This window comes from Rhododendron vialii, chromosome 2a, assembly GCF_030253575.1.
Source record: "Rhododendron vialii isolate Sample 1 chromosome 2a, ASM3025357v1".
Lineage (NCBI taxonomy): Eukaryota > Viridiplantae > Streptophyta > Magnoliopsida > Ericales > Ericaceae > Rhododendron > Rhododendron vialii.
Genome location: NC_080558.1, coordinates 22516405 through 22588493, shown reverse-complemented (window position 1 = coordinate 22588493; position 72089 = coordinate 22516405). Strand labels below are relative to the sequence as shown.

The window sequence follows — 72089 nt, the reverse complement described above, 5'->3', positions numbered from 1 at the left end:
GAGCAGGATAAGTTTTTGAAAATTGCTAAACTCTCTTCACTTTCAGAGAATGTGGCTATATGTTCCGGTTATGATGAACTTGGATATGAGGTCGCATTGACTGGAAAGCATGTTCGGTTACGAGATTGCTTAAGTGAACTGAAAGACTTGCCAAATGGTTTTCGGTGACGTTGTTTAGGCTTACAAACAATTAGCATTCAAAGTACTTTATTTTCACTGTCAAGTATGTAGGATTGGTTTGGACAGGACAAGTGTGAAGTTTGTCCAATTTGGCAATATTGGACAAACTTATGCCCTCATACAGTTCAGGTGCTACAGTTTGCCATTGAGTGCAGTATGTTTTGTGCAGTCTGACTTCTGTGAAGTTTGTCCAATTTGCTTATGCCCTCATACAGTTCAGGTGCTACAATTTACCATTGAGTGTAGTATGTTTTCTGTAGTCTGACTTCTATTCTGCTATTCTTTTGCTGTTGTACTGTGAAGCTAAACCAAGCCCCTTGCTGGGCATGGATTATGTTTATAGTTCAATTGTATTAGCTGTTCAAGTTCCATGTACTAGTGGCTTATATAGTTCAGTTGTATTACCTGCTGTCTGCCTGCCATGGCTGGTAATGCTATTTGCTGCTACTGCTGGTACTTGCTATTGGTTCTTCTGCTACTTGTTTCTGTAAGGGTAGCAGGTAGATGCTGTTGTTGTATAAACATCTTTTCGCATGTTTTTCTCTGTCAACTATGATGTCGTATTTTTACAATAAACATGTGGTCCCTAAATATATATAGTGTAGTCTTTGAAGTCTATATCGACTTCTTTTGGTCTTCAACGACTTACCACCTAACTTCACCTTTTTCATTTGCCATGCAATACGACGTGGTCTTTATACAATAAACACGTGGTCCGTAGATATATATAGTATAGTCTTTTGGTAACATGGACATGGTCTTGATCTTCGAAGAACCAACACCTAACTTTTCACCCTTTTCACTTGCCATAAAATACTATGTGGTCTTTATGCAAGACGACGATAGGGTCCCCAAAGACATAGAGTGTCGTCTTTTTGCAATATGGACTTGGCAGCTACCCATTTATTTTATCCCCAATCTCTTGCTGCAAAAGCAGAGGTTTTTGAACTGTTCTCTGTAGAGAAGCAGTTGCTTAGTTCTCATTGTGGTAACCTCAACTTGTAGCTCGCCGCTGATGCATTGTTATCCCTGAAGATTATGCTTAAGAACTATTTCTCGACAAGACCAGCTGCCCAGCAGCTGGCAATGTTTGTCTCCAATTCCTTGCCGCATCCGGCCTTATTTAAAGCAAAGAGATCAGGCCCTTAGTGGACTGCGGTGCAATTATTACAGACAGCTCTACCACTTCGTTTTGACTGTTCTGGTGATAGACATTTGCCTAGGAAGAGTCAACTTTTGACAATTGATTTTAATAGGGATGTTATGTAGTCAATAGTTAGTGACATTGTCAGTTCTATTTTCTCAAAGAAGGGCCCAGATGAGGTCTTCAAGTTTTTTAATGCTGTACAGCCGTTCCTCATGGAACATTTGTTTTGTCAAGGATTCAGTGTGGGGTTGGAAGATTTTTTCATTCAGAGAGCTATCTTATAGGACATTCATGATCGCCGTCAGGAAATTGGCCCTTGCTTCGTAGCTTGGATTTAACCTACAATGAGTTAATTGAGCTGCAAGTAGAGAACCACTTACGGCTTCTGAAATTACCTGTTGCTAATTTCTTTATGAGGTCATCAGCAATTGGATATATTATTGACTCCAAGAGTGACTCCTCTATTACGAAGGTTGTTCAGCAAATTGGGTTCTTCGGCCTTCAACTTTGGAGTAGGGGGAAATTTTACACAAAGGACTTAGTTGACGTCATGGCTTCTCTCTTCCATAACAAGTATCCTATACATGCTACCTACCCCTCAGAGGAATTTGGGTTGGTTAGAAGCTGCTTGTTTCATGGACTGGACCCCTACCAAGAGATGGCTCATTCTATCTCTGCGAGAGAAGTTATTGTCCGTTCATCCAGAGGGTTGACAAAACCGGGTACTTTATTCAAGAACTTAATGGCGATTCTTCGGGATGTTGTTATCTGCTATGACGGCACGGTGAGGAATGTCTGTAGTAACTCAATCATACAATTTGAGTATGGGACTAAGAGTATGTTTGCTACTGGTGAGCCAGTTGGTGTGTTGGCTGCAACTTCCATGTCAAATCCTGCATATAAGGCTGTTCTTCACTCTTCTCCCAGTAGTAATTCCTCATGGGAGATGATGAAGGTAACTTTTTACTAGATATTGTACCATAGAGCTGTTTATTCATACTTGGTTTAATTGCGGCATAATATGTCATTGTTCTGTCTATTCAGGAGATACTACTTTGCTCAGCGAATTTCAAGAACAGCCTTTCCGAATCGGCGTGTACTATTGTACGTGAACGATTGTGAATGTGGGAGAAAATATTGCCGACAAAATGCTGCATATGTGGTGAAGAATCAGTTGAAAAAAGTCAGTCTTAAGGATATTGCTGGCGAGTTCTTGATTGAGTACGTGTTTAACCTGATTGAACTCTTTTTTGCTTTTTCTTTTTCCTTGAATGCCTTCATGTTGGTTTTCAATGGAAGTTGGTAATATATAATTGATGTCGATGTATTAGTTAATTTTTGTTGGCTTCCCCTTTACAGATATAATGCGCAGCAAACATTACATGCAAGTTCTAAATGTGATCCTAATCTTCTTTGTCATGTTCATCTCAAAAAGGTTAGCTCCCTTGTTTTCAAATAAGGAACCGATATCTCCTGTATTTACAATTTCTATTTCTTGCCTACTAAGTTGAGTGTCTTGGTACTTGAAATGCTATAATATGAATTGTTCCTAGACCTAAACTTGCAATTATGCAAGAGATTTGTGAGATATGCGAAGGGACTGCCGATTCACTGCGGAATAAAAAAATAGTTGGCCATCTCTGCAAGAGAATAAGTTTGTCTGCTAGGTTATTCTCTCATACGCTTTACATTCCTTGTTTGTATAGTGTTGGTCATCTCAACAAGATCATTTAGTTTTTAGAGTGTTTCTGTAAATATAATTCCTGCTAGCCACGCGCCATTTGGTTGCAGATCATAAATGGTATGCATTTTGATTTACAAGTTACCCGAGGCCACGTATGCATTACTGCGATGAGTTGTCCTTTGTGATTTCTGTTGTGAACTAATATGTGATTAATTTTTGTTAGACAGTTTCAGGTTCTGTCACAATGTTATACAGCTGCCCAATTTTTTCCCTATTTCCATTATCTCATGTCTTAAGTCCTAATATCCATATTTTCACGATTAGACAATCTGTGTAACTTCAATTTTCAAAGTTTCAGAAATTACAGTCTGCTCCGTTTCTCATTGCAAGTTTGCAACTGTAATTGAAGATCATATAGTGTTTTGTACTGGCAATTTACTTGCGGCAGAAGTGTTATGCGTCCAATATTCCTGTTATCGTGTTCTCTGTCATTTTATCGCTTTATACCATCATAAGGATCAAGTCTAGCTTTTCTTTTAGGAAAATTGGTTTCCATGTTTGTAGTGTAAATTTTACTAAAAGCCTTTGTTCGTTTGAAAGGCCCACTAATTTGAATGGATTATCCTTGTGCCAATCTATTTGCTTCAAGTGTCTTCTGTGTTTTCCCCCCACCTTTTTGGACCAACATTATCGTGCACTCTCTCCCCCCTTTAAGGTTTCGTAGAGCTTCCGTCATTGTTTATCAACATTATCGTGACCTTGCTTTTACCGAGTCCCATTTTTCTTCCTATTTGACCTGTGAGCTCTTTTGAAGTTTACACGTGATATTCAACCTCAATTAATGGTCTGCTTTATTCTGCCATGCCTTGTGCAGTAGTATAATAATTGAATTTTTGCTGATAGGTTGGAATGAATGAGCTAGATGCTATTGATGTGTATAACTTTCTTCATATGGTGAGGAGCAGTGCAAAACAAGAGGAAACAACCAGTGCTTGTCTTGGTCCAGAAATTGATTACCTGGAACTTGAAAATGAAATTGCGGAATGGGCTATGTCGCCAGACCAAAGTGCTGATAAGCCCATCTTTCAAGATAGTTATAAATTCCAGGATGCCTTGGAGAATCAGATGGTTGATGTTGGCAGGCCTGGCGACTGTAGTTAGGAAAACGTTTCATCGATAAATACTGACCCCAGCAAGGAATGGGCTGTGGATAAAGGAAATAATTGGGATTCAGGGCCATTGGGATCCAAACCAAATGGTTGGTCCTCTTGGGGGGCGGATGCAGTCCAGACAAAAGATATTCTCTGTAGTGGGCAGCAAGATTTGGAACAGGTTGCTAAGCCAAAAACTTCTGTTGCTTGGGGTTCTTTACATACTGAAGAGAAGAAAGATGAAGTACAATCTCAAACCAAATATCAGCATGAGTCACCTAGTAATATCTGTGGTTCCAGTCAAAAAAGCAAGTCCACTGAGGCCAAGGGCTGGGCTGTTGACAAAAAATTGAAATCGGGGGATCCTACAACGGTGAGAAAATCAAATGGCTGGTCCACTTGTGGGGTTAGTGGTAGTTCCAATAAAGAGAGCCCGAGTAATATTGAACCAAAGTCGCAGATGGTGCGGTAGGATGATTCACCAGCCAATTCCCGGAAGTCCGGTCAGAACACTGACGGCAGTGGTGGCCAGGATTGGGGGACTAACAATGAACAATTGGGGGCTGGAAAAATAGTGTCAAAGCCAAGTGGCAATTCCTGGAAGTCCAGAAAAGAACGATGAATTATTTAGTGTCATTATTTTTTTATTTTTTTTTGTTTTCTCTCCTGAGGCATACCTTTTGGTTAGGATTTTTTCCTATTTGAAGGTGGTTTAGCCAAAAAATAATATGAAATTGACAAATGGTAAGATTTGGAACTGGTAAGGACTAAACATGACTAATATTAACTATTAAAAATAGGACTAAACATGAGTAATATTCAATTGAAAAGCATTACGGTTAAGGGGTACAACAACCAACAACAATTTAACATAACCTCCACCTAACTAGACATGAGTCTTTGCAAAGTAGTTCAGTTATTTTCAACCTAAAGATAGCACTTGGGTGATGAACCAGTTGTACGCTTTGTGACTGATAACAGCATCGAACCCATTGCCATCATGCCAATGAGGCTCCATTTCAAAGCAGTAGCTCTTGTATGCGACCAAAACATCTCCATGGCTTCCACCACCCATGGAGTGAACGTTGGTAAATAGCATGTCACCTGAAGGACCAAACTTCTTGTGACGCTGTTCAATGTTGGGTGCCCTTACAAGCACAACAATGTCTGGGTCGTGAACACATACAAATGCACTCACCGTGCGAATGATTTCCTTTTCTGTGTGTCCACAACATTCCCATACCATTATTTGCATACTAGGATTATCTGGAAAGTCAGGCAAGTTGGCATCATTGGCCCACTGGAGCATTGACCGGACATCAGCATCGGCTTGCTCCTTTGATTTTCGGGTCTCCATGTGCATCCTATGCCACCTTCCTCCATTCCATTCCCGTGCAAATTGTAGCTCCATGTGAAGCTCCTTGAAAGTGTAATTCAAGGTTATCAGGTGCGCATCATTGAAGTTTGGAATTAGGTCAAATTGTAACGGCGCACTTGTAGCAATGTCATGGTGGGTGATTCGGGGTTTTCCTTGTCTAGGCATTGCTTTATTAAATGAGTTATGACTTAGGTGTGATGAATTTATAGGTGAAGAAAACAGGGGGAAAATATTGGTCTGCTTGGTTTTCTGACTCATCCTTTATTAGGGTTGATGTTGGTTGAAAGCAATGGACCGTTCCACCAATCTACCATGAATATGGTTGTAATATCATTAATATGGGATGTCCTGTCTGCAATGCATTCATTATGTTGTCCCATTGGACTGACCATTACTATAGGACAAGGGATAGGAAAATGTCCAGAAGCCCACATTTCAAAGTCATAGGGCGAACTACCTTTCTTCCGAGTCCCATTTTCAAACTGACACGTTATATGACATAGTCTATTAAAAGGACAAAAAACACTTATTCTCATTGAATATCAACTAACTTTCCACGCATGAGTCTTTTCAGAAATTGGACGTGGTCTTTATACAATGATAGTGTGGTCTTCAGATAAATCTAGTGTAGTCTTTTGGCAATATGGACTTGGTCTTAGTCTTGAAAGAGCCACCAACTAACTTTCCACGCTTACCACTTGTCCAAAATTTGGACATGGTCTTTATACAATGATCGTGTGGTCTTCAGATAAATATGGTGTAGTCTTTTTGCAATATGGACTAGGTCTTAGTCGTCAATGACCCACCAACTAACTTGCCACGCTATACCACTTGTCCAATAATTGGACGTGGTCTTTATACATTGATCGTGTTGTCTTCAGATAAATCTAGTGTAGTCTTTGGGGAATATGGACTTGGTCTTAGTCTTCAATGACCCACCAACTAACTTGCCACGCTATACCACTTGTCCAATAATTGGACGTGGTCTTTATACATTGATCATGTTGTCTTCAGATAAATCTAGTGTAGTCTTTGTGGAATATGGACTTGGTCTTAGTCTTCAATGACCCACCAACTAACTTTCCACGCTATACAACTTGTCCAATAATTGGATGTGGTCTTTATACAATGATAGTGTCGTCTTCAGATAAATCTAGTGTAGTCTTTTGGCAATATGGACTTGGTCTTAGTCTTGAAAGAGCCACCAACTAACTTTCCACGCTTACCACTTGTCCAAAATTTGGACGTGGTCTTTATACAATGATTGTGTGGTCTTCAGATAAATATGGTGTAGTCTTTTTGCAATATGGACTAGGTCTTAGTCGTCAATGACCCACCAACTAACTTGCCATGCTATACCACTTGTCCAATAATTGGACGTGGTCTTTATACATTGATCGTGTTGTCTTCAGATAAATCTAGTGTCGTCTTTGGGGAATATGGACTTGGTCTTAGTCTTCAATGACCCACCAACTAACTTTCCACGCTATACCACTTGTCCAATAATTGGACGTGGACTTTCTACATTGATCGTGTGGTCTTCAGATAAGTCCAGTGTAGTCATTGGGCAATATGGACTTCGTCTTAGTCTTCGAAGACCCACCAACTAGCTTTCCACGCTATACCACTTGTCCAAAAATTGGACGTCGTCTTTATACATTAATCGTGTGGTCCTTAGACAAATCTAGTGTAGTTCTTGAGCAATATGGACTTGGTCTTAGTCTTCAATGACCCACCATAACTTTCCACGCTATACCACTTGTCCAAATAGTTGGTGGGTCTTTATACAATGATCGTGTGGTTTTCAGATAAATATCGTGTAGTCTTTTTGCAATATAGACTTGGTCTTAGTCTTCAATGACCCACCAACTAACTTTCCATGCTATACCACTTGTCCAAAAATTGGACGTGGTCTTTATACAGTAATTGTGTGGTCTTCAGAAAAATCTAGTGTAGTCCTTGGGCAATATGGACTTGGTCATAGTCTTCAATGACCCACCATAACTTTCCACGCTATACCACTTGTCCAAAAATTGGACGTGGACTTTCTACATTGATCGTGTGGTCTTCAGATAAATCTAGTGTAGTCATTGGGCAATATGGACTTGGTCTTAGTCTTCAATGACCCACCAACTAACTTTCCACGCTATACCACTTGTCAAAAAATAGGTTGAATCAATTCTCCAAACCCAAGTTCCCATCTCATCTCCATCTGAAACACAAAACGACATTTCTCACTCCCATCCCTCTCTCTCTCTCTCTCTCTCTCTCTCTCTCTCTCTCTCTCGCTCTCTTCCGGCCAATCTATTGTATTTGGTTTTCCCATCGTTAAGGGGACTCGTTCTTTTGCACTGTCTGTGAATTTCAGTGAACTTTTCCACCCATTGAAGGATGGATTATTTTGGTCACTGGACTTCAACCATAGAAAAGAGGCACATACAATGATATGGTACACAGTTGGGTCATGATATGGATACCTTGGCACCATTCACAGGCTGCAATTAACGGCCTGCAAAATGGGTTAAGCTTGGTAACATTTTCTTACACTTACAGACCTACTCTTTTTATGAGTCTATATACAATCATGCAGAATCACCTGAAAATCAAGTGAACATTTCATTTTTTTAGGTCATTCAGTCTTTGTCTTAAACCATTAATATACAATTATAAATGTCAACTGCATGTATATAATTACATTAGGTATGTGACAGAAGTGTTCCATAACCATCCCTATAAAAAGGGAACTGATGGGTACAAAAGAAAAAGAGAAAAGGTTTACTATAGCGGTGCTCTTTACTGTGACAAAAAATAAGAAGGTGTTCTCCTTGTTAGTAGTCGAATCTCGTTTGTTAACTGGATTATAGAGTGCTATTTGAGAACCATGAAAATTTAGACTTTGCCTGGTATGGATTTCATTACAATTTGCGTGGTAAATGCTTTTCCAGTTCATGTGACATGAACACAGGGGAAAGGTTTTTGAATTTAACTATGTCAAGGTTTTTTGTTTTAATGAGTTTAAAAACTGCAAATTTGAACAAGTCATTTACCCACAAAACTGCAGTTTTGTGTTTTACCAGATGCAAGTTATGGGACTATAGTAAGTGTAGTGTTTGGAGCTTCAAAACTGCAGGGTCTTCTGGTTCAAAACTGACATCTTTTAGATCCAAAACTGCTATTATAAATGGTTATAACATAGCTTCACACTAGCACACGAACCACAAACAAATCTTCATAACATAGCACACAAAAACTGCTAGGACTCAACTGCATTTCATAACATAGCTTCACACCAAATACAACGGTTTTTTACCATGGGTGTGCTTTGGGGTTGACAGTAGCACACAAACCACGAACACAACGATGACTACTACAACAAGCATTGTCAAATTTGTTAGCCTACTCTTTGTCCTCCTTGGCCTAGTCTGTCCTACTAGGTTGACATTAATCTCAGTCAACTCTGCTAACTTCACGAACAATGCATCATTTTCTTTTTCCAATTTTTGCATTCCTCTTCCCAACTCATTATTCATCATCTTCAAGTCTTCAATTTGTCTCTCGAGTTCTTCCTTTTTTGCTTGCATTATCTTAGCATATTCCAACCCTCTTTCGCATGTTGGTGGATCCACCCATACGAAGAACTTGCATCCATTCTTTAGCAGAAAATTTTGAACTTGTCAGTAAACATACAAAACATTAGCATTGAGGAAACACAAATTTATATAGACAACAAAACATTCAACTAAATTACCTTATAGTTTACACAACCAAGGAACCTTCTACCTGGATTTTTCACAGTTAATGAGGGTCTCATCACTGCTTTTCGTCCACAATCGCATCTTTCATCTCCATTGTGCTGTTGCATGTAGTTGTTGGTGTAACTAGAGCTACTACTCATTTTTTGGGTTGGAAATTTAAAAGGGACTTTTAAAATGGGGATAATCTGGTTGGGTTTGGATTTTTTGGGTAACTATCCGGTTTGTGTAGAGTAAATGGAGGACAAATAGGAGGAAAATGGAGGTAAACAGGTCGTGTACTGGTGGGGAGGAAGGGAAGAGATAGAGGTGGAGATAACCGTGGAGGGCGTGAGCAGAGGTGCTGAACCGTGAAAAGTAGGTTTAGGGTTTTCTGGTGGGGTAGAGGGAGGACAAAAACCGTGGAGGAGGTGAAAGGTTTAGGGTGGTTTTCTGGTGCGGGGTAGAGAGAGGAAGAGGCAGACTGTGTATTTTAGAGGGAGGAGAGAGAGAGAGAGAGTGTGTGTGTGTGTGTACCTAGTGTAGAGCAGAGGCCTGGTGTGGAGGAGGAGAGAGAGAGAGAGAGAGGATGAAGTTTTTGAAAGGAGTATAAGGGAATTTTGGTATGTTAACTTATTTTTCCATCCACTTTTTCAATTTTCCACCCAAATCCCTAACGGCCGCTTTGGATGGAGGGGTGAGAAAGGAGAAGAAAGGGGAGTCTTCTCCATTAAAGGCGAGAAAGGAGAAGAGAGGGGAGTGATTTCTCACTGTGCAACCCAAACAACCGGGAGAAATTCTTGACTCTCTGGCGAGAAACTCTCAATGGCGACCAAGATCTGTAACTACGGCGACCAAGATCTGTAAACTACGGCGACGATCTCGCTACACTGGCGACGAGCTAGCAACTCCGGCGACGAGCGAGCAACTCTGGCGTGGCTTGCACGCGCGCCTTCCTTTCCTTTCTCACGGAATCGCGCCACATCCGGCGCGATTCAGAAATGGGGTCGTGTGAGGAAACAGTTTCTCTCCTTCCCCACCCCTTTGTCACCTGATGGCTCTCCCAAACGTGGGTGAGAGTCGGATTCCTCACCCTCTCCTTTCTTCTCGCTCGAAATCACTCGTTCGAAAGGGGCCGTAACAAAATTGGACGAAAAATGGGCGAGGGGGTCAAGTTGCTTGAATTTGATAGTTAGGGGGGTGAAGTTGGTCGAATTTAAACTTGCAATTTATCCATTTTTGAAATCAAAACACTTTATTTTTCAGGCCGCACCAATCCACCCGGGGCTGTGGTAGCCCACACACACCAAAATCAAACTCAAAAACCCATAAACCAATTAAACAATTAAACAATCCACCCAAAGCGGTGGAAATTTTCATTATATACACTGTGCTGAGTCAAAATAATCCCAATGTCCAACTCCAAAGCTGAAATCCCACTTAAACATCAAATATTGGGCAAATAAATGTTTACTTCCAGACAACATATAGACAAGAGTGTATCCTACATTAACACACCTTCATGTTCAGAAAACATTCACCACATATGGCTCCTTCATTTTCAGTAGCAGAACGTGAAAATGTAGCAGTGTATATTCTTCACAAACATCATCAACTCCATGTATCAGCATTGTACAGATGTGACTCCAATCCCATAACACTACAATGACGACAAGGAAGGGACATATCCAGGACCAACCCAAACCAAAACCAAACCCAACACCACCCTGCGATCCAACCAGGACATACTACTCACAAAAAACCAAGGAACACTTAATGTTGTACAAGGAACAATATTCCCTCCCCTGAAGAGGCCGAAACCAAAACCAAGCAGTTCACTGTACCACCAACCAGCACCTAGTACCACCTATTATCATCTCGACCAAACATGGAATAATAGACTTACTGTTACCCAAATTATGCAACCTAGAGGGGGGGTGAATAGGATTGCTAGTAATAATTACCAATAAAAATTTATCTCTAACAATATATGCAAACAATAAGTATGCAATCAAAATAGAGAGATAGAGAGATAGAACCCGTTTATAGTGGTTCGGTCCGGATTTGTCCACGGTCCGGCCCTACTCCACTTCTCCTCAAGCAATTACTTGAAGGTTAGACTAATCTTTAAAAGATTACAACTTGTAAGTCTTGCGGGTGCTTACAAGAACCGAATGCCTCTAGCTTTCCCGAGGAGCTAGCACAACCGCAAGAATTTTCTCCGAAAACTTCTCAAAAACAATAACACCCAAATTCCAACCCGAATTTGGTCTTCTAAGCTTTCAAGTGTTTGACTCAAACACTCACTTAGGAAATACAAGTATGTGAAGAAGGTATGAAAATTATCGCTCACGACTTGTACAAATTTTCTCTCAAGAATAATATGAAAGTGGAAGAACAATGAGAATTTTTGGCTTTGATCTTTTGAGAATTTGCTCTTGCAATAATATGGAATGTTGTAGCTTGTGTATGTACTCATTAATGAGTTCTTGATGCCTTATATAGCCATCCATATGCTTCCTAGCCGTTGGAAACTAGCCGTTGGAACTAGCCGTTGGAAACTAGCCGTTGGAAACTAGCCGTTTGAAACTAGCCGTTGGAAACTAGCCGTTGGAAACTAGCCGTTTGAAACTAGCCGTTGGAAACTAGCCGTTTGAAACTAGCCGTTGGAAACTAGCCGTTTGATAGAGTGGTCATCCGGGTGATCGTCCGGTTGTCACAGCTTTCTGTTCAGACAGCCGGCTTGTCAGCCGGTTCGTCAACCTGTGGCTCACAATTTCATCTAAATAAACCGTTAAAGCATGTATTGAGCTCAATAAAGTCTTTGTAAATATAAATCATGAATCCAAGAGACTTTATGCTATATTTCAAGGTCACGAAAATATTTAATTCGGGAATCGACTTTTCGATAATTTTGTATTTGCCGAATAAAAATATCATTGAATTAATCATCAAAATAATTAATAGAGATGCATATAAATTTTCACAAATTATAATGCATACATTTTTCAACAATCTCCCCCTTTTTGATGATGACACAAAATGATAGTTTTTATTCAAGTAGGAGTTATACCAATCTCCCCCTTAATACATGCACCAAAGCAGTTATCTATAATCAACGAGTAATAGCAATAATCATCAGATCATAGCAAGCAATTTTTTAAATTTGCCCAAAATGGCAAGATAGATCAATTAAAACTTGGGTTTTTCTCCCCCTGTGACATCATAAAAAAAAACTAAAAAGAGAAAAACAATAGGGCCATGGTTCCAGCACCATGCCGCTCTTGCCCTGTAGCACTCTATCTTCGTTCATTGAGAGCTTGGCGTCCTTGATTTTCGTATTCTCGAATAATGGCTGCTACAACGGCAGCTATAATGCCAATCCAATACCACAGAGTATCCACATTTACATTCCATCCGAACCATGGTGGTATTCTCATGGTAAGTAACGCACACAGCAGAATGAAGATAAAGAGTTGCATCCAAATGGTTTGGATAAACAACCTGAACTCTGCTCGTTCGGCATCTCTTTCGTAAAACTCAAACGGTAACCCTTGCGGTATGTTTGCCATTGCTTGATGAGAGATTTAGGCCGAGAGAGAAGGAAAGATAGATAGATGAAGAGATAGAGATTGTGTTGTTGAATTTATAGAGTATGAGATTGCCGAATTGTTTGAAATGCTGCGCCGAAAGAGAGATAGATGAAGAGATAGAGATAGGATAGGGGTGGCGGTAGAGATGCGGCGCCGAAAGAGATAAGAATAGGGGATGCGGCCGAATTGTTTGAAATTTGAGATTGAGGATAGGGGATGCGGCGCCGATTAGGACAAGAATAGGGGAAGAAATTTGTGTTCGGATAGAGATTGTGTTGTTGAAAATTGTGTTCGGACATCCGGCTGACAAATGCAGGTTAAGTCCAGAAAACGTTTAAGAGGAGTAGCATTAAAGACCATAAAACTGTTTTTCTGCATACCAAACACAGGAAAATGAAATATATGATAAAATGTTTGAAGGGTGATTTCTTTATCAAGATCATTTGTACTTTCCATCAAGTATGATATTTACGAATTCAATCAACTCAACATTGAATCCAAAAAAAAAAACTTTTGACATCAAGAACACAACTTTTTCATAAATGATTAGACATGCCGAGTTCTCGTCGAATGAAACAAAATTGTTCTTCACCAAGGGGTTTTGTGAAAATGTCCGCCAATTGCTTGTCGGTACTAATAAAGTTAAGTTCAATATCCCCTTTTTGAACATGATCTCTTATAAAATGATGTCTAATCTCAATATGTTTTGTTCGAAAATGTTGAATTGGATTCTTGGTTAAGCTAATTGCACTAGTATTATCACATTTAATAGGAATATGATCATATTGCAAATTGAAATCCTCCATTTGTTGTTTGATCCACAATATTTGGGCACAACAACTTCCGGCCGCTACATATTCCGCCTCGGCGGTAGATAGAGCTACGGAATTTTGTTTCTTGCTATGCCAAGACACTAGAGAGTGCCCTAGAAATTGGCAAGTCCCACTTGTACTTTTACGATCAACTTTGAAACCTCCAAAATCCGCATCCGAATAACCAATTAAATCAAATGCAACTCCACGTGGATAAAACAATCCTAAGTCATGAGAACCGCCAACATATTTAAAGATACGTTTAATAGCTTTTAAATGCGATTCTTTAGGACATGATTGAAATCTAGCACACATGCAAACACTAAACATTATATCCGGTCTACTTGCAGTGAGATAAAGTAATGAGCCGATCATACCTCGATACATCTTTTCATTGACGGCCTTACCATTCTCATCTTTGTCTAGCTTAGTTGATGTGCTCATTGGTGTGCTCGTTGGCTTTGATCCTTCCATGCCAAACTTCTTAATAAGTTCTTTCGCATACTTGGCTTGGTTGATTAGGATCCCCTCATTAGTTTGCTCGATTTGAAGTCCGAGGAAGAAGTTAAGCTCCCCCATCATACTCATTTCAAATTCACCTTGCATACACTTAGCAAACTCTTTGCACATATTATCATTAGTGGCACCAAAGACAATATCATCAACATATATTTGAATAATGAGCATATCTTTACCTTTGGCTTTAATGAAAAGAGTAGTATCAATTTTTCCACGAGTAAAGCCATTGTCAAGCAAGAATGAACTAAGTCTATCATACCATGCACGTGGTGCTTGCTTCAAACCATATAAAGCTTTTGAGAGTTTAAAAACATGATCGGGGTATACATGATCTTCAAAGCCGGGAGGTTGTTTGACATAAACTTCTTCATTTATGAACCCATTCAAAAATGCACTTTTCACATCCATTTGATAAAGCTTGAAATTTTTGAAAGATGCAAAGGCAAGTAATATGCGAATAGCCTCTAATCTAGCTACCGGTGCAAAAGTTTCTTCAAAATCAATACCTTCTTCTTGATTATAACCTTGAGCAACAAGTCTAGCTTTATTCCTAACAATATTTCCGGATTCATCTAGCTTGTTACGAAAAACCCATTTAGTACCTATAATAGTGTGATCAAGAGGCTTAGGTACTAATGCCCAAACTTTATTCCTTTCAAATTGATTTAACTCATCTTGCATGGCCAAAAACCAATTTTCATCATCTTGAGCTTCCGGAAAGTTTTTAGGCTCAATTTGAGAAACAAAAGCTTGATTTTCACAAAAATTTCTATGAGACGAGCGAGTGGTTACCCCTTTCGAAACTTCTCCAAGAATCAAGTCCTTTGGATGGTTTTGCACGAATCTCCAATCCTTGGAAAGATCTTGGTTGTCTCCCATGGCATCTTGAGGTTGATTAATAACTTCATCTTCTTTGATTTGAGAGCTTTCTACTTGAGTATCACCATCAACTTTTTCTTGAATTGTCAAGTCATGAATCTTATGTGTAATCTCTAAGTCATCATTATCAACAACATCCTTAGTAGCACAATGATTAGATTCATCAAAGGAAACGTGAATAGATTCTTCAACAAGATTAGTGCGCTTATTATAAATTCTATATGCTTTGCTAGTAAGAGAGTAACCAATAAAGATGCCTTCATCCGATTTTGAATCAAATTTACCCAAGTTATCTTTTCCATTGTTTAATACATAACATTTACAACCGAAGGCATGAAAGTAATTAATGTTGGGTATTCTACCATTCCAAAGCTCATAAGGAGTTTTCTTGAGGATAGGCCTAATTAAAACTCGATTCAAAATATAGCATGAGGTATTAACGGCTTCCGCCCAAAAATATTTTGGCAAAGAGTTTTCACAAAGCATAGTGCGGGCCATTTCTTCCAAAGTACGATTCTTTCTCTCAACTACTCCATTTTGTTGAGGAGTACGAGGTACGGAAAAGTTATGATCAATACCATGTTCATCACAAAACTTTTCATATAAAGAATTGTCAAGTTCTTTTCCATGATCCGTACGAATGTTAGAAATAACAAATCCTTTTTCATTTTGAACTCTTCTACAAAGTTTAGTGAAATTAGGATAAGCCTCATTCTTATGAGCTAGGAACATCACCCATGTATATCTAGAGAAATCATCAACATCAACAACAACAAGACAATAATAGTTTCCACAAAGACTTGGAGAGCGAGTTGGTCCAAACAAATCCATATGAAGTAATTGCAAAGGTCTAGTAGTTGAAACAACATTTTTGGACTTAAAAGAAACCTTGGTTTGTTTTCCTTGTTGGCAAGGACCACAAAGTCTATCTTTTTCAAATTTGATTTTAGGAAGACCTTTTACCAAATTTTTTCTAGAGAGTTTTGAAATAGCATCCATACTTGCATGTCCTAGGCGCCTATGCCAAAGCCAACTATTTTCACTCAAAGCGGAAAAACATTTTATATCACAATTACTTAAATCATTGAGATTAAAAACATATACATTTTCAAGTCTTTGTCCAACGAAGAGTGTCTTGTTGCTTTTGACATTTTCAATGATACATTTGGATTTTTCAAAGATAACACGATTTCCTCTATCACATAATTGACTTATGCTAAGAAGATTGTGTTTTAAACCACTAACAAGTAAAACATCTTCAATAATAGGAGAATTACCTATATCACCGATTCCTATGATTTTGCCTTTGTTGTTGTCTCCAAATGTGACATGTCCACCATCTTTAGACGAAAGAGAATTGAAAGCCCTCTTGTCACCGGTCATGTGTCTTGAACATCCACTATCAAGGTACCAACTTCCTTCCTTGAGAGAACTTTTGAAGCATACCTACAATAGCACATCAATTCTTGACTTTTGGTACCCAAATCATCTTGGGTCCTTGAAGGTTAGCATTGATACGGTTCTTAGGAACCCAAACCTTTTTTGCATTAGAAGATGAGTATCCTTTCATAGGACATGTAGGAGAAATATGACCAATTTTACCACAATAATGACATGTCAATTTAGACTGGTTAGAAGGAGGAACATCTTTTCCAAAAAGATTTTTGTGTTGAGTGGGATTATAACCAATTCCGGCCTTGTGAAAAGAAACCATTTGTTTTCCAAGAAGAATGTCTAAACTTTCTTTTCCATTAGTGAGTTTTGAAAGAGAATTAGTTAAATCATCAATTTGTTTTTCTAAAGGTTCGTTTTTGGAAGTATCCTTCAAATACTCTTTTTCTTTTGCCAAAGAGGTTCTTAAACTTTCATTTTCTTCCTCCAAAATATCTTTCTCTTCAATTAAATCATCCATTTCTAGTGAGAGATCTTTAGCAACCTTTTTAAGAAATTTGTTTTTAGAAACAACTTTTTCAAATTCTACTTTCAACTCTTTATAGGCAATAAACAATTCATCAAAGGAATAGGATGAGTCGAGATCTACCTCGTTTTCTTCGATGGCCATGAAACACAAGTTAGCGACCTCTTGTTGCTCATCGTCCTCATCGGAGCTACTATCGTCACTATTGTCCCATGTGGCCATCATAGCTCTCCTTTTGTCCTTCTTTGAATATTTTTTGGCATATGGACATTCACTTTTGATGTGGCCGGGCTTCTTGCACTCGTAGCAAATGATTGGATCCTTTTTGCTACTTTCTTCTTTGCCTCCATCTTTTCTTGAAAATCCTCTACCTTTGCGAGATGCTCTATTTTTGAGGAGTTTCTTGAACGTTTTTGTGATGAGCGCCATTTCATCATCCTCACTTTCGTTGCTTGAATCCTCCTTGCTTTTTGATTTGCTTGTTGTACTTTTGAAGGCAAGATCCTTAACTTTCTTCTCTTTTTCACCCTTGAGGTTGTGATGCATTTCCTCCGTCATGAGAGATCCCATGAGCTTGTCCATCGTGTATTTTGAGAAATCTTTGGATTGTAGGATGATGGAGGTGGTAGTGTCCCAATTGGTTGGCATGGAACGGAGCACCTTCCTTGTCATTTCGGATTGACTGTAAATCTTTCCAAGAGCTTTTAAACCGTTAGTAATACTAGCAAATCTAGCAAACATTTGAGATATAGATTCATCCGGTTTCATTTTGAAGAGCTCATAGCTATGCACAAGAATATCAATTTTGGACTCCTTAACTTGACTATCTCCTTCATGTGACATTTCTAACTTATCCCATATTTCTTTAGCCGATTCACATGCGGAAACACAATCATATTCATTGGGAGTAATAGCACAAAAAAGAAGGTTCATAGCTCTATAGTTCTTTTCTATTGAAGCCTTTTCCAAATGACTCCACTCATAATCTGGTTTAGGCATAGTCTCTTCTCCAACTTTCTTAGTAGGAATAATGGGACCATTTTTGATAATTTTCCATAGATCATAATCCGTGGATTGAATAAAGATCATCATTCTATTTTTCCAATGAGAGTAATTTTCTCCGGTGAACAAGGGAGGTCTATTGGACGATTGACCTTCGATACAAGAAACATTACTAGTGGTTGCCATGGATCTTAACTCTTAGATGGTTAAATCTACAAACAAGAGCCGAAGCTCTGATACCAATTGTTACCCAAATTATGCAACCTAGAGGGGGGGTGAATAGGATTGCTAGTAATAATTACCAATAAAAATTTATCTCTAACAATATATGCAAACAATAAGTATGCAATCAAAATAGAGAGATAGAGAGATAGAACCCGTTTATAGTGGTTCGGTCCGGATTTGTCCACGGTCCGGCCCTACTCCACTTCTCCTCAAGCAATTACTTGAAGGTTAGACTAATCTTTAAAAGATTACAACTTGTAAGTCTTGCGGGTGCTTACAAGAACCGAATGCCTCTAGCTTTCCCGAGGAGCTAGCACAACCGCAAGAATTTTCTCCGAAAACTTCTCAAAAACAATAACACCCAAATTCCAACCCGAATTTGGTCTTCTAAGCTTTCAAGTGTTTGACTCAAACACTCACTTAGGAAATACAAGTATGTGAAGAAGGTATGAAAATTATCGCTCACGACTTGTACAAATTTTCTCTCAAGAATAATATGAAAGTGGAAGAACAATGAGAATTTTTGGCTTTGATCTTTTGAGAATTTGCTCTTGCAATAATATGGAATGTTGTAGCTTGTGTATGTACTCATTAATGAGTTCTTGATGCCTTATATAGCCATCCATATGCTTCCTAGCCGTTGGAAACTAGCCGTTGGAACTAGCCGTTGGAAACTAGCCGTTGGAAACTAGCCGTTTGAAACTAGCCGTTGGAAACTAGCCGTTTGAAACTAGCCGTTGGAAACTAGCCGTTTGATAGAGTGGTCATCCGGGTGATCGTCCGGTTGTCACAGCTTTCTGTTCAGACAGCCGGCTTGTCAGCCGGTTCGTCAACCTGTGGCTCACAATTTCATCTAAATAAACCGTTAAAGCATGTATTGAGCTCAATAAAGTCTTTGTAAATATAAATCATGAATCCAAGAGACTTTATGCTATATTTCAAGGTCACGAAAATATTTAATTCGGGAATCGACTTTTCGATAATTTTGTATTTGCCGAATAAAAATATCATTGAATTAATCATCAAAATAATTAATAGAGATGCATATAAATTTTCACAAATTATAATGCATACATTTTTCAACACTTACTATAGTGTAAATTGAAACACCAAGTTACTGGACAAAACGCAGTTTCAATATCCAAAAAGATTTACAGTGCATAAGAAATCCTTTCATCTGCTCCTTCAGTACCATTTTATAACCACTTCTGCTTCCCTACACTATTTTGATCTTTTCGTTGACCTTTTTATCTGCACCACTTGCTTTCCTCTTCACCTGCACCAGAAATGCAAAGTAAGCAGCTATATTCAATTCAGAATTGTAACATCATACGTTGAATTCAGTGACAGGTTATTTTAGACTTGTAGTGGTTACAGTAGCCTGACTTCATACTCCTCTTTGCCATAAATGAATATAAATGCAAATACACAACAAAGTAACCATTGTCAACATGAAAAACCATTGCCAAATAGTTAGATTTCAAAGTCAATCCTAATGACCAGTACTGGTCGTTCAGATATTTAAAAAATCAAAACCAATAACATTATTAATTAACAAGTTTGGTGCAACGCCAATGCGTTCCCATGATCTGCACTTCTCCTCAGTTAATACTACTACTAATGAATGAAATATAGTATTCAGTTATGAAAAAACATTCCCAACCTTCATGACGAATGCAAGGGTACCCGGGAAATTTTATCTGCACTTCTGCAGTACATCATCTCGCCTGTTGTTGTGCGGGGATAATATAAATCGTACGAGTAGCCTCATTCGCATATCAATACCCATGTTACCCTGTATAGTACAACATTTGTAAATATCGTACACAAAATTTTCAGGTGCATATGGTTGATTCATAAGTGATAGGGTAGTATTTACCTCTAGTTCGCGTGTATTCATCCTTCCCCCAGTCCAGTGCTCCATAAACCTTAAGGTATAAAACCCACAATCGAATCTGCACCAACATAAGTGTGTCCTATTTATAATCATGCAAACAATGTATGGAAAATGGAGATGGTGTAGCCACTGACATGTTATTTTGTTGTGGGACATCTGGGTGGTGGATAATCCAATTCTTCCATGGGTAATCCATGGGCCTTGTCCGCTTCAAAATAGTAAACAGCGCCGATACCTGACCAGAACCCAAAAAAATCCATTACATAGTCACACTTAAACTGAAATGTCCCCACAAATGATAAAACCATTACACGACAAACGTTAACTAAAAATGTGGTTACCACATCCGCAGTAGCTAAGGTCTTTTCTTCACTTTTTAGCTTCATGGAATCAAGGATATCAATACGCTTGTCAACAAGGTTTATAACAACAGAAAACCAATGGTTAGCTGTCGCCAACAAAATCGGCAGAAACAGCTGCATCGACAATTCATTTGAAATCAATAAAGGACCCCAACGATAGAAAATAACATTACATAATCATTAACAAAAATAAATAACATGTAAGACTCGCCAAATTGCACATCGCGACATCATATCCAAGAATATTTGGATCAACTCTGTCGGTCAACACATTCTGCTTCTTTAATGTTCTTATATTTCGCAAATTTTCCTACAATGAATTGAAACATGGTATAAATTTCCACAAAATTAAGTAAATGAAGAAGTTCAAAACTTCAATTCTAAGGTATCCATTTTAAAATACCACAAATGTGCTTGAGAACATGTGCCGTCTCGGAATGGAGACTCCGTATTTTTTTGGAGACCTCTCTTTTTCCTCTTTCATCAACCAAACAATCATGTTATCCATGACCTAATACACAATGGAAACAAATTGAAAATGGGACACGAATACATGTAATGAACAGTAAATGTGTTAAAAAACCACAGGTTTCGATTGGTGGACCAGAAAAGCCCGACTTATCAATTTTTCCGGTAAACTACTAGGGGGTCATGTAGCCCATGCCGGATTAATAATGTTTTGGGGTGGAGCGATGAACCTATTTATCAGTGGCTCATTTTGTACCCAAGATGCCTATGTATGAACAAGGGCTAATTTTACTTCCGCATAGCAACTATCGGTGGGGGGTAGGTCCTGATGGAAAAGTTATAGTCCCCTTTGAAGTACACAATTTTACAAGTACTATATTAATTACCAAATTCGACATCCGACCCCTTTCTTTGAAGACATTCCGTAAATCAGTTCGCGATGGTTTGAATGTCATGCCATCCATACTAACAACATCTGCCCTGCAAGTAAAAAAATACACCTAATTAGTTGATTATACCTTGATGACCAAATAGAAAAACACAGCAGACTGCTTTTACAATGTACAGGTTAGTAGTCATACATATCTTCTTTTTTCCGAGCTGGTTTCATAACATATTCAATCAATTCACTTTCTTCTTTTGTGAACTTCGAATCTTTCACCTCCGATTCTGCCACATACGGGGTCCTTATAACTTTACTTGCTTTGACTGTCATATTACCCCGTTTCTTTGATGGTCGAGTCAAAGCGTGTTCTTGTACAACTCCTTCATCCACCAGTACTTGAACTTGAACTTCTTCACCTTGTACGTCACCTTTCCCTTGGTTTTCCACAACGACTTCCTGTTCCAGTTGTACTTCTTTGTGTTGGTCAATTGTGACACCCGTCTGACTTCCACATTTTTCCATAATGGAGGTGTGTACAACTTCCTCCATCATGTGCTCTGGCGTGTACAACGGCATGTCACGAGCATTCTCAACATTTTCAAAACAGCTAATCCTATCCTCATCCATTTCATCCGTGGGAATGCCTTTCCCTGCCTTATTCAGAGTAGAAGTGGAAGTTGATGGAAATTTGTGACAACCATCATCGAAATCAGGACTGTCCATCTCGCTCACATCCTTCCCTTTTTCATGAATTTTTTGGGTTGTTGTTTCAGAACCTTGACCCATCAAGGCAGCGTCCATGATGATGATATTTTGCAGCTGTTCAAGAAAAGATTTCTTCAAGGTATGAAAAGCCTTTTGCGCCTCCTATTAACATAACATAAGGTCAGGTAAACTCTACGAATTGAAATGACATAAATGGTTCATTGGACATAGCAAGATTAGGTTTTCTCACCGGATGCAGTAAACGAGGCTCGGGAAATTGGCCGGAAATGGGATCTACCAAGTCCAAATTCTCCTCTTTCGCAATTCGTTCCATTATAAGATTCGTCGTCCAAGACTGAATCAATGGAACACCAACCCTACCAACATTCATTCCCATCTCTTCTTTGTCAAAGTATATAAGCTGCAAGGGAAATATTACATTTTCATAATAAATGATTTTACAAAGGTCATAAAAAAAATTTTCAATAAGAAAATGGGATGTACATTACCAGTAGCAGCAACACACAGCCAGACACGCCGGGGGCATCTGTGAGACCCGACTCTTATTTTATTTTATTATTATTTTTTTTAAAAAGAAAAGGAAAGAAAAGAAATGAAGTAGGCTTATTAAAAGTGAGTTTTATTTTATTTATGTGGGTTTCCAATGTGATTTCCTAGAACTATTGGGTTTAAGTTGTAAAAAAACAAAATCTGTGTGCTGGTGTGCACGTGGAAGGCAAGGGTGTGCTTGTGTGCATGTGTGGTATATTTCTATCAAACAAAACAAAAAAAAGAGAGAGATCAGAAACAGAGAAGAAGAAGTACCGGACGGAAGGGAGGGAAAAGAGAAGAAGGGGAAGAAAAAAAAGAAAGAAAGAAAGAAAAAGGAATTAGGTTTGTGGTAAGTACTCTTAATTGTCTTCTTGTCATGGGGATTTTGTGATTTGTTACGTTTTTTTTTCCCTCTCTCTGATTAACTCTAGGGTTTGAGTAGGACTGGAATAAAGGGAAACATTTATCCTTTTAAGAACTCAAACACAGGTGGTTAGGTGCAGGATTTGTGTGCTAAATACTGGAAATTATCTTCATAGCTGCTGTAAATGAATTTGTAAGTGTTGAATTTTATTGTAATCTGTTAGGATGTGAGCCGGAATGTCTAAAATAATTGCCCAAGTGTTGAACTGAGTTTGGAATTGCCGAAAATAAGGGAGATGCCGAATTTGACTGTACCAGATATTGTGCTTTTGGAATTCCTGTGGCAATTTGTGGAATTTGGACTATGTAGTTGTTCAGGAAAGGAAACTGGGCTTCGTACTTGGAGCAGAGAACATGGGTTATCTTGTGATTGCCAAAAGGGAATTTTATCTTGTGTGGCAAGTGTACAAGAGTACATATTGCTATACTTTAGTACTTTAGTTAGAGTTTGGCTAATCTGATGGTTTTTTTGGATATGCGATTGACTTGTTTTCTTTTTCTGTTCTGTAATGTGCTGAATGTTATCTTAAGGTTAGTTGGAAGGAACATGATACTAGAGGAATGGTTGCAATCCTTTCATTTTTATGAGTATATCAATCATAATACTCACATGTGTTGATTTATGTGTAACGCTTCAGGTTCGGAGGCGGCGACGAGTACCGTGGCTCCACGTAGGGAGTGAGCTCGTGTTGATACCTTTTTGACTGGACCTCGAGGTGGGTGTTCTTATTTTTAATAGCGGAAGATGAGACACGGTGTAGAGTTATTTTTCGTATTGAAATGGTTAATATTTGGCTTGAGCTCCTAAACGAGAATATGATCGTAGCCTTAGTGGCGTTATAATATGGCCTTAGTGGCGTTATTGAATATTGCCTTAGTGGCGTGAATAAATATTGCCTTAGTGGCGTGACAACTATTGCCTTAGTGGCGTGACAACTATTGCCTTAGTGGCGTAAAGAGTATTGCCTTAGTGGCGTTGATATGAAATTGCCTTAGTGGTGTTGATATGAAATTGCCTTAGTGGCGTTATGAATATTACGTAATGGAATGTTATTGTGGGCTGAATATTCTTGCTTAAATTGTTGGATAGCCCTTGTCTTTATTGCTTCTCTTATTATGGATAAGTACATTCACTGAGCAAGTTGATTAGGGGTGAGCATGGACCGGATTGGTCCGGTTTTATAGTAAACCAAGAACCAAACCACTACCTACGGATTAAGAATTTAGAGAACCAAACCAATCCATAAAATTCATATAACCAAACCAATCCAAACCATTAAAAAGCGGTTCGGTTTCGGTTTGAACCACGGTTCGCTCAAAATTGATATATCATATTCCCATAAACTATTTGAAGTACTTAAAATTGAATACCAAACCTTATACTGTATTAAACTAGCTAGTTATATAAAAATTACAAAAACTCACTAACATCAACTAACTAAATAAGAGTAAAATACAAGAAATTACCGAAGGAATAAAGCCATGGAATAGAGTGTTAGATTAGAAAATTCATAACCGAGCGAAAAGAGTGAGAAATCAATTGACTTAGTCGAACCTATGTTTAGTGTATTGAAATTGTAGGAATAGGTTATCGCATATAGAAGTTTAGAAAATCAATTTAGAAGTAAAATAATAGGGTGGTGAAATAGAGAATTAGATTAGAAAAATAATTTTATTTAATGTATCTAAACATATTATAGTATATGTGTGTGTTATACGGTTCGGATCGGTTTGGAACTAAAACCGTTAACGTAAATCCACAGACCAAACCATTTAACACGGTTTTCACATTTTTAAAACCAGAACCAATCCACATCATTAAAAAACCAAACCAAACTAGTCGATTTGGATTGGTTTGGACTGGATTCACGGTTTGACGGTTATTTTGCTCACCCCTAAAGTTGATAGCTCACACCCCCACAGTATTTTCTTTTCAGGTGCGTGACGGCACGTGGGTCCACTGCAGAGTCTAGACAGGAGTTGTGTATATAGAAGTCTAGCTTTTTGACTCTTTTGATTATGTGCCTATTTTTGGTGGTTGTATATGTTGTAAATATATGTGGGCACGTCTTGTATGACAGTTATTTCCGTATATATGCAAGTTAAGTTTTTTTTATGAGCTGGACACCTAGCTGGTGCTTTTATTTACTTTTTGAGCAGGGCCAAGGCGTGGGTCCATCCCATTCGGAAAATAAATTTAGTGTGGTATTTTTCAGGATGGGGTGTGACAGCATCCTTCTTATTATCAACCTCTTTCACATCTCTCTTCTTAAACTTAGTTATTTCATTTACCAACCAATCCAACACAAATTGTGGCCATGCATATGACGAAATCTTCGTTAAATCATACACGGCTGGGTAAAACTTTGTGGAGGCCATGTAATGCCCTGATTTTCCAAGAAATTTCGGAAGCATTAACCTTAAAATACACTAAATTTTATAAACTGTTAGGCCCGTATTTGTCGTTATACAAAATCAACATTTAAAAATAAATACAAAAAAATCTAACGTTTTATTTAAACATCTTCAGAGCGACTCTAGTGTTGATACAGATCTCAAGCATCCTCGGTCTCCGCCCTTGGTATTCCTCCTGCGTCAAACATGTCCACCATCGAACCCTGCACCCTCTGGCAAATTGATCGCCGAAGCAACCGATTTACCAGGATACAAACGTATCCGTGAGTGATAAATCACCCTGTAGAATAATCTCAATCCTACCAACCCCTTACTCTACAATTAACATTCAGTAATAACAATAATATCACAATTGATAATACACGAGAGGTACAGAATAATAACACATCGTCTTTTTCTTCACTATCCATCATCTTAAATGAAATCTAAGGATCATCTCCACGAGATCCTTTCCTCCCACATCCACTAACTACAACCGTCTCATGGGTCCGCCCTTCCTCTTGCTTATCCTGTACTAGGGTCCTAGGTGAGCGCATCTAAGTTATGTACCGAGCATGTTCTCACTGAAGACCATAACAGGAGGATCTTGTCATCCCATGACGTATCATACATTAGGGTCGGACATCCACTACCCCACGCTAACTATAACCGTCTCATGGGACCCATTCTCTTCCTCGAAGAGAAACTTCCCATGACGTGTCATACATTAACGTCTCACTAACTATAACCGTCTCATGGGACCCATTCTCTTCCTCGAAGAGAAACTTCCCATGACGTATCATACGTTAGTGTCACAACACCGGGCCCCGCAGGTAACCCATTTCAACACAGGGCCCCATAGGTTACCCTTGCCATCGCCATGGCTCAAATCACAACTCACATACTCACACTTCCAACACTTTACCAATTTCCATTTACTTAACATCGTCTATATGAGTCACTACTCGTAACCACCTTGTGAAACCTATTTGTCCAATCTACAACCACAACAATAATACTTCATAATAGCTTAATCAACAAACAACATGTATCTCAAAATGAAAGCAAGCATAGCAATTGGTATTGTGCAAGTATGTAAACACATAATATTTTATGATTGGCCGATGCCCTTAAGGTTCGTTGACAAGTAAATTGATATTAGTTTTTATTAATCTCTTTTTAGGGTTGTTAACAATAAAAATAATAATACCAAAAATAATTTTATTCTTTTCTAAACCTAATACTTTTAGTTACTAAATCCTTTCGAAGTTAACATATATCGCAGATCCCAAAGAAATAGTCATAAGTGTATCCTAAAAGTTTAAAAATTTAGCACAAGTGGTAAAATAATTAATTTCACATAGTTTAGGATCATATTTTAGTACAAACCAAGACACAGGGGGTAAACTGTAATTCTGAGGGATGGAGTTCATATTACGTCAGTGTCTTCCACCTGGTACTGTACGCACACAGTTATATATATAACGTATATATATGGTTTAAATCCGGAATTTCAAACGGGTCGTGTGATCAATCCCGACATCGAAAATGGGTTTATTATACCTTTCCGGAATCGTCTCGACAAGACGAACAAGATGAACGGATCAGATTTTCCATTTGAATAGTTTCACAAAAAAAACAGATCTGAACAGAAAACGGGAATTTTCGATTTCTTCAACGCACAATGCATGGATTTGTTTCTTTTCAATTCCTATCATTACAACTAATATAATAGCACATTTATATACTTAGGAGAAAGTAGAGAAGAGATTAATCTACCTTTAATCCGTACAAAACGATTCGGTGAAGTTCGGTGGGTTTTCGAAAGTGAGGCTTGATAGGCGGCAACGGTAGTATTTTTTCTTCCTTCTCCTTCTTTTTCCAGCACCGCTCTCTCTCGCTCTCGGTAAGGAATAAAAGAAAAGAAGAAGAGGAAATAAAGCCATGGTTTAATGCCTCTATGCCGAAATATGAGGAAGGGATATATCAAAGAGGTTAGGATTTGCATAAGGGATATTAACCCATGGGAAATTATATGTTGTCTACATTTGAGGGAATTTAGGAGGAAAATGGGGGATTTGTACTCAGCCGAAATATAGAAATGGGGAGGGGTTGGGAAAAAGGAAAATGCTCAGGTGCAACACGCGCACATACTCGGACAATTACTCGTCGGGCACGAGTGCACGTAGATGATTACGGAAAAAAAAGAAAAAACCTTAGTGTGATGACATAAATAATTTTTCGCATTAAATAACTAACGAGCATAAATAATATTTTTGTTTTAATAATAATATTTATTTATTAAAAATACCGGGTCTTTACAGGCCACATCCTTTGTGGTTGGACACAATAACGAAGACAACACAAACAGGACATACGAAGTCTGGAACTTCGCATCTGCTACCCCCGACTTAAAAACTTCTTGCATCATTGCAAAGGTTACCCCTCTCTTTAATTGTTCATTCCCTTTTACAAACATGGCCCGAATGTGTTCAAAGTGGAACGCTTCACACTTAGTCGGAACTGGTACAGTTCCAAGGGGTAGCCCTAATGCTCTTCCAACATCAGCTGGCATGATTGAATAGACTTTCATCCTCCCAAATTCCAAGGTCTTTTTGATAGGGTTGAAGTGGTGAACCAATTTGGATATGAATTCACGCTTAAGAATTTCACATTGTAGTGTCAGCATTGAACCGAAACCAAGTCTTTCTAAAGCAGTTCTTTGATCTTTGTTTAAGGACGCATTTTGTTTAACCAATGCCTTGGGTGAACATCTACTCCGAAATATCGGCTGCACATGCAAATAATATACCCATACATAAAAGGTTGGATATGGTCGTAAGGGTGGGATATTTCATACGACCATGATTCGGACACAAATAATATTTTGAACGTAATAATTAACTATATAAAGAACCACCAATGCGAAGCCATACCAACGTAGGCGCCTTTTTCTTTATGGGGAGTTTCTTCTTATTGCGGGCCTTTCTTTCGTTGGCCATGTCCAAGAATGGTGCTTTCTCAGCATCAGACATATTCTTCCATGCTTCCGCAGCTACTGAGCTATGCTGCATAGTTCACAGGAAGATTGAGACCTAAAACATGAAATATGTACACAAAATTAATTAATTTGAACCACTGAAGTTTAAATATCATAAAGTTCACAACTTAGAACTGCAATAACTCTAACCTGTGTTACAAAAAACCTCGGACCAGTCTCTGCCGTTCTTGCTTTTTTTAAGTAGTCGTCACTGCATTTGAAATCGTACAAAATGTTGTTCAGCTCAATACAACGTGGAATTGAAAACATTATCCACTTAACTACATCGGTGGTAAACATACGTACAGGAATAATAGATAAGGATTGCTGTTGGTACTTTCCATTGGTGCCTTCGTCCCACTACTACTCCCTTTTTCAGTTCGCGGTCGCTTCTGTCCTCTTTTCATCCTTCATTTACAAAAAATAAAAGAAACTTCAATCAATTAAGAACCAGTAGTGCCAATAAATTCTAAAGCCGTACATAATATTGATTAAAAGATAGACAAAGAGAGACATAAAGAAGATAATTAACTGAAATACATAACTCGCACAGTATTTTACTGGAATCACAAGAGAGGAGCCATATATCAACCTTAGTGCCAGTGCATCTCATAAGGACAATGGAGTAGAAGAATAACAAATTATCTTTGAGACAATAGTAGTAACACTAAACGCCCTGTTCAAACATTAGTAAGATAGTAATATGCAACATTCGTAATCTACTTCAGTTCAAGCCCCTATGCAGACTGGGTTTTTGCAGTAATGCACATCTAAATTGAAGAAGCTCTTCAAATTCTTGGACGTCCAAATTGCAACCTAATTGAACTTTTGTAGCTAAATGTTTGAATAGGAAGGGTATTCGATAGTGCACCTTCACGATTTGCAGCTGATGTGTTTTTCCAACATGAAAAGCTGAGATTATGCTCAAAAGGCCTAAATTTTTGCAAGATTCTTCGAAGTGGTACTTTTTGAGCTTGCTTTTGTTGAAACAATTGAACTCAAATGGGCCAACAGCCCTTAACACTTGAATTAGACAGAAGATAAAATCAAATAACTATGCATAGATCTTAAAATAACTTGTACCTACTGCCATGATTGCTTCTACAAGATAAACAACATAATACAAACTGGTCAATATAAATGAGGAAAGGCAATGTATTAGGGATTAGATGGAGTATTATTTAAAAAGGTCTTACGTGTTTCAGATGAAGATATATTAAAAATAACACTTGCAGAAAATAGTTCATACAACAAATGTTTCCAAAACAGATATACCGTGCGATGTAGATGATGCAAACAATGTATCATGGATGTAAGAAATGTTGAGAGAAGACATAATAGGTCTAAGTCAGAAGCCATCTTTTTCTTTTCAGTTTTTTTATTGGGACAAGCTAAATATTCAGTAGGCAAGAATCTCAATTTTTCTTTTCATTTTTTTCATTTTTTATTGTCTTGCCTATCATCTCGCCTGTTTGTCTTCTTTCCTAACCTTCAAGTTTCCTGCTCAGTTTATCTTTTGGGTCAACCAATGCATTACTTTTGCTATGTATTCAGTGGTAATAAATGGTGAGTTGGTAGGGTTCTTTAAAGGAGAAAGGGGCTGAGACAAGGCGACCCAATTTCCCCACATCTCTTTGTCATGGTAATGAAAGGGCTTTATTCTATTCTTTAGAGAAGAATTGCTCAGAGCCAGTTCACCTACCATCCTAGATGTGCCAGGCTATTACATATTTCTTACCTTGCTTTTGCTCATGAACTGTTCATCTTGGCTGGAGCAGATTATCCTTCAGTAAGGGTTCTCGAAGAGGCTTTGGATTAATTTTACTATTCCTCAGGATTGGAGCCTAATTTACAGAAGAGCAAACTTTTCTTTTCTGGTGTCTATGCTACAACTAAAACTGCTATTCTTTAGACGCTACCTAGGAGTGCCTCTCATTTCAACTAAACTCAAATATGAGGACTGTGTGCAGTTGAAGGAACAAACACAACAAAGAATTAATAGATGGTCTAATAGAATGTTGTCTTTAGGTGGTAGGGCTCTCCTCATTCAACCAGTCTTATTCAACATGCAAACTTTTTGGTGTTCCTTGTATATTTTACCAAAGAATATTTTGAGAGAAATTGAGGCTATCCTTAAGAATTTTATGTGGTCTGGTCTTAATCTCAAAAGAGCAGGAGCCAAAGTCAAATGGTTGGCAGTGTGCACCCCAAAAGCTTAAGGTGGACTGGGGTTAAAGTCTCTTACTATTTGGAATAATGCTACTATGATGAGGCACTTGTGGCCTTATGTAAAAAATAAGACACTTTATGGGTGCCATCATATATAGGTTTGAGATTTTTTTAAATGGAGGTAAACATAAAACAAATAGAATGTAGCAAAGCGTGCCATCATATTTTTTGTTTACTTTGTATTCTTTAGGTAGTTATGTAAATATCGAAGCCTACAAGCCATGAACAGGACGGTTTGTTTTGAACTAGCAGTTGTACCAAGTTTGTTTGAGAAAACATCATCATACTATATAAATAGTTCATCAAAAAAGTTTTTATTTTTTCCTTGTTAGGCTTTTCAAGAAAAATGAATCTTTTAAGAAGTATACATTTGAGGTCCATTTAATATCGTTGCTTAACAGCGACATTTTAACATTTTGTGACCTACTTAATGTTGTTCTCTGCCTTAAGATTTTCCCAAAACTCCTCTCAAAGAAGTTGAAATATCCTAGTGGGAGATCTTTCGTGTCCCAAACATGACATTAATCATTTTCTTATCTTTTTTTATAACCAGGTTTTTGGGTTCATTTGTGCGCAACCCAACTAATTAATTTCGGGCTCCTACAGTTAATGGCCGGACAAATTCCCCAATGGCTTCAAAGTTAGGAATGTTTGGGCTTCCGTGGGATTCAAAACTACAACTACATAAAGAGAAACTACTTAAATTCAATCAAAGTTATGAATGCAATTTTTTCTACTTTGGGTTGCATACAACACTTCCAAATTAAATCACAGGATTCTCACTACAGACCGAGTAAACTTTGCAACACAAAACCCAATAACACAACTACAAACACCGAAAAACACACACATCTCACTACAGATCGAGTAAACTAACCTGATGAACTGGTGATGGCAATGGCAATGTTCAAAGCTTGGACGATTGAAGGTAGCGTCTCCAGAGTAGACGATTCAAACGGAGGCGAAGGAGGGAGTTGGGGAACCACGTCGCCTGTTGAATGGGAGAGAGTAGGGAGAAGTCTTGAGAGGCTGGGGAGCACAGATGATTTTCTGCCGGACCAAACCCTAGAAGACTGCTTCATATGTCAGGAGAATGGAAAAGAGGGAAAAAAGAGAGAAGGAAAAAGGGAAACATTGGGACGAACAGGAAGGGAACAGTGTCTCGTTTTTTATCAAAGGGCAAATTTGTCCACTCACATCATGCTGAATACCTCATACCATGTATTGGTAATATTGCTTCCAGGTGCCATGTCTTGGTAATTTGGAAACTTCAGACCATGGGTTGGTGATTATTTCCAGTCCACACCGCCTGTGGGTAATTTTCCCTTTTGAGAACCGATCACAGATGTCCTTCCGCCTGTACCAAAATATTCGAAAATCCTATATGTACCGACCAAAAATGTAGGGAAATCGTACAGACAGCCGCGCGCGGCCGTCTCAGGCCACCGGACGGCCGATCCGAGCCGTCCAAAATTTTTTTTAAAAAAAACGAGGGGCCTAACATGGGAATCAACGGCATCCGATGTGTGTAGGGTGCTTGATCTACATATATACACGAAAAATAAGGTGTTTAGATCAAGCACCATACACACATCGGATGCCGTTGATTCCCGCGAGGGGCCCTTCGGTTTTTTTTTTTTAAATTTTTGGACGGCTCGGATCGGCCGTCCGGTGGCCGGAGACGACCGCGCGCGGCCGTCGGTAGGAAACCGTCGGTGCAAATAGCACAACTCCAAAATATTTGGTGTCTTTGTCACTCTTGAAACCTTCTACTAGTATGGAATACTTCCGCGCACTAGGGAGCTTCTCCGAGTTGGTGAGGTAGCGTTTGACATGTTCAACTTTAGCTGTTAATTAACAGTCCCATCCAGATAAGAATTTGGAATCGTGATCCATAATTGTACACAATTGACCCAACGTCTTACTAATTGCAAGGGAGGGAGTTGAGAATTTCACTATGCAGGGGTGGAGGTTTTTTTCAAAGTATTTTGCAAGGGCGAGCCTATATTATTCATAAGGAATTTATTTTTCTATATAATACGAAAGATTTTTTTTTTCTTGCAGAGGCGACTACCCCTACTGGTCTCCTCTGGCTTGCAATAATATAAACTCAGACACACTGAGTTCAAAACTTGGCGACCCCTTGGGGCCAGGTTGCAAAAAAGAAAAATCTCTCTTGTGAATTCCCTAATCCAGGCGTGGGTGATATATATTTGAGCGGACCGGAGAATGGAATAGTCGAGGTGAGCACAAACTGACCCGGACAAACCCCTGATTGTCGAACAAAAACGAAAAAGAAAATGGTTCGATGATGCATTGATACTGTATTTATATATGGGCCCGATTGGATCCGGTATTAGATGGGTGTTTTGGCTTATACCCCGGATAAGGGCTTGAGGTGACAGATTTTGCAAGGTTGGATGCCAATTGTTGTCCTGTATTAGCTAATCCCGGTGTTATTTTATCCCGGGTTCGGGGGATAAATTATTGACACCCCTGGGGGTAGCAATAGATTATCCGGCCTAATACACCCGGAATTTGACCATTCTACCCTTCCTCATCCCCCTTTTCATCTGACCTCTTCACACACACACACACACACACACACACACACACAAACAGAGTCGATTTTGGCCGGAGTTGGCCGATTTACAGATTATGTACAAATATCCATTCACAGTTCTATCAAACCCCAACTTATAGATTCTTGATAAACTGCATTTTGCACAAAATAAACTAATCCCAAACTTGAACATCATCTTCGTAATCTGTCGTCCTCAAAAATCCCATCCGATCGTTGCCGTTGTCTTCAAAATCCGACCGTTGCCATCGTCGTGTGCTATGGGAAAAGGTGCAGATCGTCGGTGGGGGGTGGGTCAATCGGAGAGAGAGAGAGAAAGAGAGAGAGAGGTGGGTCGGTGGGTTTTGTTAAATGGTGGAGAGGTGGGTTGTGTGCTATGGGAAAATGTGAGTTTTGATATTTAAAGAAAATGTTTGAGTTTTGATTTTTTGAATTATTAAATTAATTAATTTATAAGTACATGTATGTGCTGTAGTTAAATGGTTATATGTGGTTACAATAAAGCACTTGGAAAAAAAATAGATTTTTATTTTTTTAATATTAAATTAATTCAATTATTATTAAAAAAATTATTATTGCTTAATCGTGAAAAAGTAATTAATTTAATTCGATTTTGCAATTTGCATGTTTAATGTAATGAATAATCAAATTAAACACTGCACTGGGGCAAATGAGTCATTTGACAATTTTTTACATCATACACCCTTCCTTATACACCCATTTATCCTCCATCCAAACGGCGTATTATTTTATACCATTTCTCTGATACATTATCCAAACCATTTACTTTTTAATACACCCTCTATAAATATCACATCAATGTGGGTCCTTCTTTCTTAACTAATACCCCTTACTATCTTATCCTCTCATAAATAATACACTCAAAACTCATATGGCATCCAATCGTGCCCTATAGTCCAAATGCAGGACCCATTTGATGCAGTTGATGCATCACTCCACTCACGTTATCGTCACAGTTACATCTACGAAAACGGGGAAGACAGGCAAAAGACTCCCGCCAAAGAGTCAAGCACGGCCACTGAAAATTATGGATGCTACAAGAAAATGATAATTAAATACTTTAATAACAACTTAATTGCAAAATACTAGCAGTATCCGCGTGCAGGCAGGAATGAAGTCAGCATTTTAGTTTAAGGGCGGCGAACATAGACACTAACAACTTAAGGGTAGCGAACAATGTAGTTTGGTAGTAAATTAAAAAAAAAAAATCCCAGTATAGTAAAGAAGTATTTTAAAAATGTTGAGGTAGCAATATCAGTACTTGTCCCCTTGGTTTCATCTTTGTGCACGGGTTGTTATTTGTTACAACTAAAAATGAGTCAAATGAGATAATCAAATTCCAAAAATATTCAATTAAGACTACTATTGGATTAGGGTGTTTCCCGTTAGGATTATCCGGAACAAGTTGTTCCTTAACTTATGGGTGTTTCCCGTTAGGATAATCTTATTCCTCTCTTCTTCTCCCTTTTCCCCAACACTTTTTTTATTATTTTATTCTTTCTACCTCCAAAACAAATTTCGTTTATATCTCTCAATAAATAATGTTTTTCATGATTTTGACAACGGGATATTATAGATCTAATCAAGAACTATCAAACAAGATCAATATTATATATTTTTGGAGGTTTACATTGAAGGATATAAGCGATTGAAAACTGACAAAAGGGGGAACAACTTATTCTTTACGTGCAACCACCCCAGGTTAAGGAACACCCCCTTATTCCACACAAATTATTCCTAACGGGAAACACCTTAGTATTTTGGAAATTTTACAATATACATCCCGTAAAAGTGTTTATCATATACACCTATTGGCTATTGTGTGGTTGATATTGTGACACTTTATAATAAGAATATAGATTTGTAACATTTTTGTCTATATCGTAACTTTTACATTAACAAATCGTAACTCTCAGCAATAGAATTCATAATATTTTTCTTTAAAGTCATAACATTTTGATACGTCTTCTAATTTTTATACTAAAAAATCGTAACTTTTTAGGATTCGTAACATGAATTTCAGTATAGTTAAACTTCTCAACGAGCTTTACAATATGAACGGTTCTGATTATGAAATTGGGCTAGGTAAATAGCCGAATAATCCAAAACGGAGCGGAGGGGGCAACACACCCCACCTATACCCGTTATACAACAACTTTGCCGTAACTGGGACACTAAGTCAAAATTTTCATGATTTTCCAGGGTCATCAGAAAATGGTACTATGAACCCGGGTAACTGGGACACTAAGTCAAATGTTTCATGATTTTCCACGGTCATCAGAAAATGGTACTATGAACCCGGGTAACTCAAGTGGCAAACAATAGTGAATTGTAAACCCAGACATTTTGAGTTCAAAATTTGGAGATTTCTTGGGGCCAGGTCCCAAAAGAGAAAAAATCTCTCTTGTGAATCCTCGAATTCAGGAGTGGGTGGTCAGTCTTTGCCAAATCGGGGGGGAGAATAGTCGAGGTGTTCGCAAACTAACCCTGACAGATTAACCCCTTACCATCAAACACAAAATGAAAAAAGAAAATGGTACGATGATGCATTGATACAGTATTGATATATTCTCCAAATGCCGGACCCATTTGATGCGATTGATGCTTCACTCCACTCACGTTATTGTCACAAATATATATCTAAGAAAACGGGGAAGACGGGCAAAAGACTCCTGCCAAAGAGTCAAGCATGGCCATTGGAAATTTTGGATGCTACCAGGTAATGATAATTAAATACTTTAAATTAGGATTAATAGCACTAAAATCTCAGAGTATATAATAACATTTATACAATTAAAGCCATATTCTATCATATGGTAGCAAAAGTGTAACATACACCAATAACATGATCAACGGTTATGGACTAAAGAGCATTAAGCAATTGATTTATTTTGCTAAACATTAATGTACGAAAAATAATATCGATTAAAATTAATTTTTAATTTGAAATATTAAAATACCAACATGTGTCACATGACAACCTTGCATAGTGAAAAACGACGTGTATGGCGCTAGTCACGTCACCACGAGGGACGATCGCTTAAATTTCTTGTATGCATAATATAGAAATGGCAAGCAGACAAATAAAATTATTCAAATTTTATTAATAAATCCACACCCCAAGGGGTATGGACAAATTTTACATAAAAACTTTATGGGTGAAACCCACAAAGTTGCAACCTAACTACTATCTCCCTCCCTCGGAGGGGAAGGAATTGGCGGAGCCAGTTGCCCTCGGAAACCCTCCAACTGGTCCCAGTTGGCTACTAGCACCATGCAGACCGTATTCTCCATGACGGAAATTGATTCTGCCATGGACTCCATCTTTGAAGACAGTCCATCAATGGCCGCCTTCAGGCCATCAATGGCCGCCTTCAGGCTTTGCAGTCCTGGCACAACTTTGAGATTTTCTCATTGTTCGCCATCACAATTTGAAAATTGATTATGGAATGAGGAGTAAATCATCACAACTGCTGGTTTTTATAGCACAACTCAGACGGTTCACTAACCGCTTGCTAAACCAATCAGCACGCTTAAAATCAAAGCTGCAATTAAAACTATCATCTCAACTACTTAGACTAATGGAAAGTTACACGGCCGATCATCTCGGGCAGTTCAAACGGTTGCCAAAACTTCAAAAAGATTGGGACGTATATGGCGCTCACCGTGGGCCAGCTCTACTTGTTTAAAACAAATATTAATTCCACGGAATTATCATCCTACGGGAAATATAAGTGCGTCACTTGTTTGGACACAAACAAATAATCCATTAATGGGAGTAGGACTACTACAACCATAATAATAAAGAAGCTTAGGAAAAATTTCCAAGCTCAAAGGACGTAGCACAACTATGCAAAAAAAGAAGCTTAGAAAAAATTTTCAAGCTCAAAAGACGTAGCAGAGCTATGCAATTAAAGAAGCTTAGGAAACAAGCTCAAAAGACGTAGCACAGCTATGCAATTAAAGAAGCTTAGGAAAAATTTCCAAGTTCAAAGAACGTAGCACAGCTATGCAATTAAAGAAGATTAGGAAAAATTTCCAAGCTCAAATGACGTAACACAACTATGCAAATAAAGAAGCTTCGGAAAAATTTTCAAGCTAAAAGGACGTAGCACAGCTATGCAATTAAAGAAGTTCAGAAAAAAATTTCAAGCTCAAGCTCAAAGGACGTAGCACAGCTATGCAATTAAAGAAGTTTAGGAAAAATTTCCAAGCCCAAAGGACATAGCTGTAAGGACGTAGCACAGCTATGCAATTAAAGAAGCTTAAGAAAAATTTTCAAGCTCAAAAGATGTATCACATCTATGCAATTAAAGAAGCTTAGGAAAAATTTCCAAGCTCAAAGGACGTAGCACAGCAGAAAAATTTCCAAGCTCAAAGGACGTAGCACAGCTATGCAAATAAAGAAGCTTAGGAAAAATTTTCAAGCTCAAAGGACGTAGTGCAGCTATGCAAATAATGAAGCCCAGGATAAAATCTCTAGCTTCAAAACGTGGTATTGCTAAAATATATAGCCCTGGCAAAAAGAACAAATCCACAAAAGTCAGTATGCATAACACAATTATGACATACACAAAGACTGTCGAATTTACCATAACTTGGCACAAAAGTGGAAGTACGCTTTCATTGTATCTGTCATATTTTTGAAACGAATAGCCTCCAAAGGGCCACTAAACATGATCTCACTGAGATTATCCCCACAGTTATCAAAAAGAACAAAGTTCTAATAGTCAACCAGCCAGGCGGGAGTAAAGGCCACTCCCAAACAAACACAGTTAAAGTATGAAAGTATTAAAGTGTTTAGTTACAGACCCAGTAAATTGAATGTTTCTTCGGCCATTCAAAGGCCAGAGATTGGAACTTCAGTTACCTGCCCATCACTAGATGATGGGCCAGGAAGTGTTGCAGCTGGAGTTGGAGTTTCAAAAGAGAGAGAGACCTTTTCTGGAGTTTGGAGAAGGGATGTGATCGAAGAGCTCGGAATGGATGTATCTTTGGAGGTCGCATCATCATCTTGGTCCTCCTCCTTCTGTCCCCCGTCTAGACATGAGAGCCCCTCATCATCATCAACCTCAAATTTGGAAAAATCCAAATTAGGGAAAGCCAAGGCAGCACGGCTCTTCATTGCTTCAAACCCATCAAAATACTGCTGGGTTAAGTCTTGACGATACTCAAGGGATTGTAGGAAGAGGGAAATAGCATCCCTACGGGCACTCCTCACTTTTTCCACCATCCCTTGACTTGTGGTCTTACATTTCTCGAGCTCACCATTCCACTCCAGAATTTTCTGCTCCAAGCTCCTAGCAGTTGCCACGGCAACATCTCTCTCCTCTTCCAACCCCCTTTTCAACTGAAGGGCGGCGTCCCTTTCACCAATAATCTTCTTAAGTTCTGCCATCATGGTGGCTGGTGGCTCCCTGCTTTGTGAGCTTCATGTTAGCCTCTGTAAGGGTGACCACCTGTTTCCCCAGGCTATGGCTTTGGGAGGTGAGATATCGGCCACGAGCCGCAGCCTACCAAAAGAGAGAAAGATTCAACAAAGGGAACAACAAACAAATCAATAAATTGCTAAAGCATAAAAGATGAGTCACTACAAGAAAATTTGCATTAGGTGACAAATGAAAATTGTCACAAATTGCATGTTTTTCGTCACAAATAGTATTCGTGACGAAAAAAAATTTGTCGACTAAAGGTTGTCGAGGATTCCTACCTCGTGACGAAATTTGTTTTTCGTCACCTATGGTGTCTTTTGACGACAAAAAAATTTGTCACAAAAAAATCACTTGGTGACGAAATTTTTTTGTCACCTATTATTCTTTTTGATGACGAAATATTTCGTCACCATTGTAATAATTATTTGTCACCCATTTTCAATTTCGTCACTAATTATGGCAGGTGATTGAACAATATAAATACATAGGTGACAAAAAAAGTTTTGTCACCAAAGAAATTAATTAAAAATAATAATTGTGACAAAATATTTTGTCACCTAAAATTTCCAATTAAAGCCAATTAGTGACGAAAGATATAGTCATTGAAAAGTTGATGAGAGAAACATCTTTGGTGATAAAAAAAAATTGTCACCTTAAATATGTGTATAGGAAGTAAAAGTGACAATAAATTGTCACTAACACTCTTCTTACAAGACAATATCATCCTATTCATTTTGGAATTCAATACTCAGCCAAACAAATTAACTATAAATTACACCATAATAGCCAATACATCTTTATAAACCGTTATAATCATGTGCCAAACTAGACATCCATTAACCATAAGAACTATGTATTCTACACCAAATTAATGTCCATTCAACCATAGGATCTAAAGAATCAATATTCCCATGACAAAACATGAAAGGTAGACCATACCATATATGTTCATCATAGTTCGGTAGCATCATTAAAATGAAAAAAGAAGACTCGGAACTTTATCCAAAAAAGGAGTCTTCATAGAAGCATATATCCAGAAAAGAAGACTCGGACCTTCATCCCAAAAAGGAGTCTTCATAGAAGCATATATCCAAAAAAGAAGACTCGGACCTTCATCCCAAAAAGGAGTCTTCATATATCCAAACAAAAAGTCTTCATGGAAGAGCCTATATATACCATCTTCCCCGCTACCAACCTTATGCGTATTCAATCTGCACATAAAAAGTAGGATAAAGTATTTTTTGTTATGATGTTAATAGAACACAAAACATTATGGAAACTTAACAATTTGCACAGTACACCTTATGCGTATTCAATTTGCACACACAAAGTATTTTGGTTATGTGTTGGGTGAGTTGTGTCCACTAAAGGCGTGTGTTGGTGTGAATTGTGTGTGTTGTGTCCACTAAAGGTGTCTTGTGTCCTCTAACGGTGTGGATTTCATTACTGGTGTGTTGTGTGGGTGCCAAGTGAGTTGGAACGCAAAAAATAGCCAAAAACCATCAGCAAAGATCAGCCAAGCAATCCAGAAAATTAAAAGCAGCAACAACAAACATGAGCAACCAAAAACCACAATCACACCACTAGATACAAAGGCCGAAATACAACAAACAAAGCATCAGCCCCCCAACAATATAAAACCAGGAATAGAAATAAAGGAACGCAGACCAAACATCACACAAAGTAGGAATGTGCGCTTGAATAAATGACTGTATAGTTTTCTGCTCCATTATCTACCAAATTGGATATATCTTCTTAACCAAGCACTTGTTATTGCATCATCAAAACCTAGGTATCCCTTTCAGATAATTAATCCTACTTCATTACCACTATTTGGCATTGGTGGATTCTAACAAGTTACATTGGTACGGAGTAGTGGTTATCACTACCACATGCTTCATGTTTAGCTTTTTCCTACCTGGAATGCACTATAGTGATAATCAATCTCTCCCATAATTAGACTTTAACAAGTTTTCCTGCAGTGACAGTATGGCTTGGTAAGTATTTGTGTTGACTTTTTACTGCCACTGTTAGAAAGAAAAACAATACCAAATTCCATGTTCATAGCTTCTGTTATCGTTATACTTTTTTATGGCTCTCCCAAGTATCTAGACTGTATTATGTCTGAAATACCACCAAAATAGATAGCAAATGCCCCAAATTTGAAGGTTAGTCTTATATCCATTCAGTGAGAATTGCTTCATTAAGGTCCATTACCTTCCAATACAATCAAAAATCTACAACCCATTCAGAGAGACAAAGACTGCATTAGGAAGCAAGTACAAAGAAACTATCAAAGAAGAAGAATGGATGAAAGAAGATGAACATTTTCCTTCAGAAAGAAGAGATCAGATAAGTCTGTAAACTCTTGTTTAGTGGAGCCAAAACACCACAAAGGATCAGGAAACAAGAGGGAAATCATAAACCCAACTATAAGAAGAGTTATGTGCAACTTCATAACAACCGAAAACTACTCGGCACAACACCGTAAACTGGTTTTCCTCGAATAGAAGACTACTGAATAGCGGAAACTTTAAATAAATAAATAGCAATATCCTCTGTAGTAACAAGTGCTAGGCTAAGAAGATATATCCTTTTTCTCCTGTGTTTCATAAAATTCCATTTTTAACTTGGTGGTATGCTAATATGGACTTAGGAAACAATAGCAGAGTGCTTTAGAGGACTCTATGATGATGAAGATGACGAAGGTGGACTGCATAAGGTGGAACATGACTGCTACAGGGTAATTCTCTATCAAATCTACTTGGTCTTCTATTAGGAGACAGGCTCGTCATGTTAGATGGGCCAAAGTGGTATGGTTCAAATATGCAGTGCCTAGATGGTCTATCATTCAATGGTTGGCTGTATTAGATAGGTTGTCCACTCTAAATGGGCTTCATAAATGGGGGATTGTCATGGAGTCTCACAAATATGCAGTGCCCCTGTGCCTTTGTAAGTGGTTTTGGCTATGAAACTTAACTTACCCAAAATATATATATATATAAATAAAAATATGATAGGGAAAGCATGATGTACTAACCAACAAGTTGTTAACCGGTGAATCCTTGTTGTTTAAGAAACGCCATAACACTAGCCAAAGTCTTCCCCTGTTCCTCTATCTTATTGTTTGCTGCTTCAATTCCTTCCGCTTGCTCCTGAATTTTTTCAGCTTGCTCTTGCACCTTTCCCTCAAGGTGTGTTACATACTCCCTGTTCACAGTCCTAATAGAGGAGGAAGGCCTAAGGCCAAGTCCCTTCACATAGCCTGACTTTGCCTTAAGTCCTTTAACGGAGAGCTCCTCTTGCGTAATCGGGATTGCACCTTCCTGCGCATTATGTTCAATCTCTATTTGTACCATCTTATCCTGTCATTTTAAAGTAAATGCCAAATTTAAGTTCGGACAATTTAGTAGAGACAAGTTCTAAAAATTTAGAAGACAATAGTACACCACAAAAGTACTTGATACACGTACATAGAGAACTTCGGATTCTGAAGAGATCCATATTTGTGTGTCCTTATTGAAGTGGGTATCCTTGTACATCTCTGTTACCGCGGGCACAACACCTCCATTATCGTGCATCTGATATATTATGTATTCATCAAATGAGTTAATAAAGCATGTTCATATTGTAAAAAGAGTGAAGGCCAATATAATGGAAAACTCACCGCTGCGGCAACCCTAACTGGGAGTGACTTTGATCCACATCTATGTTTTGTCTTAGCCCAAGACCTGTTTTTTTATTTTTTATATTGGCAAAAGAAACATATCGATAAAATAGAAAAGGAGTTACGAAGAGAAGAAACTATTGAACTAACCCAGTTGTTATCGGAATATAAAATATAAATGCCCAGAAGATATCGATAAAATATAAAATAGCCCAATTGTGATTGAACCCAACGGAAATTTCAGACTTAATTTGTCAGTTGGCAGGTATTGAACCCAATTATAATCAGGAAAACAATTAGAAGCCAAGTATATGAAGATTGCATGAGTTCTAATGGAGCTAGCCATGATGATGGAGAATCTAGAATAGCAACATGTCTAGTCCTCTCAGAAGCTGAACCCCGTTTCTTGAATAGCAACATATTGATTACTCTTGAGGGCTACATAGTAGCCAACAAACAACAATAACAGACTTCTAAGTACTAAATAGAAGCCAGCAATACAGGAACAACAGTAGCATTGTAGAATTGAAGGAAAAAATGCAGAAATTTGAAGAGGAAAATGCAGAATTGAAGAGGTATATGGTAGAAAATGAGGAGAAAATTGACTCATTGATGAACCTTGTACAAAAGCTAAGTGGAGAGGTGCAACAATTGTCCACACAAAACCAAGAAGCAATCAAGAGAAGTGAGGAGTTGGTGAATCTCTCAACACTATCTTGTCGAAAAGAATGGCACCAACAGCTACTTGTATTGTCTTTGCTTGTCATTTGTATAGCCATGCTTTATAAGTATTGTAATGTGGTTCAACATGGCAAATTCCTAGCATTGCCATGAGAAGCACCTATGTACTGAAAATGGCACATCCAGTCCAAATGCCTAGTAGCTATCTGTAATGTTGTTCTATATGAATGAATGAAGTGTTTCCTAGCATTATGAATGCAGTTCAAATCCGTAGCATTATGTTTTTTTGATAAGTACTTTGTTTGGACTTGAATTAGTAAACGTATACTCAGTTTTTTGAATTAGAGAGGAAACATGATTGGAATTCCCCCAAGTAGATCAGCAGAGTAGCAAAGCCATATTGAATGTCTAAAGACTGATTAATCTAGGAATTTGATAGCCATAACAGTCCATGAGACCAAATGGCAGGTTTTTCTTCAAAAGAAGCAGCAACAGTTCACAATATAACAGTTTGACAGTCAATATTAAAGACCAAAAAGCTGATGATCCTATAGTTGTGAGCATACATGGATGAAAGCCATGATGAAGACCTAATTCTACAGTTGTAATCCATAAACAGCCATAATGCTGTTGGTGATGTTACTTAGTAAGTGCCATGGGCACAAGGGCAGAAATGAAGGCGCGCAAAAAGGCAGCAGCAAAAGCAGCATTAGAAAAAGGAAGAAAATCAAACCTGTTTGATGTGTTTTTTTCTGATCGCTCCTACAAGACCACAAACCAACAGAGAAAACTATAAGGGTTTCAAGTTTTGGATGTGGTTTTACAATAAAATCCAAGATTAGGATGCTATAACAAGAACCATGACTATTTCTCTCGTGAATGAAATTACCAGCCATTTTGGAACAGTCCACTTCTTAGTAACTAAGCTCGTCCACTGCTCTGGATTGACACCAGCAGGTGGGGTGTTTCTAGCATACTCTTCCCCCCTCGTTTCTTTAAGTTTCTTGTACTTTTTGTGCAAAACGAAGTTGTGATTGCTCAACCTCCGTCCACATTGTGTTGCCACTGCCTTTTCAACATCGATTGGATCTCCTTGCAAGTCAAACTTATCCTGCAATATTTGATGAGTTTAGTAATGACTTGATCCTAAGTTACAAAATTAATACCTTATTTGTAAACTAAGAACTGCTCTAGGTTGACAGCGGCAAGTTTGTGCTATTGTAAAAAAATCGTGTTTACAAGCCTTCATTTGTATAACAGCAAGTTTCTTTAGGTTCTTACTTCTGATAGTGTGAAATGTGAACCAAATGCAACAAAAATTAAACAAAATATGAGAAAGAAGTAGGGGAATCAAATCCTAATCCAGCTTATATCGAGAAACAGGGAAGGAAAATAATCTCCTAATATGGTTCGTTATTTCCTGGATGTAAATGTGCTTTGTCCTTTTATGGACACAATGGACATATTTGTCAATTGCTCTAAACAGAGATGAGAAATCAGGTTAAATACATTTTTGCTTCATGTGTTGTGTGATACTTGAGGGGCTATAGAAGGGAGAAACAACCCTTCTTCTCCAGGTGAATAAAACTAAGTAATGGACTTTAGTTATGGAGGTAACAGTAGTGGCTCAGGTGATGAACAAAAGACCTCGAATAGTCAAAAAGGGAAGCACTATCACCGCCACACTACCTATCAGATACAACAACTTGAGGGGTAAGACATTATTTCCTTGTTGCAGTTTTGTTTTGTGCAATGCTATAGCCATGGCTCTTGAGTCTTGCCAACTTTTCCCCCCATGGGTATGGATTTGTCCTTATTTCTTATTATTATTCTTCTTCTATATGTATGTATTCGTTCTTATATATGTATTTGGAAGAGAGATTCAGATATAGGTCATAGAACTACAGAAGCCATGAGAGGTATCTTAAAGAGAGAGAGAGAGAGAGAGAGAGAGAGAGAGAGAGAGAGAGAGTACCTGCTTGGTTAACCATCTATATAGGTAACGTAGGGCCAAGTAGTGTATATTTTTCCCTCTAATTGCTTTTCATTTACTATATCTGTAAACAATTGTCAGTGGTGCTTTGATGATACTGATACATTCTTTGCTTTGGATTTCTTGAAATTTGTTTGGGCAATGCTGTTTCATCATAGCTTTTGTATTTTGTAGTTTTTAGCTTATTTGGTTGCGTTCGATATTGATCTGATCGTTCCTAAAGCTATGTGTGTCTGTAATAATGGGATTTTCCGATGATGTGAATTAAAGGTTCTTCAAGGAATGCCCACATCCAGGTGATAACCAGTGGTGTCAACTGAATAGGGATCTGGGGCTTGAGCCTAAGTACATTAAGTTTTGGTTTCAAAACAAGAGGACTCAGACAAAGGTTCTCAGTTTTCATCACTCTAACCTTCCGTTTACATGTGCTGTAAATGAAAGAGGGCAGCTGCAAATGAAAGATTAACTGCTGGAAATACTCAGAGTTTACCATTATGCGCTGAAGTATAGGCGCTTTAACACTCTCATCTACTGCCTTCCACCTAGGGACGCCAACGTCTATCACATGTGTGCGAACCTCGACACCAATCCTTGAGGCCAATTGAGCAGCATGCTTTCCTACCGGCGCACGGAATAGTTGTGGAATGGGAACTGGAAGCTTTCCTTGTTTGTCAATGAGTCCTTGAGGTTGAATGCCTCGTGTAGGTCCACGGGTAGTTTGATTGATTTCTGTCACAAAGAAAACAAAACAAGAGTAAATAAAATTGTTTACACCAAATGGCTACATGGGCTAAATGATATGCGATGTTTCCAATCCATCTAGTAAGAGGGAAGGAAAACAACGCCATAGTGGCAGTAACAAAATAGGATAACAGAACAGCAGCAACACTGCTACTGGTCTGACAGAACAGCAGCAACAGTAAGCTTCACACAATAGAGCAGCAGCAGTTGTAGGAAACTGTATTTTGCCCTGGCTTAAAAACAGCAGCCATAATAGAAAATAGTAACCAAAACTCAGTGACTTCATTATGACAAACAGGCAGTAAAGGACGCTATTTGTATCCTAGTCCTCTTAAGCATTTACAAAAGAGATGGCAGTAAATGGAAGTAACTGATAGCTGGTAGTTGGTACCAGTTCGAACAGTCCATTTGCAAAAGAATGGAACATCAGCAGCAGCAGATAACTAACTATTGCTATTTGAGCAGCAAACAACAGCAGCAACAGCAGTAAGCATCAGAATATAAAAGCAAACAGCTATGTACAGCAAACAGCAATAAGCATCAGCAGTAAGAGTCATTCAAAGCAGCTAAAAGAAAACAGCTAGGTACAGCTAGAGTCATTCAAAGCAGCCAAGCAAAGACTAGCGGATCTGAATATGCTCAATGAGACCAGTTACAATAACAGCTACCAAAACAACTAATATACACAGTATTAGCAGAAAAACTCCAGCACATTCAAGTATCATATATTTGGGACACAAGCACATGCACTTTCCAATATTACCTTCCAATAGCACACAAGCACAAATGCCCACCAATGAAAACCAAAAACCCCTCAGATATGATCAAGTGATATGAGGGCAAGTATGATACAGCTATCACAGCCATGCATAGAAACAAACAAAGAATGAAACCCTTGGTACATAGGCAGCTATCACATTACTTCTTTTTTGTAAGGTTATCAATCAATTGTTCTTTTTTCCACAAAAAGTGCACCAGTCATAATTTTACTTAGACTACATAAAACAAGATAATGTAACTGTAAAAATAAACCATATAGTACATTACTTACCGCCATTGTTCTCAGGTAGCACCTCATTTTGTGGCTGTGCAATGGGTGGCAGTGAGGCCTGACTTTCCATGGTGGGATGAGGTGTTGATCGGGTGACCCTCTCAGAGGTCAGAGTTGCACCACATTGTGGCTCTGTATGCGATTGTGCTGGTAGATCACCTGGTGGTATCTCTATGTCCTATAATAATAGAATACAAAATGCACCAGCATTAATACATATTGCACTTCATTCATACGAGAAGATAATAGAAAAAGTACGAGAAGAAAAGATTAAAAAAAAAAGATACATTATTACATCTTGCTCGAAAGAGTCATCAGACTCATTGTTATAGCCATGACCATCCTCATCATTTGATAGTATATAGTTAGGGTCGTCCACCTGATCAGCCCTACCACGCTTCCCATTATCATTGCACACTGGTGCCGAGCCGATCCCATCATAGATGTTGCAATTTTCATAACCCCAAGAGATTCCAATACCTCATTGTTCCTCTTTATTTTCTCATCTCTTATCCTCTCATAATGTGTTTTGTAATGAGTTGCTAGAAAATTAGGCTGGAGCATTACTTTTCCTTGTTTTTTTTTGGTAGGCACTTTTTCTCCTCTAGACATTTCTGCGTAGGAAAACATGTTGAATGACAAGTTGGAAAACACGTTGAAGTCTTTCGTCTTTTCAAGTGGTAGTAGATATATGCTTCAGCATACACTCCAACACAGTTCCTATACAGTCTCCTAATCCCCTTGAGCATATAGCTTTATCTTGTTCCATTAGTTTTGCTTCTCCATGTTTGAGTTTTTTTTTTCGTAATAGTTGTCATCAATCGAAAAAGAAAAAGAAAAGACACCCAACAATCCTACCTCATTGCACTTGTGGGAAGGACATAACCTACACTAAGGGAGTCACATAGCTTATACAACTCAGAGAGCCATAAAGTAGTAGATATATGATGAACTTATGGTGATGAAGAGCAATAAGTTTTATATACCAGGGAATGAAGGCAGCAGACAATAGATTTATAAACCAACGAAAAAAGGACATGGGAAAGATCTACGGAAGATAGTGGCAAACACATTCTGATTTTCGGGCATGTATGCGAGATCGGATGCAAATAATGCAGTGCAGAAAGCTTGCAAAGTGATGCAAATAATGCAATGCAAAAAGAAATTAAAGGCTATCAGATTTGCATCTGTACACTACGCTTGACATCCATTTAGCAAAAATAAATTGCAAAAACCGTAAAACTCCATCTAGAAAACAAGGAACCTTCACAACAAATAGTAAACCAACAGTAAGTTCATTTTTGCTCAGCACAGGTCCCAGGAATTCACTCTCAACACACGTCCCCTGATTTTTTACTATGTTATGTGGAAGTGTTATGACAAACGCGTATTCAGCACATTTTCAATACTCAAAACTTATACTGACAAAAATTGCCCCATCTTAGCTGTTAATCAAAATATCTTGCACCAATGGCAAAAACAATCCTAAGCATAGATGCAGGGTTTGAATGGTGATGGCTCTGGTTTGCAGCATAGGATCCTAGTAGTTTTGTGGCCTGGGAAACAGAAAGGAAGGGTCTGTTTGTGTTGTGCAGCTTGTGCACCCCCACCCGACGACTCTAGGCAAGAGCTGCAAGAGACCCTTACATTTCTGACACCAAAGTAGCAAAGATACAATGCTGATATGCTGACAAAGCGATTGTCCAAAACTGTAGGAAATGGCACGATGGAGGAAATGATAAAAATATGTTTCTACATTTGTTTTGCATGAAAGTTTTCTTCAAGAAGTAAAACACAACGCTAGTTAAAATTAGAGAGCCTTCCATAACTTAAAAGACCAGTATGTTATCCAAATAGTAATAGTATTCAATCAAACATGCTATGCAAAGAATCTGTTAACCACTGCCCATTCAAAAAAAATGCTCAAAATACTCTAGGAAACTTTCATGACGCTCTATGGACACTCGAAGGACCAGTCAGAGGTGCCAAATGAAATAGCAGACTATAGTTAAACTTTACAGAAGGAGACCACCAAACTCTTGATTTCAATGCCATTAAACCACCACACCACAACTTACGAGAGCATCAAATCCATATAATACAGCACTGGTATCAATGATCTATAGACTGATTCTAAGGAAAGAGAGAGACTTTACAGAAAGTCTAAATAAAGAGTCAACTTTTATGCCGTTATGGTTGTATCTATCGACATATAGACATATAAGACCAACCATAGAGGTTCCTCTATCTAAGGTGGCTTCTGTAATGGATCAAACCATGGTGCCTTGGTTTGAAAATCTAAAATGGAAACACGCAAAGACAAACTCTAAGTCAGAAAAGAGAGTACTAAGATCTTTATGTGCAAAACAAATCCAGCAACTTAAAAAATTCATAAAGTAAAAGTAATTTCTGCAAATGTGGAGTGGGATCCATAGTGACTAAAAATGCAGCTCTTCTACTAAAATGGAAGTAATTCGCTGTCAAAAAATTTCGGATGCAAAACTTGGATTTCAACTGCTGTTGGTAATATTTTCTCAATTGTCTGGAGGGTCCAGGAGAGATATTGTGCGGAACCCAAATGTTCCATGAGAATTTTGAATTGAAAACTGGGTGAGGAAACTTAGGGAGATTTTGGGAGAACCATGATTGGGAAGTACTTGTTGTAAAGAAACTTCTCCAAAAATAAACCCATTGTCTTTGGGAATGAATCATTATTCATGGTGACAGCTAAGGACTGTTACGTAGAATTTTCTCTTTACAAGACATAAATTCCTCCAGAAGGACGAAGGCCTTAAGGTGTAGTTGGATAGTATAGGAACCATAAGAAATATGTGTGGGCTTCGGATACAGAAGCATCCTTCTACAGGGCTTTCATCTTAACCATGAAGCTGGGCATTCAATGCTTAGACTCGTTTCGAAAGGTTCAATCCCTTCCCTATGGGAGAGAACTTCATCAATAAAACAAAGAAAAAACAGAAGGCAACACTACCAAAGCTAGTAAGCTACAGCATAGATACAACGCAAAGAAGACACACAATCCAACTATAACCGTAGAACCTTGCCAGAAAACAATACAATATAAAGACAGACAAACCATGGAGAGAACTCCATGAATAAAACAGAGAATAGCAGTCTCATAAAGAAAAGAATATTACATCCAATGGGAAAATTGAATGAGCCCATAGCCATCACAAACCAATCTTCCTGCACATAAGTGTACAATACACCACTACAAGGCATAAATCAACACCAAGTTGGTGATGCAGGGAAGCGAATAAGAAAACTGATGATCGAAGCGACAAGGACAATCACAAACACAACAGTTTAGAGAAACTCTCTCTCTAACTCTTTTCTTTACCAATAATCAACTGCCCAGCCCTAAGGCAGAAAAATCGAATAACTAGGTAGCAACCCTAACCCTAGAAAACATAAAGAAACAAAACCGAAATTATTACAGACCCATAAAATAGAGGAGAAAACAAGACTTCAGAAAAAAGAACGGGCTGAAACGAACTTTCCTACGGAAAGTTATAAGAGCGCAAAAAGTGGCCCAAAAACGAAACGAAGGCCCGTTTGGAGTCCTAAACGGTCTCAGAAGGCTAAAAACCACACGGCACATGGCTAAAGCCATGTGTTCTGCCCGTTGGCCCGTTTCGAACCAAACCCAAGAGGGCCCGTCGCCTAAATTCACGGTCCATTATTTACGAAAATACCGGTTAGTACAAATCCTCTTGGCAACACTTGACCAATTCCGTATGAAACCTTGCCAGTAATGCATGACATCAATGTTGATCTTTAAAGCTAGCAGACTGAATTAGATATCAGCAGAATTATATTCCAAACAAGGACTACAAATCAGCACCACAACTCTCACACTAAGAACATAGCAGCTAAGTTTTGACACTACGCATATGCAGAAACAAGGACTACGCATATGCAGAAACCTTTCTTCATCACTTCACCTAGCTTGGACAATGTCCCCCGAAACCCAAAAGCAAACGACTGTATTCTACCTATTTTAGACACTCAATTTCTGTCATGCTTTGCTATTTCTCCAAAGAAAAATTTGCAACCTAATCAACAAAAATCAAGGGGAATAGAGAGATACGAAGAGAGAGAGAGAGAGAGGGAGAGAGAGAGAGCGCGCTCACTTGAGTCGGGAAACTGATGATTGGTGATGCCGCTGCAAGAAAAAAGGAATGCAGTTAAGAAATTGGGATGAAAGTGATGAAGGGGACCCATAGAGGAGAAGAGAGAGAGAGAAGACAGAACACCATACCTTGAGAGAGAGAGACAGAGAGAGAGAGGCGAAGTTGCAGAGATGGAGGCTGGGGAACAGTCCGAGAGAGATGGAGTGGTTTGATGCTAATGAAGGGGGAACTTTGGGATGAACGCCCAAAATTTTTCCCTGAAACCCGCCAAAATTTTTCGCCCCTGTTTTTTTTTTTTTTAATTGTTTAAATCCCCCTTTAAAATGGAAGACAAAAAGAATTTGTCACCCAAAGCATTTCCTTTTGTGAGGAATTATTTCGTCACGAAATGGTTGCAAGTATATGTAGAGGAAATGGATTGGTGACGAAATTTATTTTTTCGTCACCTTATATTTTTTTGTCCACTCTTTTGCTAACAAATTTTTTTTTTTGTCACTGATTAACTGTTTTTGGTGACAAAATAAATTTTCCTCACCTTAAATTTTTTTGCCCTCTTAATTGTTGACGAAAAATTATTTTCCTCACAAAATAGGTATATTTGGAGACAAAAACTATTTTCGTCACCACCATTTCGTCACATATTCTCATTTTTCTTGTAGTGAGTATATCATGGCCAACTCGACCAACATTTGCTCCCCAACAGCCTGGAGAGACATCTCGGCCATTAAATCTTTATCAGTTGTACTCAACAGCCTAGAAGCACGCTCAAGAGCCTCTTGGTAGTTACCCAACACAGAGGGGCCAATAGAAGCCTTCCTCTTTTTAGCAAGAGGGGTACTCTCCACAGCTGCTCCCTTCGCCTTTCTTTTTGATCTCTCAGCCTCTTCTTCAACAATTTGCTCAACCACTAAGTCAAGAGCAGGGTCATTAGAAAGATTGGCATCCAGAAAGCTATCAACATTTAGCTCTTTCTGGAGACGAAAGCTCTTCCTTTTTGGAGCTACGGCCCCAAACGATTGTTTTGCTCTCTCAGCCTTAAGTTGGGCCAACAAAGCTTTGTCCATTTTCAGTGCCATATCCTCACTTTCTTCTTCTGAAAAGAAAAGAAATGAAAGCAATGTAAAAGTTAGCTAAAAGCATGGTGCCAAATAAAAAACAGAAACTACCTCTAGAGAGTGCTAAGGCCTCATGAGTGGTCTCTGGGCCCAGCAAATAGGTAGCCAACGACTCCGGAGTCACAAGTAGTTCCCAGCTATGAACTATATAGCTTCTAGCTTGCTGTAGCTTCGCTTCCAAGGCAGGGCTCAGAGGAAATGGAGCTCGAGCTACAGAAATATAGAAGAATTCATAAAGATATGAATAAATTCATGAAATTACAGGATTAAAGAAAAGGCAACAGCTTACAATTTGTAATCGGAACCCCCCACCTATTTGGAATCCAAGGGGTATAGGTCTCAATCTCCCAATTAGAGAGTTCCCAACCGTCTCCACCAACAAAAAAGAATTTATCTTTTCAATTCTTGTTTACGTTTGGGAGCACCGTGATTAGCTCCTCCTCACCAGGCCTCTTCGTGAAATAATACCACCCAATGCCACCTGGGGCTTCCTTGACAGAAAATTGATTTAGGAAAGGCTCCTTCGTCAAAGAAATCTGCCCATCCGACATCGCACCCCACAGCCCTGCACAACCTATCAGGAGGCGCCAAGAATTGGGTACTATTTGGCCATGTGTCAAACCAAGAAAACTCAAGATATCCCTCACCACGGTGGGAAAGGGCAGGTGCAGACCTCCTTCTAGGGAACCAGTATAAAGGCAAATTTTGTTCTCAACAGGAGAACAAGCCCTTTCAGAACTAGAAGGTTTCCTAAGGAAACAGACGATGGAATAGAGTATCTAACCCTAAAAACAGCTAACTCTTCATTTGTAATCATAGAAGGGATGTTGGAAGCAGAAAAAACGGGAACGCTACAGGAACCTTGACGAAGAAGCAGGAGGCGACGAGGGCTTAACACTGCTCAATGGCCCTTTGTCGGACGAAACCCTAATATTACCACCATGGTGCAATGATACCTCCTCCTCTTCATATGACCTTTCAACGTTTAGAATAGAGGAAAATTTGATAAATCCCTCAGACATTAGGGTTCCTATGGAGAACTTAGGGTACAATTTAACGGAGAGAAAAAAGAGATCCCGAAAGACCTTGTTTTGAAGAACGATGGAATAAGGGGCAAAATCCTCAATGATGGGGGAGTGAAGGTTGACGGAAACGAAACCGACCAACCTCGCATAGATAAACTCCCTAGGAGCAGCCCACGTTAGGCCTAAAATCTCTACACTGGGGGGATAATCCAGCTTAAACAGAAAAAGAAAGAACAACTGAGAAAAGAAGAACGTACTTAAATGGGATAGGCTCTAGCAGAACAACGAAGAGGATCACTACAACACGAAAGGACTATAGCGAGAAAATATGGCGAGGAAAATGAATTTCCTTGCTAAAAGTATATTATTTGTGAGGAAATTCAATTTTGTCACCTTTTCTAGCGAGGAAAATAGTTTTCCTTGCCAAATGTAACCTTTTTGCGAGGAAATCTTTTTCCTCGCCAAATGTATCTTTTTGATGAGAAAATATTTCGTTACCTTTTTTAGGATTCATTCTTTTTTTATATATAAGTTATTATTAATTATATTCCTATGTATTTTGTAATATCACGACGGTATGACATAATAAACTATACCATTATAAAATTTATTAAAATAAAAAAGTGTTAAAAGGGAACAAATAGTTTTCATCACCAATCGCATTGAACTGGTGAAAAAACTTCATATATTTGTCACTTTTCTTATTCTAATTAGCAATGAAAGATATTTTGAAGTGTAGGTATCGATGATTTTTTTCATAATAATAAAAAACTCAACAGAAGATAAAGTTAAAAACATCTTAAAGTACTGATGTCGTATTTAAAATATCTCGAAGTTGGATCATCACAATTCTATTTTCAGAGCATCTACATAAAAATGCACTATTTCACAAAAAAATACACTATTTCACAAAAAATACACTATTTCATATGTATTGTGCATTCATGCTATAATTTTTTTTTCCGTAAACAGTTTGTTGATTTTTATTTAAACCAACTTTGGTGATTCTAATGGCATTCCTTTATAACCAAATAAATATGTTAAGTATTAATTTCAAATGCAATTTTGTAAGTATCATGGATACTTTTATTTATACATATACATATTGTGCGCGTGTGTGTGTGTGTGTGTGTGTGAGAGAGAGAGAGAAAGAGAGAGAGAGAGAGAGAGAGAGAGAGAGAGAGAGAGAGAGAGAGAGAGAGAGAGAGAGGGCAATTTAAAATTTTAAAAAATTTGTTAAAGATTAAAATTTTTAAAAAGTATTGTTTTAGTGCTTTTAGGATGATCTTATATGAATATTTATAAATTTTGTTCATATTATTATAGCAATGATGACAAAAACTACGAGTCTATAATACCCTTTGTATTTGGCAAAAAAGAAGGTCAAACTCACTTTTAAAATTAGAAAATGAGGGTGATGCTTTTTGTTATTCATAATCTGATATTAAAATATTAGTACTAGGTACAAAGAAATCTTACCCCGAAAAAAGCGATTAGTGGTTGAGATTCATTTTGATATATAGGGTCCCACACATCAAATTGAATTTCTACCAGTAGTTGCTCTTTTTGGGGCACTCTGAGGTAAATTTTATTTGTCCCTAACTTTTTCGTTGAAATATATCTCAAGTTTATGACAACAAAAATCCCATTCCTTAAAAGCTAGGACGATCCCATCAAAAAATGAGAATAATAACACATATTATTAGTCCTTCAAAAATTGTTAGTTAGATAAAATTGTTGTGCTAGCAAAAAAATAACTTGTTCAAATAAAGTTCAGACACTGTAAGACTACAAAAAGTAGAAAGGCCAAAATTAATGTCGAAAAAATTAATTTGGAGTGGTGACAGAGATAATATATAAATAAAGTTTCACCAATTTCACAGAAAGTACAATGTAGTGCGGTTGGTAGTTGCTTCGCGCCTTATAGGAGAGGAACAAGGTTCGATTACCAGGAGCTGCAAAAAACGCGGAGAGATAACTTTTGTTTTGGGATTCTTTTTGTTTAGCGAGGAAAAAATTTCCTCGCCTATTGTTTGTAGTAACAAATTTGTAGCCTATTTGACGACAAATGGTATTTGCGAGGAAAACATTTAGCGAGGAAAAAATTCCTCGCAACACGTCAAAATAGGCAAGGAATTTTTTTTCCTTGCTAATGCTTTTTGTGACAACGGTTTAGCGACGAAAACTGGCGACGAAAATTTTCCTCGCTAATACAATTTGCGAGGAAACTAAATCCTCACTATAGCCCTTTCGTGTTGTAGTGGATCGACGAAGAAAGACCTCACTAAGGAAATCGCCTGGGTAAGTTCGAATGCTTCTTGGATAGAGATTGATCAGAACGAGAAGAAGCTTAAGGGCTAAGCATCAATCCCCAAAAACACAACTTAATCTTCGTCATCGGAAGAGCAAGAATCTTGACACCTGTCCCATGATGTGACTCGCACATTTAAAATCCTCAGCAAAAGAAAAAGAGCGGTAACCGCCATTTAGGTCTAACTAATGTTCCCTACCTCTAGGGAAAAGCTGGAGCTTGAAAACAGAGGAGTACCTAATAAGTATGATAGACCTAAGGAGCTCAGCATTACAAGAACTACAGACCTGTGGAGTATAAGCTAACCTCACCAGGACCCCTCTAGGAACCTACCTGGGACAGAGCCAGGATTTGCCAGGTCCGTCCTCCAGATGAAGCTGGAAAGAGGTCCAAGGACCAGCTCCAGCCCCTAGCTATAAATATTATCCACGGAATATACCTATTCCAATAAAGATACCATGCTTAGAAACCCAAATCCTAAGGGATAAAGGAATGCTGACGATAAGATAAGCATGAAATGCCAATGATAACCACAATCAGAGATGGATAGGGATTCCAGGCTGAGGCCGGATGGACATGGAGTCCCAGCTAAAGTAGGACTCCGCACTCTTTAATGAGACGATCCGAAATCCCCGGGATATAGTCCTACAAGGACTCAACCTCTTATCAAAATGCCTATAAATATGACAGTAGAACTCCAATAAAAGGTACGCACCTCCCAATCGAGAATCTCCATTCTCTCTAAATAAACAAGTATTCTACTGACTTAGGCATCGGAGGGTGGTTGGCACACCACCACATCGGTGACTCAAGCTCTTGCTTTGTCTTGCAAGTTCAGGTCGGAGTTAACGACAAAGCTGATTCATCAATACCCTTGGGACTGATGATGAATGAAGGAGCCTTGGAGACACTGCACAGCCACCCGCTAAGTTTACTTCGAAATTAGTTTTTCTGAATGGGGCTATTTACTGGATAGGCTTTCAAGATTCATGGCTCATTCGCTATTTCGATATCGAGAAAGAGCAGTTCGGGAGTTTCCCCTTGCCTTCTCACATTGGTGACGCTTGCAAGTATCTTGGGGTTGTGGATGAGCATCGTGGTATTTTACTATGGGGCATTCCTTTTGCTTATTTACCATGCCTCTTCTCTACAATGGATGCCTTGACGTGACAATATTAAAATTTTTGAGTTAAGGTACTGTTGCTTTATATCACTTCATCATGAGTTTGTTTAGTTTGAAGAATGTTATTTGATTTTGAAATTAGTTTTCAGGTGTTACTTGAGCCTTTCCTGAGTCAGTGGTCAAAACCAAGACTAACTGCTGCTAGACCGAAACTGAATGGTTGCGGGGCAGTATAACAGCAAGCAATTCCATTACTTACGATAGTTTAGTGAGTTGTTGACAAATGACAACCTCTTAAATTGGAAACCGACGATCTACGAGCGAGGAGCTATTTTACATGGGCTTGTTGTTATGCGGGTTGAGTTGTGGTGTGTAGGTATATGTATAAGTGTTGAATCCATCTAATTTCCATCTCAAGTACACGAACTACACCAATACAATAGTTCGAGTGTAATCCAAGAGTTTCTTTTTATGGTTCATGATAAATAAAAAAAATCAACTTATGTTTGATAAGTGAATGTCCAATTCATTCTTGCACATTGGTCTCATACGCTTATCTGAATGTTGAACAGTGGCTATGGAGCACAGACACTTCTATTCTACCTACTTGTTATATCTGTGTCGGACACTTTGAGGACACTTGTGGGTTTGTCTAATAAATTTAATTATCTTTAAGCAGTTTAAGCAGGGGACACCTGCGTCTCATTTTTGACATGGATGGAAACATTATAGGGATCAATTTATACTAGTGAAGCTTATTTCGCAGGCATGATACTCCAAAAATGTGAAGAAAATAGTGCAAGTAAATGAATTGTGATCAAACAAAACCCTCGTTCAACTTGTAGTTTTATAAAGGAAACAATAAGAATTCTAGAGATACTATTGGTTTTGGGTATTTCGGGATGAAATGTTCATATGAATAATAACTAAATATCTATCATTATATGTATACATAAACTTTGCCGTGTACCCCGCCATGCGTGTGTCCTGATTTATGTATAATTGATGTGTCCCATGTTTGTATTCGTGTCAATGTCTGTATTCGTGCTTCCTAATTTATAATTGTAGTATCCATGTCTGTGTCCACGTCAATGTTTGTATCCGTGCTTTTTAGTTTATCCATCTAGAAGAATGAATGTACCAGGGAGGAGGGGAGTGGCCCGGGCACCGGTCTCGAGAGATAGCTCATGATCTTGAATGTTAATTTTTCACCCACTGACAACCTTATGCTTGCTTGAGTAGGTGAGAAATTCATGACATTTAATAGTTGCTAGTACTGATGGTACATGCTTTCCTGCTTTGTGGCCCTTTTTTATTTTCTGATTGCCATCATTCTTGGTATATAGTAATCATAAATTCTCAAACGAATGTGTAAAATTCCAACACAATGTCGAACTACTGTTATTTCAATTTTCATTTGTATGGAAATTTGTTTTCTTGGCAGTTATACTCATTCTTTCAAAGAGATCTTGGGTTGTTGGTTTTGGACCTTTTTAGCGAGAAAGCCATTTTATTTTGCTAGTTACGGACTTTATATTTATTCAAAGAAAGGGGTCATTGGTTCAGTGGTCAAAGATCTACCTATTGAGGCTGTGGCTGTGTGTTTGAACCTGGGGAATCTACTTTACATACAGTATCAATGGTTAGGTTTATTTGGAGACAAAAAAATGTGTCGAAGGTTAGTTTGTAGTCAATCTACCCCCCTTTTAGACTATCTGTAATGGGTGTAGTTTGAGTATGGAATTAATGTTGAATGTTTGTTGTGTATGTACACTCATCACACACAAACCTAGTAATGCATAAGCCTATAAACTGATGTGCTGCAAGTTGGATAGTACTCCATTGGATACCTTTAAAAGCTGCTACAGTAATTTAAACGTAACTTCAAAAATAGATACACAACCACTCCTTTTGGCAGTATAGCTACGAAAATTTGAGGTAGATCGATTCTGAACTCTCCTGCATGACCTATAGAATGTAGAGAAAATTCATCTTGATTTACATTTTTTATTTTTGCCTTCTTTCTATGAAGTTGTATGGTTGGGGCAATCTATAGTATCACTGTATTTGTGCATTGCTTGTGGGAAAACTTCTTGTCTGTTCTGAAATCGTTCATGTACAAGGCCACAAGGGTGACCTACTTGATTTTGTGACAGATATATACCCTCTTTGTTTCTTTTTAAGTGTCAACTATAGTTTTGCGTGTCATTTTCAATTACTTATATCTTTCAACGTATATTATATTTTATGTGTTTAAAATCATTGTCTTATAGAAATAATTGAGATCTATCAAACAAGATCTATATTGCATATTTTTAATAATATATACATTGGTGTACCAAAAAAATAATATATCAATTGAAAAATATAGACAATTGAAAATGACACGCAAAACCGTAGTGACCATTAAAAAGGGACGGAGGAAGTATTATGTAATTGAAAGGAACCTTTAAAAAAGCTTAATAGAAGGACAAGTGGGGCTTTTTCGTTTAGTTGGTCTTTTCTATACTCTACATATTCAATAGATTTACTTATTTTTACTTTCTGCTACGATGTATTACAGTGGGGGCAATGAGGCTATTTTTTTGGAACTATTTACTTGTATGAAAGCTTCATTATTAAAGAATTACAACTAAGGTGTGTCATCCAATCTGTGATAGGTTTGAGTAAATCCTGGGGTCATTCATGTAAAATGGTGACCTATAAGGTGTCGTAAAACTTAAAGGAAACACTTTATGAAAGATACTATGTTTTTATTTGTCTCATTATTTTAGCTATCATAATAATTAGTCTTGTATGACCTTTAGATTTTATCCAAAATTCAGATGTACAGATCCTGTGATGTGGGGACTTTTTTGAGAGGGAGAAGAAATAACCAGATCATGTTCGATGTTGCTTCAGAAAGCAAAATGTCACCGTTTTGGTGTAGCTGTGTGATGCAGGACAGATTTTTAATTGCTTAAGGATGATCAAACACAAAGAAAATGGGCTGTTTTTGGGGATGTGAACAGTAGACGTGATGAATGACAGATTTGGAATAGGGTTAAGGAAACACAAAGAAAATGGGCTGTTTTTGGGCTGTGAACAGTGGACGTGATGAATGACAGATTTGGAATAGGGTTAAGGAAACACAAAGAAAATGGCTTGTTTTGGCACTGTGAACAGTAAATCGGGAATAGTGACTCGTAAGGAGGAGGAGATGAAGGGTTGGAGAAGGATATGTAACGCCCCTAATTTTGGGTACGTTAAATAGACAATTTTATTAAAAGTCTAAATAGAGTCTGGCTCATTATTATAGCATAACTCTCATAAGAGTACATTTACTAAAACACGGAAGGGAAACTAGGGTTCCTATCTACTGCTCCGCCTGCTCTTCCATCCTAGCCAGCTCCTTGGCTCCGAAAGCTTCAAAGGTATAGAGTTCACCCTGTTCACCTACAATGTCTGACACATTATACCAGCGTCGTCACCAATATAATATGTCAGGGTCACCAAAGGTAACACCATGAGCTACAAAAAACTCAATAAAATAATCCATACCCACTAACCCTTAACTTACAAACATTAGACCATAGAACTAACGATTTTCACGTAGTATATGCATATTTGACAAAACAGTTAACAATGACACATTCACTATCTAAACAAACGTTGGTGTCTATAATTTTCTGAGTTTCTTCTACTCGACATTTCGTAGACCGTGTCACTGGTTTCACCTTTGCTTTACCAAATCAACATTTTCAAAATCATTTTTAACACATCCAACCTCGGTTCCGCCGTTCCGGTTTCCCGAGTATCCTCACAATAGTTCTGCCGTCCCGGGTTCCCATTGGCACACAAAACTTTGCATTGGCTTCTCTCCGTGGATAACCAAGCTACACACCCAACCTCGGTTCCGCCGTTTCGGTCTCCCAAGTATCCTCACAATGGTTCCGCCGTCCCGGGTTCCCATTGGCGAGCGCGCGCGCGCGCACACACACACACCACACAATGGGCTACCATGTCCGGCCACATTGTGGTTTTTAAACCATTTATCTTTTTCAAATCACATATTTGCATTAACCACATCCTCGGTGTCATGTTTCTACTTTCTCAATTTCTGTGTCTCGTTTTCATGTAAATACTCCGCGGTAGGACCTTCGTACACTATAATATAAATCATTCATTGTAATCTTGAAACTAAACTAATAAGATCATCCAACTCTATATTACTTATCATGCTCATATTTATAGAATCACATTCAAACAATTACCATATTCTTAAAGCATAGTGTCACATGGACGGACACCTTTAGAGTGGAAACCACTTATGCTCTGTCACACATTAAAACAAGATATCCTAATAAACATATATACATGCTCTTAACCATCCTAAGATCAAAATACGAATACTTCCGATCAAATTTTTATTTCGAAAATTTGTTCTTTCCTCTTTTTAGGAAAATTCAAAACAACATATGTTTTTTCCGAAAAATAAAGTTGATATATTCAACATAGTATTTCTTTTCAAACCTTTAGTAGAACACTTTTTAAATTCTCATGCATTCAAACATTCAAACAATACACACACTTCTATTTATACTTAGAGTAAATGAGTGCTTAACCTCCGAACCTCGCCTTCAAATAAGGTAGAGAAAAACCCCAAGCGTAGGGCTAGATCGTCGGTAGCATAATAAACCGGTAAGACCAGGATCGTACCACAAGGAATTCGAATATAACTTAATCGGATTGTAGGTTTTATATGGTGGTTTGTGGCGTTTAAGACGGCCAACTTGGTGATGCTTTGAAACGGTGAAAATTGCCAAGGCAAAAGACTAGGAAAATGCTTAATTAACTTAAACGAGGCAAGTCTAGGGATTTTCTAACCCTTGACAAAGGATGTTACCGGTTCTCAATTTGACTCAGGCGAGAGTCACAACTGCGTGCTCACGCCCGGAAGATTTAGCTTTAAAGACTACGTTTATTGAAAGATGTGATTAAACGGAAGCGAACCAACTTGTTTTTAACATTTATCGAACACATAGGAGGCCACGAGTCCTCGATAAGCTGCTTGCCAAGATCGCTTGACTAAACGTCTTACCAAGGAGTTAACACCCCTTGTTTAGACCAAAAATGCAAGTTAAGCTCTATTCCGAGAATCATGCTTTTAAACCCGGTGGTTTGAGAACCGAATAACGACCCTAGTCCTTGGGAAAGAGTATCCCGAGACTCAGCCTAACGACTACTCACACATACTTAAGCATAGAAGATAGTATAAAAACGAGACATGAAGTTTAACCGACGGAAACGAGAATAAACTTGATATTAAAGAGAATCTAGTCCGTAGCTACAGCTTTAATGAACGACAAATTAACAAACGAGAGTTACTTACTTGAGTTCTAGGAAAATTACACTTGAAAAGCTTAAGAAAACATTAATGGAGGAGAGACTGAACTTCTAATGAACTAGAAGATAAAAGAGAGAGAGAGAGAGAGAGAGAGAGAGAGTGTGTGATGGCTATTTATACAAAAATGCATTCTCTCTCTTCAAAAATATCAGAAAATATCCAAAAAGTGGAAACATGCCACAAATGGAAAGTTAAAATCTGTCAAAAAGCATGTCGGTGAGACACCCGTATCGATAATCTAATACTGTATCGATACCGTGCAGCCTTGCTTGAATTCCAAAATTCCCCGTAAAGGAACCGTATCGATACTCTGGATACCGTATCGATACGCAGATAACCGTATCGATACGCTGAAGCCTTCAAAACTCTCTGTTTCAATAAAGTATCGATACTCTAGAATCCGTATCGATATGGTTCTGTTTTCTGGCAGATCAAGATCCTCAAGCCTTGTTTTGCCACCCGATGGCCCATAGCGGCTCCGGCTTCCACGGTTCTTCATACTTAAACCTCGACGACTGATTGCTTCAAAGCCTCGCCTACTTGCTTGCCTTCAAGGGTTGTTTAAGACATCAAAATAAACCCTTTTATTCACGAGTTACCTGAAAAGTTCAACAAAATACCTTAAGCGCAGAAACGCTAAAAACGGCAAATAAGTAAAAAGCAAACAACATAAAACGAGACTAAAAGCACCAAATATCTTACAATATTGGGTGCTTATCACACCCCCCAACCTGAACGTTGCTAGTCCCGAGCAACAAAATATATTACTAAAATTAACGAGCTATGGAAACCTTCTGATAAAACAACTTAGCCCCAAGATTAGCTAGCAAGAGTTCCAAAAACAAATTCATTTCATGCTCGCAACTAACAGCTGAAAACTGAGATGGTACACCTAGCATTAAGCACATTCCAAGTCAAGTACAAAAATCTGTACCCTTAAAGAAAAGGAGGAATACAGGAAAAACAGATGCAATTGCACGCTACAAACCATATCCCAAGGAAAGGGCTCAAAATTAGGCAATGGATAAAAAAAAACAAAACCATGCCTTATATGAGGAGGGCACCTTTAAATAGAATCAGTAACTACAAACCATGGACTAAAGTAACAAGAGAAAACATGCCAAAATTAGATTTGCACATCATCAACAAATGAATCAAAACGGAATAAATGCACACTACAGATCAACTAAAGACTTCATTAAGCTTATATTGACCTTGGTTATCAAAGAACGGTTAGCAAAAAGGGTGGCGGCTATATTCAGGCTCGGTTTATCTACCCCAAGGCCGCCACCAATACCAAACTACCAAGTCAACGGCCACATGCCGGCCAAAACAAAAACTTTTTAAACTACAAGTTACGAGTTCACTAATGAAAGTAAAACAAGATAGGATAGGTGGACTGTCAACCACCAGGCACCCCGACCAAGTATAGGGATTTCAACCTAAACCACCAACTACTCATCATCACCCGACTCCGGCTCCTCTCCGGCTCCTCTCCGGCAAAGTCATCACTGACCTCGGCTTCATCAACGGGCAACGGTGTATAAGGCTCACTTGTAGACCCCTTCTGCCTCCTCAGTACATAATTCAGCTTGTGATCAATCCTCTCCTGCCTCCTAGTATTCTCCCGAATTCCCCTTTTAAGCTTGCGGTGACTGTTCATGGTTGCCACACCCTGGCAGAAAAGCAGCTTTTGCCACACCGATTGCTTGGCACGTTTAGGCGGCATTGAAGTTAGATAGCTACCACCGCGAACACCCTCTTCTCCCAAAGCCCCTCGAGACTGTGAAGCACTCCTAGTTAGGATGCTACTATTAAGAATTCCTGGCTCGAGTTTACCCCATTCCCCATATGCATCTCTTGGAACACCCTTCTCCAAGCAAATTTTGGTAACCATGCACGTGTATGGCATCCTTGTATAGGTGGGAACATTGATTTTAAATTCAACCATTTGACGGAAGATATACTTAGCCCAATCATACACATTCCCTGGTTCCATGAAAAAATAAAGCATTTCACCCTCAATCCTAGCCGGCTTATTCTCAGTACCCATCGGGTTCAATTTGTGATGCACAAACTAGTTGATCAAGCGGTACTCATCCTTAAACTTTCCCGGAATATAAGGAAGCTTGGCTTCCGCCGGATTAGTATATAAAGCCTGATTAACCTCATCCCTCGAGGCAAAATTTTCTCTCGGCACATTAACAGACGCAGCAGGGGGTCGCTCATAGCTCAAAGTTCGAGCAATCACATCGGGGTCTACCACAACATTGACCCGACCAATTTTTGAAGTAATTCTCGCCCCCTTTTCCTCTATTTTCCCAAACTCGGGAACTTTCATGTTTTTATAAAAATCAGACACTAAACCCTTAATATAACTAGGATTTTCACGAAAGAAATAAGCCAAACCTTGAGCAGCGATTCTCTGAACACAAATGTGGTTTGGCCCAATGCTCTCCACGTCGACGTGGCGTTCGTTTTTAACTCCCCTCTTCACAAAACTCTTCTCCCACCTAGCCTGCTTATCAGCTTTAACCTCTTCCAAAGTCCGTTTCCGCCTAGAACCAACCTGGGCCGCTTGTTCCGGATTTTCCATCATTTCCTCTTCCTCCTCAATGTCACAAAGAACATCGTCCCCTTCCTCAGCTTCCGATTGACGTGAGGAAGAAGCCACATTCTGACCCCGAACCCTTGGGGATTTGTTTGCAGCACGCTTGAGTCTAGGCATTTCTAAACTTATGAAAAATTTCTGAAAATTTCGGATTTTAGGGGGGAAAGTAAGGGTTTTCGAATTTTTAGTAGGTAGGGATGAAATTGATGTTAGGAATGCGTTTAGGGTAGATTATGTAGAAGAAATACGAAGTTTTTGGGGGTGTTTGATGGTGGATCGAAGGAAAAAAAATGAAAAGAGAGAGGGAGAGTTCGAAATTACCTTGGATATGGTGTTTGAAACTTGAAACCCATGGTTTAATACTTTAAACTTGGAAAGAAGGTGATTTGGAGTGGATTTGGTGTAGGATTTGTGAGATTTGGTGGTGGATTGGATGTTTTGGGGTTAGGATTTGTGAGAGGTGTGGCGGTTATGGAGGTGAGGAGAGATGGGGATGAGTTTTGGAAGTGAAAGGTCAAACCCTGATCTGTTTTTAAAAACCCAGATTAACGAACCGTATCGATACGCAAAAACCGTATCGATACCGAGGCTGATTCCCCCATAACTCTGTAAGTTACCCGTATCGATACTCTGAAGTTCGTATCGATACGCTGAAGCTTGCAAATGCAAATCCCACTGTTTCAATGAAGTATCGATACGCAGTGAACCGTATCGATACGGTTCTGTTTCCCCTGCATTCCTCCATTTCCAACCCTTTTTGCCAATGCCAATACCCATATGTACCCCACACACACCCAAAACGTCACCTAGAGCCTTGAGAACTTGCCAATCAGCCGTTGAGAAGCAATCCAATCCAACCAAACATCCGGCTTCCTAAGGTTAAGAGTAGGAACGACTCGGACTTGGCTTTTTAATAAGGACAATGAGACTCATATGTGGTTTTATCATACAAAAATGCCCTATATCATATCCTAAGTGCGCCATAGATTCTCAATTGATTAAAAATAGACAATAAACACACTTAGGTATGAACATGAGATGATCTACCCAACTACGAACGGAAAGAGAACAAAAGTGGGATATGGGTAAAACTTGACCAAAACATACTCAAACGTCGTGAATTCCACCTTAGTCCATTCATGCAAGTTACGATATACCAAATTTGCGTTAACGAACTCTTGCGAATAATATTCATAAGCATGAGCCAAGTTGGTTTAATCCACTAATGCTGTAATAATGGAAGGATTGCACTACTAAAAATGAAAAATTTAACCGAAAATATAAATATAAATATATGTCCCTCCCCCCAACTGGAAATATGCTATGCCCTCATAGCATGGAGAACAACAGTAGGGAAAAAGGAACAAAAGAGTGTACCAACGGGGGAATGTCAACCCCCTTATACCTCGACCAAGTTGGAGGCTTTGGTGTCACCGACTCCTTTCATCATCCAAACGGCTTTCAAGGTTGACTCCTTCGGCTCTTCCGACAGAACCACAGCTAGTCACACAGGATCATGGCCAAAGCTTTGTTGGACTAATAACCGTGACACGTAATCGCACCCATGCTTAGGGCTCCTGAATGCCTCAATCACTCTGACAGTAGATCCAATCCACCAAGGCTGGTGTGGTAGCATGTTCACCCTGCAAAAGACTTAAGCTCGAACTACCTACTAAGAGCCAAATGACATTAGAACCGCCCAGCTCGTGTTATCCGGGCGCCAACAAACAGAAGAACAAAGAAAAATAGCAAAGAACACCACCCGATTTTTTCGCAATCTTACGAGTCATACTTTTCTTCCCGTGTCTCACCGGGTAGGCAAAGATACGGGTGGCTATACTAGACCTTCAATTTTGTTACATCACACCCGAAATAAAATTCACCGCTTGACCGCGCCAAGCAATTAAGCCCAGCGTTCCCTATGATCGAAACAAAGTAAGACAAGACAGAGCCTAGCGCCAAAGCACGAGAATATCAAGTCTCACCCAAAGACCTAAACTGCCCCCGATAGGGACATATCTAGTGAGCATGGATCATTAACGGCAAACTACTACAAAGAAGGACTAATAAAAGCCCGATACAATGATGCATTGGTGAAATCTCGTGATTTGAAAATCCCAAAACAATCAAAACACGCAAATATGTACAAGAAACGAACATTGCCCTTACGAACCGGAGCTGGGCACACGATCCTTTTTTTAGTAGCGGCGTGCGAAGCTACAAATACCCAAGTCAATGGTGGGTACCCCCTACCCGGGGGCCGGGTCTGACAAACAGTTAAGTTCAGCGGTTACGCTTTCGCTCTCCGTGCAAATTAAAAGAACACAAAACTATACCGCCGGGCCATCCGTGTAAACGGGGTCGGCCAAAACCTCATCGGGCTCGCCAGCTTCAAAGCCACCAAGGAAAGGCTTAAGGCGTTGACCATTAACTTTGAAAGAGCAACCGTTACTCATGCTTTCTACTTCTATTGCCCCATGAGGGAACACAGTTTTGACAACATAAGGGCCGGTCCAACGTGAGCGCAACTTTTCGGGATGCAAATGCAATCGAGAATTATACAACAATACTTTTTGACCGGGCACAAAGTGTTTAATCACAATTTTATTATCATGCTTGGCTTTGAGTTTAGATTTGTAAGCGCTAGAATGGTCGTAAGCATTGTACCTCAACTCCTCGAGTTCCGTCAATTGGAGCTTACGGCGGGCACCAGCTTTGGCCATATTGAAATTCAGCTTCTTAATGGCCCAATATGCTTTATGCTCAAGCTCTACCGGCAAGTGGCACGCTTTCCCGTAGACCAACCGATACAATGACATCCCCAAGATAGTCTTGTACGCAGTACGGTAAGCCCACAAAGCATCGATCAATCGAGTTGACCAATCCTTGCGGGTAGGATTAACCGTCTTCTCCAAAATATGCTTAATCTCCCGATTCGCCAGCTCCGCTTGGGCATTCGTTTGAGGATGATATGCCGTTGTAACTTTGTGAATGATGGCATACTTCCGCATGAGGGCCGCAATGGACTGATTACAAAAGTGAGATCTTTGATCACTGATGATAGCCCTCGGCATCCCAAACCGTGATAAAATGTACTCCTGGAGAAACTCCACTACAACTTGGGTGTCATTGGTACGAGTGGGGATGGCTTCCACCCACTTGGAGACATAGTCAACGGCCAACAAGATGTAGAGGTACCCAAAAGATGTAGGAAACGGCCCCATGAAGTCGATACCCCAGCAATCAAACACTTCAATAATCAAGATGGGCGTAAGCGGCATCTCATTCCGTCGCGTCACACACCCCAAAAGTTGACAGCGTGCACACGCCCGGCAGAAAAGCAAAAGTATCCTTATACAACTGTGGCCAGTAGAACCCGCTTTGCAAAATCTTGGCGGCGGTCTTCTTGAATGAGAAATGGCCGCCACAGGCCTCTATATGGCAAAATTTAATAACACTCTGTTGCTCAGAATCAGGCACACAACGGCGAACAAGTTGGTCGGCGCAATACTTGAACAAATATGGGTCGTCATAGGAAAACCGTTTCACCTCCGCTAAAAATCGACGCTGCTCTTGCAAATTCCAATGGGCAGGCATCAGACCGGTAACCAAGTAGTTCACAATATCCGCATACCATGGAGCCGTGGAGATTCCAAATAACTGCTCATCGGGAAAAGAGTCACCGATAGGAATGTGCGATGTATGATCTTCGAATTCTAGCTTAGACAAGTGATTGGCCACCACATTCTCTACACCCTTCTTATCCTTAATAGTGAGGTCAAACTCTTGTAGGAGTAAAATCCACCGGATCAATCTCGCCTTGGCATCCTGCTTCGTAAAAAGGTACTTGAGAGCGGAATGATCGGTGTACACGGTGATCGGAGCTCCCACTAGATAAGACCGAAACTTGTCCAACGCAAAGACTATGGCAAGCAACTCCTTCTCCGTAGTCGAATAGTTCATTTGAGCCTTATTGAGCATCTTACTTGCATAGTAGATGACGTACGGCTCTTTCCCTCTCCGTTGGCCCAAAACAGCTCCAACAGCGTAATCACTGGCGTCACACATCAGCTCGAAGGGCAATTCCCAATCCGGAGATCGCACAATAGGTGGAGAAGTGAGACTTGACTTTAACTTGGCGAAGGCGGCCTCGCAAGCCGGAGTCCACTCGAACAGCACGTCTTTGGCGAGCAGATGGCACAAAGGCCGGGCAATTGCACTAAAATCTTTGATGAACTGCCGATAGAAACCGGCATGTCCCAAAAAGGAGCGGATGTCCTTCAAACACTTTGGGGTGGGGAGATTACCAATTAAGTCAATTTTTGCCCGGTCCACCTCAATACCCTTTGAAGATACAATATGGCCAAGGACAATGCCTTCGGACACCATTAAGTGACATTTCTCCCAATTTAGCACTAGGTTCTTTTCCTCGCACCGGGCTAACACTAATCCCAAGTTGGTAAGACAAGCCTCAAAAGAGTCACCAAAAACTGAGAAGTCGTCCATGAACACTTCCATAATTTTCTCCACCATGTCACTGAATAAACCCATAATACACTGCGAGAAGGTACCAGGGGCATTGCGAAGCCCGAACGGCATACGACGATAAGCAAAGGTCCCGAATGGGCACGTGAAAGTAGTCTTCTCTTGATCTTCCAAGGCCACCTCAATCTGATTATAACCGGAGTACCCGTCCAAAAAGCAGTAAAACTTGTGCCCGGCCACTCTCTCCAAAATTTGATCTATAAAGGGAAGGGGAAAATGGTCCTTTCTTGTACTGGCGTTCAGCTTCCGATAATCAATGCACACCCTCCAACCAGTCTGAACACGCATTGGAGTAAGCTCATCCTTGTCATTTCTCACCATAGTCACCCTAGACTTCTTAGGTACCACTTGTATCGGGCTCACCCACTTAGAATCCGCTATCGGGTAAATAATGCCAACATCCAACAATTTAAGAACTTCCGCCCGCACGACATCCTTCATAATCGGGTTTAATCGTCATTGAGGCTAGCGAGAGGGCTTAACATCATCCTCCATGTAAATTATGAGAGGAAAGAGATGTATCTATTCCTTTGATATAGGCTATGGACCACCCAATGGCCTTTGAATGCCTCATCAACTTAGCGAGTAATTGAAACTCCCGAAGTTCGGTGAGGGCGGAGGAGATTACCACCGGGTATGTTTGGCCATCACCGAGATTGGCATACTTAAGAGTGGTTGGTAGTGGCTTCAACTCAAGCTTCGGGGGTTCCACAAAAGACGGAACGGCTCGCTTCTCAATCGGGGGTAACTCCTCAAATTTTGGAATCCACGGGTTGATACCACACATCTCCTCCTCATCTAACAAAGAACACAAGTACGCAACCTCGGGGGCATCAAGAAAATCGGCCTCAGAGGAAGTAAGTGCTAGCTCCAACTCATCGTTGCAAATAAATTCATCAACATGATCTTGAACAAGAGAGTCAAGCATGCTAACTCCGCATACATCATCATCATCCCCCAGTTGGCTACCGATGTGGAACATGTTGACTTGCATCTTCATATTACCAAAACTCATATTAAGTCGGCCATCCCGGCAATGGATCACGGCATCTGAAGTTGCTAGGAACGGTCGCCCGAGAATAATTGGAACGGAGGCACGAGCCGCCGGCACTGGACATGTGTCTAAAACCACGAAGTCAACCGGATACACAAATTGATCAACTTGAACAAGAACATCTTCCACCATGCCTTTGGGAATGCGAATACTCCTGTCTGCCAATTGTAAAGTCACCCGAGTTGGCTTCATCTCTCCCAAGCCAAGTTGTTCATAGACCGAGAACAGTAGGAAGTTCACACTTGCCCCCAAGTCGAGAAGAGCTTTTTCACAAACTTTACCCCCGATGGTGATGGATATAGTCGGACACCCTGGATCATTATACTTGGGAGGAAGGGTGGACTGAAAGAGTGAACTTACTTGCTCAGTTAAGAACACCTTCTTTTGCACTTGGAGCTTGCGTTTGTGAGTACATAAGTCCTTCAAAAATTTAGCATAGGACGGAATCTGTTTGATAGCGTCAAGCAAGGGAAGATTGATGGTTACTTGCCTAAGCACATCATAAATATCAGTATTCAGATTTGGCTTGGCAGGCGACTTTAGTCAGTTAGGATATGGAGCGGGAACGGTGAAAGCTTGTGGAACCTCAACTTCTTTGGCTTTTCCCTTCTCTTCTTCCGTAAGAGCTGGTTTGGGAGATTCCCCATTTGGGGTTGTTGGTTTCAATGGTGCCGGAAACGGTAGTAAACTTGGCGTCACTGGCGGCTCCACTTGGGCATTGTCCACTGTCTTCCCACTCCTCAAAGAAATAATAGCCTTGGCTTGCTCGGGGAAAGTCACCGAAGAGCTTCCAAGCAAATTTTGACTTTGAGGGTTTGCCAAAGGTTGAGTAGGAAGCTTCCCTTTCTCTTGTTGTAGAATGCCAATTGACATAGTCAACTTGCCCATTTGATTCCTTATATCGTTCAAAGCTTGAGCAGTTTGCTCGTTGGTAGTAGTTTGCATTTGACAAAACGCATTCATGGTGTCTTCCAAAGATCGTCGAGGAGGAAGCGCTTGAAGTGGAAACTGATTTTGCCCTTGAAATTGGTTTAGCGGTATGAATTCGGGAGGTCCTTGAGCCGGAGCCGTAGGAAACCGTGGCTGACCTTGAAACTGAGGTTGGCGCCAAGTTTGATTCTGAGGAGGAGGAGGACCTTGAGAAGTTGACGAGCCTGCCTCATTCTGGTTACCCCAACAGAAAGCCGGATTAGACCTCAACCCCGGATTGTAAGTATTGGAATATGGATCCCAACGTTGATTCAATGCACACACCTCTTCCGTGGGAAGTTGACTATAATGGTGTCGAAGGGCGGGGATCGTATGACAATTGTCAGTAGAGTGACCCACTGTCTCACAAATGACACAAACTTCTTCCACTTGGCAAACTTCCTTCACTTCTTTCACTTCTTTCATTTGGACCGAATCTAGCTTTATTTTGTCCAACTTTAACGATAATTCGTCCAACCGCGTCTCAAGACCGTTATGCTCGTTCACCGAAAACTTACCGGAGCCTCCCGGTCCTTGATTTCTCATAGCTTGGTCACCCGGATCAATGTGTTGCCAAGTTTGAGCTCTCTCGGCCAAAGCGTCTAAGAATTCCCAAGTGGCGTCGGGATCGTTCCCCATAAAGTCACCGCTCCCCATAGTATCCAAAAGCTGTTTGGACTCCCGATCACAACCTAAATAGAAGTAGTTAATCACAAGATACATGGGAAAATTATGGTGTGGGACAGCTGCAAGTAAATCCTTGTAACGCTCCCAATACTTATAGAAGACCTCTCCATCTTTTTGCTTGAAATTTTGAATTGGATCCATGAGAAGCTTGGTTCGGCTGACCGGGAAGAACTTGGTGGTGAAAACATCCTGGACGTCAGCCCAAGTTAGCAGGGATCAAGGCTTCAAAGAATGGAACCATTGTTTGGCCTTATCTTTGAGCGAGAAAGGG

General features: G+C 39.2%; 3 protein-coding genes and 1 pseudogene across 4 annotated transcripts; 1 reads left to right on the top strand and 3 right to left on the bottom strand.

Moving 5' to 3' along the window:
* The first annotated feature begins 1062 nt into the window (after positions 1–1062).
* LOC131317317 (DNA-directed RNA polymerase V subunit 1-like) lies at positions 1063–4552 on the top strand (annotated as a pseudogene).
* Positions 4553–19859: 15307 nt separating this feature from the next.
* On the bottom strand, positions 19860–22583 carry LOC131317316 (uncharacterized). The gene is made up of 10 exons (XM_058346875.1): positions 22563–22583; positions 22287–22457; positions 21528–22198; positions 21333–21426; positions 20882–20989; positions 20690–20788; positions 20458–20592; positions 20251–20351; positions 20099–20174; positions 19860–20014 (listed from the first exon to the last, which is right to left on the bottom strand). The coding sequence occupies exons 1-10, from the start codon at positions 22581–22583 to the stop codon at positions 19916–19918; spliced, it is 1575 nt and encodes a 524-aa protein (XP_058202858.1). The 3' UTR covers positions 19860–19915.
* A 15308-nt stretch (positions 22584–37891) lies between these two features.
* Positions 37892–52297, bottom strand: LOC131316662 (uncharacterized). Its single transcript, XM_058346097.1, has 2 exons — positions 51676–52297; positions 37892–38789 (listed from the first exon to the last, which is right to left on the bottom strand). Exons 1-2 carry the CDS (start codon positions 52066–52068, stop codon positions 38661–38663), a joined length of 522 nt encoding a protein of 173 aa, XP_058202080.1. The 5' UTR covers positions 52069–52297; the 3' UTR covers positions 37892–38660.
* LOC131316661 (uncharacterized) lies at positions 38863–45992 on the bottom strand. Of its 2 annotated transcripts, XR_009197219.1 has the most exons (8): positions 45540–45992; positions 43946–44167; positions 43790–43818; positions 42376–42439; positions 42182–42289; positions 41749–42073; positions 39819–39919; positions 38863–39761 (listed from the first exon to the last, which is right to left on the bottom strand). XR_009197219.1 is itself a non-coding variant. In XM_058346096.1 (7 exons), the coding sequence occupies exons 1-6, from the start codon at positions 45540–45542 to the stop codon at positions 41759–41761; spliced, it is 741 nt and encodes a 246-aa protein (XP_058202079.1). In that variant the 5' UTR covers positions 45543–45992; the 3' UTR covers positions 38863–39919; positions 41749–41758. The 2 variants fall into 2 exon arrangements, 1 of the variants encoding a protein (XP_058202079.1); XM_058346096.1 differs by having other exon boundaries at positions 38863–39919.
* Positions 52298–72089: the final 19792 nt, after the last annotated feature.

What these genes read in the sequence shown, in the direction of transcription:
- LOC131317316 (XM_058346875.1), bottom strand. Translation starts at nt 22,583, where the DNA reads ATGCCCCCGGCGTGTCTGGCT. An exon ending in TGCCCCCGGCGTGTCTGGCT is followed by an intron (nt 22,458 to 22,562) that starts GTGTGTTGCTGC and finishes TTTCCCTTGCAG; the next exon opens with CTTATATACTTTGACAAAGA. An exon ending in TGTTCTCAAGCACATTTGTG is followed by an intron (nt 20,789 to 20,881) that starts GTATTTTAAAAT and finishes AATTCATTGTAG; the next exon opens with GAAAATTTGCGAAATATAAG.
- LOC131316661 (XM_058346096.1), bottom strand. An exon ending in GAAAAAAACACATCAAACAG is followed by an intron (nt 42,440 to 43,789) that starts GTTTGATTTTCT and finishes ATAAAAAAACAG; the next exon opens with GTCTTGGGCTAAGACAAAAC. An exon ending in CAGAATCCGAAGTTCTCTAT is followed by an intron (nt 42,074 to 42,181) that starts GTACGTGTATCA and finishes TTAAAATGACAG; the next exon opens with GATAAGATGGTACAAATAGA.
- LOC131316662 (XM_058346097.1), bottom strand. Translation starts at nt 52,068, where the DNA reads ATGGCACTGAAAATGGACAAAGCTTTGTTGGCCCAACTTAAGGCTGAG. An exon ending in CTGTTGGGGAGCAAATGTTG is followed by an intron (nt 38,790 to 51,675) that starts GTCGAGTTGGCC and finishes CTCTTTTGGTAG; the next exon opens with GCTGCGGCTCGTGGCCGATA.